Source organism: Nelumbo nucifera, chromosome 7 (assembly GCF_055504915.1).
Source record: "Nelumbo nucifera cultivar China Antique chromosome 7, China Antique-T2T, whole genome shotgun sequence".
In the NCBI taxonomy this organism is placed as follows: domain Eukaryota; kingdom Viridiplantae; phylum Streptophyta; class Magnoliopsida; order Proteales; family Nelumbonaceae; genus Nelumbo; species Nelumbo nucifera.
In genome coordinates, this window is record NC_142655.1 from 18194115 (window position 1) to 18266203 (window position 72089).

Here is a 72089-nt window from a genome sequence, read left to right on the forward strand (position 1 = left end):
GTATCAATGGACCAGGTTTGGGTTAAAACCAATCTAAATCAAAATGAATTTGAACATATTGAATGGTCCAGACATTGAATTGGACCGGTCCAAAATGGTTCAAAATATTCATTGGATTAGATTGGACCAGGTCCATTTATAATGGCCTCACATTTGACTGGATCAGATTGGACCAAATCTAGTCCAATTGACACCCCTACTTTAGACCAAGCCAACCGGCGTAGCAAATATTTCTCCGCACTTGTTCTTTTTTTTAATTCTAATATTTCTCCATACTTTAAACATTTACACCATTTAACCAAATTACTTTCATGCTTTGAAACAAATTCTTTTTTGCAGTTTTGCTACGATAGTGTCTTTAGGGCTAAAATTGAGAATCATGGCGTCAGATTAATTGTTATATGGCTCCGTCAAAATGTCATTTTATCTAATTCAAGGTACGATCATATCAATATATCAAAAAAGCAATGCTTTTAACCCGTCATCAACTATGATTCCAAGTCTGGTTTTAGTAAAACTTCAGAATTAGTTAAAAAACTGTTGATCTAGTCAAAACTATTTTGGGCTGTTGATTCATTCGATCCGATGATTAGGTCACAGGTTGCACACTAAATGTATATATAAACTTTAGAAAGCCATAACTTTGCACTCCAATAGTCGATTGGAATAATCTTTTTTTATTATTTTGGATAACTTTTTAATATCTATACATCCCAAGGGGTCATAAGTGCCTTGCTTTGCTAATTTTGCAAAAAAAAAAAAAAAGAAAAATTCAAATCACAATTTTTAATATTTTAAATAAAAAATAAAAATTGAATTAAAAATACAATACTAAATATATTACATGCAAAATATAATTATATATTATCTATTGATAAAATCAATATGTATTTATACATTTATATATATCCTTGTGTATAAAATGATGTCATAGTACGATCTAATCCGTTCAACCCAAACGGTTGACTTTGATTTTATTGTTCCAACACAACTTATACGTAGCAAAAATGGTTTGGGTTCATGAATTTTTTTATGGGTTTATGAACGCGAATAGCCGGTCTCCATCCCATAATGAGCCCCGATCTGCGGCTCTATGCGTTGTGTATCACATGCTATGTAATGTAACCAATTACAAGTAAATAGTCCCATCGGCCCATGTTTCGTGATTGAAGACATTAAGTAGATAGACAGTAATGAAAGAAGTAGATCTTCCCAATTTTGCCAGATGGCACCGACAATTATAGTGAATGAATTTGCAACATGAGACCAATCTTATATCTTGGACGAGGGTATTTTACATATATAGCCCCTCCATTTAATAATAAAGTGATGACTTCTTTAGTTATCAAAAAAAGTTATATTTATTAATAATGTCATTTATAAGTGTGTGTGTGTGATTCAATTATTATTATTTATTATTTTCTCTCCACTCATTTCTCTTTCACATACCCTTCAACTGGTGGTGACGAAGTAACTAACATGAAGTGGAGGGTCCCTCCTCCTTCCATTCAAGTTTGAGAGTTGAGAAGAGACGTCTGTTACTCTCTTTCTCTCAGAATTCATGGGCTCTGCAGGTTCAAGGCCGTCTGGATCGAGGGTTCCATCGGAGGATCATTGGTCAGTTCTCTCACCACACAGTCCTCCACCTGAACGCCATGGTTTCTGGGCCAAAGGTCGTCGAGGGACGCGGAAAGGAGACTACTGCTGCAAGTATAATCCGGATCAGGTTAGATACATCCAGACGCTTTAACCGATCCAGTAAGCTAATTATTGTCTGTTCAGTCTGTCTACACCCTACTTTTCTTCGAGAATTCCTCGATACTTTGTAGGTTTCTGCCCAATTGCTACAGATGGGGTTGCTCTCATCTAATCATCATCACTTCTAAGTCGCACTGGTGAGCAAATTATGTCTTTGAGAGATCGGACTGTCGGTGGTCTGTCACTAGTATGTTCCCTCTTCCGCCAGTGGGTCGACACAGACACGGCCCATGGAGAAGCCCCACCCATCAACCATTTCTGTATATCTTCCCCCTCTTCTATACCAATAAGGAAGGAATCATTCAGAGATTTAGGAGTAGGAAGATGTTCTAGCTCCCTGAGCCGGAAGAGGTGGAGGGAGTGGAGGAAAACTGGAGGTCCCTCTCGGTTCTTTCTGGTTTGCGTGTTTATAGAAGTTCTCTGATTCCCTCCTCCAAGTGATCTGGGAGGAGATTCCTCCCTGGGAAATTATCAAAAAAGTAGCTTCTAGATCTGTATATACTTGCTGTAATTCTGTAATCGTAATCTTATCAGGCGAAAAAACTCATTAGTTTGAGTGGGATTAATTAATTAAGCCATTAATGGATTGTTGATGAGCTAGTGTGTTTCATGATCATCAGCTGCTGCTTGCAATGTTAATTAGGAACTGTTCTGTTCTTTTTTCTTTTCTTTTCTTTTTTTTTTTGTCATTTTTATGCCTACTGATAATGCTTCTTTTGTCCTCCGTTTAGGTCCCTGGTCTACTTGGTTTCTTCGATCTCCATCCAAATTTCATAATTGGTATCGATTTTACAAAGAGCAATGAATGGAAAGGTTTCGCCCTCTTCATCTGTATTCTTATCATCAACTTCTTCTGCATTGTGGGCAACATGCTAAAAGGTGCTACGTAACTAGGAACAATTTCATTCGGAGCGAGCAGCCTGCATCGCATTGGGAACTCCACAAATCCCTATCAAGAAGCAATACAGATGGTTTCAACTACAATTGGTGAATTTCATGAGGAAGAGAACATCCCTTGTTTTGGATTTGGAGATGGTAGTACTTCATTGTCTGAGCTTGATCTGATACAGTAAATTCTTTCGCAGTTCTTATTTGGAAAACAGATATATAAATTAATCATGGTTTCCCTTGTGACAGTAACGACTGGTGATAAGCATATCTTCAGTTTCTACCCAGACCAGAGACAATGTGTTGGATTCGATGAAGTCCAAATGCGATATAGAGAAATAGCTCTTTATCTTCAACCAGCAGGTCCATATTCAACTTCTTTCAATTCACCGTCTTCATATTATTTTCAGTTGGACTGGTTTTCTGGTTTTATTACAGTTCTTGTTTTATTCAACTTTTTTTTTTCTGGCAGAGCCAACTTCCTTTGCCCCCATCATTGAAATGGCTATGAAAGTTGTTGAGGAAAGTGGTGGTCGGTACCATGTTTTATTAATATTTACAGATGGCCAGGTACACTTCTCTTCTTGGGTAGAGTCAGTTTAGTCCATATTTAGCTTCAGCAAGTAATTTTGCTTTGCACATATTATGAGACAATACTGTCTAATTTGATTGGTAGCTATTACAAATTAAAGTTGTACCGTTCTAAGTTAAGGCTATGCGTCCACGACAATTTTATTACTTTGGATTCACAGGTGCCACAACAAAGCACACAGAAGGAAACAATGGATGCAATTGTCGCTGCAAGGTAAATTTGAACCAGATGGAAATTATGCATCTAATTCAGTACTTTTACAATGTTCATTTGTTTGTGACTTTGATTTACACCCCTACCTGATGCAGATTTTGCAGTTTTTGTCTCATTTGCACCACCATTTATTCTATGATTCCATCTCATATAAAGTGGGGATCATATTCATACTCCTAAATAAATAACTTTCCTCCTCTTTCATATAAACATATAGTGCATGAGACCACATCATTTTACTTCCTATTTTACCTCTAACTAACAAACAACACCAGGACAGGTCAAATCCTGAAACAAAAAGTAAACAAGAATCTGAAAAGGAACCCTATGGTGACTTAGCTATTTCTTGGGTTTCCACGTTCTCATCGTATTTCCTTCCTTTCAGTACATACCCTTTGTTTATCATCTTAATTGGAGTTGGAGATGGGCCTTGGGATATGATGAAGGAATTTGCCAAGAAAGACCAAGATCAAGCCCTCCATAACATCCAGGTATGAAAGATATCTGAAGTTCAATCGCTATAGCTATCCTTTAATTAGTTGTAGCTAGTCTGTTATTGCCCAACTTTCCATGATTGTTTTGTGTTTCTCCAGTTTGTGAGTTTTACAGAAATCATGTCCGAAAATAAATGCATTGAAAGAAAAAGAACGAAGTTTGCTGAAGCAGCATTGAAGGAAATACGTAAACATCATGGAAGCACAATAAGAAGAGACATATTGGGGTACGTTCTAGTGGAGTCTGTCCAGTACTGCCTACTTATTAATTAATATTATCATCATTAACATTATTTTGGCAGGCTTAAACCCTAATTGCCTATTAATTGTCCAATGCAGTCACCCAAGTGGAGGAGCTCCAAATATATCGCCTTTGCCCCCACCTCTTGGAATTGAGGGACCAAGTCCAAATGTGTTGTTGAATGCATCTTACATTGAACATGGAGCAGCAAGCAATTCTTCTGATGACCTGGTACCAAGACCATTACCACTAAACCCTTCATTTTTCTTACCAATAGAGATTAGGATCATGGTTTCAATTATCAATAGTATATGTATCGGTTTTTTGGGTCACTGATATTTAACACATGTAGCCATGTTCAATGCTTAATACCCTTCTCCATGGGAGATGAAAATTATATCCATGAGTATCGCCCCTTTGAATCCTGCAAAAATTATACATTGATCGCATCGCTTAATAGTTTAATTTATTTCCACTTCTTTCTCTTTTTCCTTTTCTTTTTCTTCTTGTATTTGTTTTCTTTGTCCTTATTGTTCTTGTAAGGGAATGACTGAATAGGTAGATTTCGTTTACTAGCTGTTCCTGATTTGGGAACTATCTTATGACTATTACAGACTTGCTCCATCTGCTGTGCCAAGGCAATAGACGTCATCTTTGATTGTTGTGGGAATCAGGTAATGCAATTATACAATTTTATCTAAATTTCTGATGAGGTTGTGAAGAGAATAAATCAATGCAGAAATATGTTGATGAAATGTTCTAAATTCTTATTTTGGCAGGCGTGTTCCGTCTGTCGATCAAAACTGCAGTTATGCCCATTCTGTAGGCGCGAAATTGGAGATGGAATAAGGCGCTATGTCCATCAGCATGCGCCGATGCTGTCTCAGGAAGTATGCTGATGCTGTTTGAGCGGGTGTTTCCTTTCTCCCTTGCTGTTGTGAAAGAGTAGTTTTGATTTTTCTAAAATTAGAAGTTGGTATTGTTTATAAGAAACCCAGGAAACCAAAATAGAAAAACAAAGAAAAGAAAGAAAGCGAAATTATACGAGGGATTAAGTGTGTATATCAGCACCATGTATGGTACTGTTGGTGTTTAAGTGTGTATATCAGCACCATATATGCATTTTGAATTTAAAGGTCAATTTTCTGTATTAGGGTACGCATTTGGGAGATGGGTATCACTATTTCATAAGGAAAATAAATTTTTCATGCACCCTACTTAAATCTGAAAGAAGAACATGGGTATCTTGGTCAATGGAAATCAAATCTTCATTGACCACTTTTCCCCCTCTCAAAAGCCAAAAATAAGAATGGACTTGAAAAGAAAGCAAGACTACACATGCCTCCCTTTCAATTTTAGAACACTCCCAAACCACCACGATAAATCCATCTTCGTATACTCCCCATATTCTATAGTAGTGGTAGGCAATACTTCGCTCCTGCCACCTCCTTATTTTTAAATCTAAACCCTATTTTCTTAAACCCTAAATCCTAAAATCTAAACTCTGAAGTCTAAACTCTTAATACCTAAACCTAAGCCCCTAAAACGTAATCCTAAATCTAAAACCCTAAAATATAAACTCTAAACCATTAAACCGTAAACCCTAAGTCTGTAAACCTTAGCCCTAAATCTTAAACACTAAACCTTAAAGTCTAAACTCTAAACCCTTAATTCTTAAACTTTCAACTCTCCTAAGCCTTAAAATTATTGTATGGTTATGGTAGGATGCATGCCCTTCATTAGGATCAATGGTTATAACATGACTTCTTTGAGCCACTGTCTTTAGTCATATTTTTATGAATTGTATAATAAAAATACAAAAAAAAAATGATTAAGTTATGAGGGTTTCAAGTCAGAGAGAATATTTGGCTGACATGGATCTGATCCTAGATCAAAATTAATTTTTTGATAATATTTGAATTCAAACTTATTACATCATATTTAGAATAAACTTGGATTGGATATGGAAACTAAATACCATTAATAAATTAAACCAAAAATATTTAGAAGTTTATTTTATTAATAAAATAAACTTAAAGTATACGATAAAATGTCATAATGATTAAATAGATGGTTTGGTGGGCCTTGGGTCCTGCTTGCGATAAGGTCCATATTCATCACAAACCAATTTTTAAGTTTAAATAGGTAGCTTGGTGGGTGGAATTAGCCATTCCGTCATAGGACTCAAAAAGTGATCGTTCAGTAAAGGTCAGCCCTTGGGGCGTATTGGGCCTGGAGAGCACCGGCCCGTTATCCTTCCACTATTTGGAGCGGGAGGTATTCGCTGTTCTGTGAAGCCAGCTGACGCATTACCCTCCACTCTAAGAACCACGAGGCCAAAGCCTTCGCTCAAGCCCCTTGGTCCAACTCCCCATTTGGAACGGACAGGCCAGCAAGAACCCACCACAAGACCCTACCTCTCAAAGCTGAACCCACGTCCGGCCACCTTAATGCCCCCACTTGGGTGACAAGCTCACGTTACCGAGCTCAGCAACAACATGATTCATCTCTATTGTATATTAAGACAGTATATGACTCCTTGTAGCCGATATGGGAACAAAGAGAATTTGTTTAAAACTTCAACTATTGGTAATTTACACCTGGCAACTTCAGACATTTTTATAAGCTTGTTTGCCAGCTGTAAGGATAATAACCATCAGCCACGTGGCTAAAGTTTACCTCTTTCATCTATGCGGTGTGTTAAATAAGTAAATGGAATCAAATTTCGCGGTGTAAAACTAAAAGTTATCTAATACTTATAAAATGTGCCTTCTCATATTGCAAATGGCTTGGCATTGGACCTCAAGTAACTTCACCCCTTTCCCTGACCTAACTTGACCAATGTTTGCAACACGTCATTAATATAAATGGTTGGACCGGTTGAACCGTCATCTTAGAAATAACTGGCTATATTTTACCCTGATCCCTATGTGGTTCAACCAAACAGATGGACCATTCAAATCATTCACAGGCTTTGGTCTAAACGAATTAAGCCCTCCAATTTAAATTATAATATAGAAATAATATACTATATGCATATTTAATATAAGTTGAAATTATTACGAGAGAGAGGGAGAGGCTAAAAATTTCTAAAATATTGTTTTGATGAACTTAGAGGGCTGTTTGGTACTGTTGGTGTTTCTAGAATTACAGACTAAAAAAAAGGTGATTGTCTGATGGGACTCGGCTATTAGGGCGTGTTGGGTCTGGGGAGCACCGGCCCTGTTATCCTTCCCACTGTGAGGAGCGGGAGGTGTTCGCTGTTCTGTGAAACCAGCCTCACGCATTGCCCTCCACTCTAAGAACCACGAAGCCCAAGCCCCTCGGTTCAACTTCCCACTTGGAACGGGCGGGCCAGCAATTTCCCACTTGGGTGAGAAGCTCAGGCTACCGAGGTCAGCGGGCATGAAATTCACCTTTATTGTATATTAAGAGATTATAAGACTATACTTAATCGATGTGGGAACCAATGGGAGTACTTTCAATATTTTTCACCCCATCTGGCAATTTAAACAACAATGTAGAGAAGACAGACCTCCAAGATGAGTTGGGATATGCTGATCATAACACATTGCCGGCCATGTTCACCCAGCCACACACTGGTGGCCATGTTCCCAATGTATGGCTGGATGAACATGGCCAGCAATATGTTGTTGTGGTCAGCAGATTCGGTCATAAAGTTTTGAATAATGCATTATTAGTAAAATTATTTAGGATAGTTAAATGCTATGTTGATTGAAATGTCTTTATTCATATAAATTATTGAAGTTGGTAACCATGTATTTCATATGTGTTTGCACCCCATCCATAGTGATTTCAACCATAGATGTAGGTGGTGTTTGGCACATCTTTTGGTCAGCAGGAAGTTCAAAAGACCAAAATAATAGTTTTTTTTTTTTTGTTAAGGCTATGTTTGGTTTAAAGGAAATGGTAGGGAAAGGAAGGGAAAGGTAAGGAAACCTATACAAGGTTTGTAAAGGTTTTCTTACCTTTCCTTTCCTTTCCTTACTTTTTTCCTTCAAACCAAATACAGCCTTAGTGTCACATGGACCAAAAAACCCAACGATAAGCACATGGAAAGATGAAAAAGCTGAAAATGGACAAGATTCAAATTAAGTTTTTTTGGTCTTTCTGCATTGACAATAGCTTTACCAACTGTTTTGAACCCAGTTGTCTGGCTGAAAGCCTAACAGTTGAATCCGTAAACCTGCATAAAAAATGAACATGTATATAGTGTTGATTAATTTGTTTAGCTTCCTAATGTTCCAGATTTCAGGCCAAGTCTATTCGACAGGTAGATTGGGGTAATGGAGATGTCAGATTGCCAACCTAACAGAAGTCCACCAGAATTTCCTTGTGCTAAAAATTACATGAGGGACTTCAATGAAATTACAAGTATACATGAGAAAAATGGAGGAAGACTAAAAATTTCTCCAAGTATGGAGGAATTTAATAACCTCATTGAGGATTGTGGTCTCATGGATTTGGGTTGGAATGGCCAGCCATTTACCTGGTGTAACAATAGATGGAATGGTGGTTTAATTAAAGAACACTTGGATAGATTCTTTGTATCTATCTTTTGGCGGAATACCTGTGCTGAAGCTTATGTGTTAAATGAAATTGTAGTAGGGTCTGACCACAGCCATGTAATCTTGAACTGTTGTCCCCAAGATTGAAAGGAATTAGACCCTTTCGTTTTGAATCAGTTTGGATTTCTCATCCTGAATGCCAACAAGTCATCAACATAACCTGGAGCAGCCTTACCCTGAGAGGCTTTAATGTGCAACAACAGTTAGACTGTAAACAAAGAATTTGTAGGCAGCATTTAAAGGATTGGAACAGAAACTCCTTTGGAAGCATTTGGAATCGAATCAAGGTGATTAAGGATGAGATCACTTCTCTTCAAAATCAACCAAATTCTATTGACTATGGAGATAAAAAAAAAAGAAAGGAATTTAAGGATCAGGCTTTCTGAGGAGCTAAGAAGAGAGCAAGTTCACTGGAAACAGAAGTCTAGGGTCTTGTGGCTCTTTGAAGGAGACAGGAACATAAGATTTTTCTACCAATCCACCATTAGCAGGCGCCAATTTAATAAAAAAGTTGCTCTTAGGTGAAGTGATGGCTCTTGGGCCAGATCTGAACTAGAATTGAATAGGAAATCATTAATTACTTTACCACCCTCTTCACCACAAGCAGCTCCTCAACCAATCTGAACATCCTAAATGACATCCAACAAATCATAACGGGAGAGATAAATGATCAACTACTTCAACCGCTGGCCCAGGAGGAAATTGAATATGCTCTTAATTCAATGAATCCCAACAAATCTCCTGGTTCGAATGGCTTTTCAGCTCTCTTCTATCAAAATTTCTAGCATGACACTGAGCAGGATGTTGGCAAAGCTCTACATACAAATGGCTTTCTCAGAAGATACAATCAGCACTAAGCTAAATAGAACACACATTGTCCTTATCCCTAAAACAAAGAAGCCTACTGAGATTACAGGTTATAGACCGATCAGTCTTACAAATATCAACTACAGAATTCTGACCAAATGCCTGGTTAACAGACTCAAAAAAGTCGTGCCTTTGTCAATAGATCAAACTCAAGGAGCCTATGTTGATCAAAGAAGCATCTTAAATAATGTTCTTATCACTCGTGAGCTTTTCCACTTTCTGAAATCAAGGGAAAAGAGTAAGAGTTGTTACATGGCCATTAAAATTGATATGAACAAAGCATTTGATTGGCTGGAATGGCACTTCATCTTAACTCTCATGGAGAAACTGGGTGTTCACCCTCATCTCAGGAAAATAGTTCACCAATGCCTGTCAACGGTGACCTTCTCAATGTTGATCAATGGCACAAAAAGAGGTGATTTTCAGGCTCAATGAGGAATTCGACAAGGTGTCCCTTTGTCTCCATTCCTCTTTATTCTAGCATCTCAAGCATTATCCACTGCCCTCTCCCAAGCAGAAAATTCAGGACAGCTCCAAGGTATAAAAATTTCAAGAGAAGCTTCCTGAGTTTTGATTTTATTTTTTGCTAATGATTACATTTTTTTTTCATTAAAGTTGATATTCAGAATATTTTGAAATTAAAAAGTATTCTAAATGAGTTTTGTTCTACTTCTGGACAACTGATAAATTTCTTTAAGTCAGAAATTTACTACAATAGAAACACTCCACGTCGCTTTAGGCGTATCCTCTCATTAATGCTCCATATCAAAGAATGTGCCATCCCAAAAAAATACTTAGGGCTCAATCTATCAATGGGAAGGAAGAAGAAGGAAAACTTTACTGAAATGCTGAAAAAAATGGTGTCCAAAATGAAGGGCTGGAAACGTCAACTATTGACTCAAGCTGGAAGAGAAACCTTAATTAAATTAGTGGTCACTGCTTCTCCATCCTACCAAATGAGTCATTTTAAAATTCCTTCCTACTTGATTCAGAAAATTCATAGTAAGTGCTCATCTTTCTTCGGGGGGAAAAGAGAAGATGAAAGGAAAATTACTTGGATGAGCTGGAAGAAGCTTTGTGGTAATAAAACATCAGGAGGCCTTGGTTTTCAGAATCTATCTATTTTTAATCTCGCTTTGCTTGCAAAATTAGCATGGAAGCTTCTGCGTGATGGTGATTCCCTTTGGGGAAAGTCAACGAAGGCAAGATATTTCCCCCATACAGATTTCCTTTCAGTTCCAATAGGCTCGAACCCATCTTGGGGTTAGAGAAGTGTGATTGATGAAAGGAATTTCCTAATGAAAGGCCTAATTAGAAGAATTGGAAATGGAAGAACAAAAAACGAACATCGGGGAGGATCAGTGAGTTCTGTTGCTACCAAACGGAAAAATTTAGACCCCAAAGCCAAATCAAACAAGTCTACACCAAGTGGTTGATTTGATGTTGCAGCATCCCTAGAGATGGAACTTGAATGTTCTTAGACAGAATATTTCAAATCAAGAGGTACAAGCCATCCTCACTATCCCTCTTCCTTGGCACGACTTTGAAGATATCTCGATATGGAATTGCACTAATGATGGAGCTTACACAGTGAAATCGGGACACCATCATGAGTGGGGAGCCAATAACCCCATGTTACACCCAAACAAGGAACTTTGGAATCTCATTTGGCAATCTCAGGTCCCCAAAAAGTTAAAAACTTTATTTGGCATTGTTGCACAGGAGTAATAGCAGTGAAAAAAAAACCTGCTCACACCATATTACAAATCAAGGTCAGTGTCCCAAATGCCCCCATGAGTTGGAATCCATTCAGCACTTGCTCTGGTTTTCTAACTTTGCTAGAGCAGTATGCATTATAATCCCCATGAGTTATCGATATGGTAATTTTCAGTACAATAACATAGAGGATTGGATAATGAGTTGGAAGCAAACTCCTTGGTGGAGCTCAAATGATAAGAACAAATGGATAGCTCTTCACTTTATCATATGTTGGAACATCTGGAAAGCCAGGAATGACTGGCATTTCAACCAAGTGGACAGACACCCAACTTTAGTAGTAGCTCAAAGCATTAGTCAGTTCGAAGAGTATAGTACATCTTGTAAGTTTAATGAAATCTCATTTTCTATTACCAAAAAAAAAAAGAGTTCAGGCCAAGTTGTGGCAACTAGAGTAACAATTGATGGATGTGCCTTCTATAATTACAGGTTTCTTGGGTGGCAAGTATACTTGGCCTTGTAAGTTTGGTCGAAAAGTTATAATGTTGATAAATCCCATAATGAAAAAGAAATAATTTTGAGGGAAAATTCCCGATTAATACCTTGTACTTTGGGCCTACTGCCACTTTGGTCCCCGAACTTTAAAACACAACAATTCAATATCTGAACTTTCAAAACGTGTCAATCTAATACCTGTTGTAAACTAGCCCGTTAACCAGTCGTCTAATGGCATTTGAAAAGACAAATGCCCTTCGAATGTCATCTAATTCTCTTTATCAACCATCCAAACGTTAACAAAAAAATGAACAGTTCCAAATCCTTGCCTCTTCTATTCAAAAAAGTTGGGGTCATGAATCAGTAGGCATTCTGGTGATCCCAACTTTCTAAAATAGAAGAGGCAAGGATTTGGAACTGTTCATTTTTGCTCACATTTGGAGGGTTGGTAAAAAGAGTTAGATGGCACTCGAAAGACATTTGTGTCTCTTCAAATGCCACTTAACGGGCTAATTAACGACAGGTACTGAATTGACACGTTTTGAAAGTTTGGATACCGAATTGTCACGTTTTAAAGTTTGGAGACCCAAGTGGAATTAGGCCCAACCCAAAGTACAAGATCAGGAATTTTCCCTAATGTTGATAACTTGTGCTGATGATATTTTTTACCAATAATGAGTCATCCTTACCGGCTTCGTCTCTAGCTAGTGAATCCATTTTAGCATACTTGATTAGGTTCAGACATTTGAGTTGATTTTTTATTCCACTTTTAATTGCTAAAATGTCTTTCTTATTTCTCTTATGAATGTTATTGCAAGACCATTTATGATCAAAGAGAATTCAGCAGAGTATGAGTGGTTCAACTGTAATTAGCTTTCAGACTTTTTTCGGTACAGTAAATATGTAAACATATGGAATGGCTATGTTTTATTGTCTAAAATTGCTTAAAGCCCCCATTGGAAGAATTAAACGTGAATTTAAATACCAAAGAGAAAAGGTAAATGTTGATACTGGATTAAGAATTTCATCAATTTAAAACGTTATAAAGATGAATTTTCAAGCTGGCAAAATCTTGAATTCTCTCTCACCTAGTTGTAGGTATCCTAGCCACTTGTGACTTGTGAGTAGGAACAAACAAATAATTTCCTTAAAAAGATCTAGTATATGGTTTTACATGGGGAAAACAGTACTTGAAGGATTGTTATATTGAAGGAAGCGTGGTGGATTTCCCTTGAAACATTGCCACTGAAGGATTCATAACTGCACAAAGAAGGAAATCTTCTCAAGAGTCAATCGGTTGGTTGTGTCCCTGAGGTGCATGGCTTCAGGTTCTTCTTTCCGCTCTCCATCTATGAGATGGCATGATGTGTGTTCTAGTGCATATTTTGGCATTTTTTATGAGTACTCTCAATCAACATCGTTCCTTACAAATGCAGGTTGAGGAAAACTAAGCTCTTCAAAGAGTAAAAATACTTACATTTGTTGGTTTCATTTCTTCAATTTCATGAACAAACTCTAATAATACTGACTTACATTTGTTAGTTTCATTTCTTCAATTTTATGAACAAACTCTAATCCATGTAATTGGTAAAGAAAGTGTATGACGTGTGAATATGTGACATCTCTCCTTTTTTTTATATATAAATTTGATAATGATATATATACAATATAATACCAAGGTTTTTAAAATCCGTCTGGACAACGACTCATTCTGGGTCCGGTTCCCAGGTTGAGCGGTCCGACTGTCTAGTCTGAACAGACAGCCTGCTCTGACAAAAAACTTTAAAAAAATTAAAATTTTAAAAAACAATAAAAAGGCCAAAACAATTCCCAAGATGAAAACAGTTTGACGATTCAACCACCCGGGTCAGCAATTCACTGACCAAATGGTGTTTGGCCAAATAACAGTTTTGGGGTAAAACGGACCCAAACAGGTTACCGTTTCCCAGTTTTTCTGGTCTGGCCATTTGCATCATTTCCAGGCGCAGCCATAAGTGAAACAAATTCCAAACTCCAACCACATCCCGATCACTTAATCGTTCATTATTGGGCTAATCCATGTACAGTTAATTAGAACAATTTTTTTTACAATAACTTGCAGTGAAAGTATTGTTTTACATCCATTATGGACGTAAAAATCCACTCTATCAAAAAGTACGCAAAACTGAAATAGAGTAAAGTTTTACATCGATCATGATAACACTCTCCTTCCAAATACAGAATCAAAATGGTGTAAACAGTTACACCGTTCTTGATTTACACCGATTCCAAATGCAGCTAATGAATTATGAAAATGATTATCCCTATAATTGAAGGCAAATGAGGCCATAAATTTTCCCCATATGATGCAATTAGAAGCAATACATATATGTAGAATGAAACAATTCATAAAAATTGCAAAGTTGGATTAATTTTGCATCAACAAATTACCTTTTTACCAAACAAAATTTCAACTATAATGGATGCAAACATGAATTTCAATAAAACAGACTTTTTCTTATCAAAAGTCCACTTGAATGCAACTTAATTTATTTTTTCTTGATACACTTTTACATATTATTATCAATATAAATATCCATTGGTCTGTCTTTTGTCAATGCATAAATGTAAAGTTGAAACACAGGCAAAAGTGTACCAGAATGCAAATTTAACCCGAACTGGGATTTACATTCAATTTGCATCATTTCCAAACACAGCAACAAATTCCAAACTCCAACCACATCCCGGTCATTTAATCGTTCATTACTGGGCTAATTCATGCACAATTAACTAGAACAGATTTTTTTTCCAATAATTTGCAGTGAAGGTGTTGTCTCAGCAACATACTACCACGAAAGCTGGCAAACCAAATCAGAATCTAACCAATGGAGAGGATGGAAAAAGGGAAGAACGTGGCCCCATCAACGAAACTAAGAAACACAATGCCAAGTCAGATTCACTTTGCTTTGAAACACCACCGTCTCACCAAGTCCATTATCTTCTATATTTTTAATATTATAAATATTAGGATATTCTTCAAGTAATACCGAACTATCACCATATCACGCACTTGCAAACGGTAGTGGAATTTGATTTGTGTTTCAAATTGTTGTCAACTTGTGATAAATGATATTTCATATGCGTGTAATTTATTGCTTTCTACGCCTCCCGCCTTTCCTCGAAAAAGTAGCGTCAACCATTAAAACTTGCAGAGCATACACAAAACAAACCAAAGAAAAAATTAAAACAAAATACAAAATCCCAACAACAGATTGACCTAGAAGTAGTCACTTCCAGAGTTCCGACCTTGGGTGAGAAAGGAACGTCTTTGGTATCTATTTTTCACTTTAATAAAGGATTCTGCAGTTACAATTTCAATGATAATAGATATAAAATTCCACCCAAATGTATCACATGGACTCTAGTAGTCAACTAAGATAACAAATGAAGAGCAACCAGTTGATACCAGCCTACCACCAAGACACTAAGTTCAATATCAAATTATCAACTAGATAACCACATTACATACATACACAGACAACACAAATAAATTTATCTTTGTAGCGTCAAGCACGATCATCTGAGTCAGACATACCGTACCCGTTGGTTCTTTCACCCATCATCGCTGTGTTTTCCATTTAATCGATTATCTAATATATGGAAAGGCACACTATTGAACTGTACACATCCAGCTTACACCAACAAACACATCTTGAAAACAAAATAGAAGAGCACCTTATATTACATGTAAAGCAAGCAATGCAGTGCAACTAGGAACCCATACAATATCAAAAAGCAAAAACTAGGGATTCCCATCAAAACTTTAAGCCCACTGCAGCATAATCAGGTCTAAAGTTAGCAAAGGATATAGACAAATAAAAACTGAAGCCCATATGGAGTGGAAACGAAAGAAAACAAAAAAATCATGTTTCACACAAGATCAATGAATAGAATTCCATTACCAACAAAAATTATATCTACGCACTGAACCAACAGTATATGACTAATATGAATAATACTACTAGCTTTCACTCCTTGCTAATAAGGAAAATAGAAACATACAACTAATAGGGTAGTGCATCAGAAATAAACAAATTGCGTCCCTACGCTCAGTAGTACCTAACAGAAAGGAAATGAAATGAACTGCAGGAGTAATGATATACAGATATCCTCTGTTTTCTAATGGTTCTGGGAGTAATCAAAACTCAATGGTTGTTGATAAAATGGAGCCTGCAGTAACAGTAATGGGCAATAAACAATTAGAGATGAAATAAGAGTATAAAACATACACCAAATTCTTAAGATGGCTCTGCAGACACCAGAATACGATGGTCCCACTTCAAAGATCTCCTAACCAAGAATTGACCAGTAACCTTTTAGACAGGAAACAAAGGATAGAAAGGTTCTAAATGATCCCTTCTCTTCCGATTGGTAGGATGACAATAAGCCAGCCTACCCACCCACCCAATAAACCACCCAACCAATCATTGCCTTCCGATTTATCTGCCCTACAACAAAATTAAAGATCCAATAAAGGCAAACCAAGTTTGGTTGACCTATCACATATTCTAACCCAAGGGATTTCCAGTCTCACCCATTTCCTCTTGTGACTCCAATATGTTTAGAGTGAAGCCCACTAACAGGCTGGCATAATGGCAATATTTATGGAAGGCACGAAGTGCAAATTCATCATTAATAACTATCATTCCTTGCACCATTATAAAAGTGACTCAGACATTAACATGTATGGGTATCACCTTTGTATGTGCTATGGACACGAGTTGTCATAAAGACAGCCATTACACTTTGAATGCACACGTGCCATATCAAAAAACAAGTCACAGACCCAGGAAAATGCTTACTAAGCACACTAATTAGATAGTTATGACTAAAAAATTACTGAAGTGCTAAGACCTCTGTCTTTCAAAGTTTGCACCTTTTCTTCAGAGACCAAATGGATACCAGTAATCAGATCTTTTATCTTAATCATCCAGGAGATCCCCAAAGTGGAACCACCAAAAAAAGGTGTAACAACAATCTGCAAGCATCTTCAACCCATTTCTATTTCATTAATGATATCAAAATATGTAAGCGTAGCCTACCTGGAAGACAGCATGTCTAAGTTGCTCATATGACTGAGCATACATCATTGCAGGACTAGGCCAGTGCATATACATGGGGTCCCTAGAAGTCTGATTTAATCCCACAGAACAAAATTGGCCCACGGCTGGATTTGAAGGCCTGTAGCTGAAGGATGTCTGAGTACTCTGTAATTGGTTCAGAGGAAACCCAGATTCATACTGCATGAATGAAGGCTGAAAGCTTTGGATATTGAAAGGCCCCAAGGCAAATATCTGATTAGGCGTAAGGTTCCTAACATACCTGCAGAAGCTGAAATGTATCAGTTTTACCAGTTGACAATAACTACTTTTTACCCCAATTAAGAGAAAGCAGCCTTACCTTTCATAGCTCCTGTCATAATCTGGGTCAGAACGATCTTTCTCCCTGTCTTTGAAAATGGCGACTCTGGAAGAACTACCATCCCTTGTGCTAGTAGGAGTCTTGTCTGGCTCATCCACAGTTATCCTGCAACCTTCACTCTCATCTTTGCTTGAACATGAGCTTCTTCCATCATTTGCTACAGATGAAGAACCTTCTAAGTCAGAACTGCTGGAGTTACTGAAAATGCGAGCCCGTGCTCTATCATACTCCTCCTTCCTCTCTTCCACAGTTCTAAGAGTAAGTTTAATTCCCTGATCATTTGCATCATTTGATGAAGCTTTATGTGACCTTGGCCTGATGGCAATCTTAACCTGTTCAGGTCTATCACTTTCTGGCTGTTTTGCAGTAATCTCTGATAGACAGACAGCAGGAAATCTGCTTTCGGATGTTTTCGTCACCACTATTCTAATTCCCAGGCCATCACTGACATTATCCATTACCATAGACTGAAGACCATAGTGTTGAGCAACACGATGAGCTGCAAGCCTGAGGTAGGATGTTGGGAAATGTTGAAACTCAAATTGCTTTTGGTCAGGATTTTGCATAAATTTCTGAATATCCAGCTCCATACGCAGAACTGAAAAGATAAACAAAAAAGCAAAAAATCATAGGAGAAATTAAAAAAAAAAGAGGAAAACCAAAACATGTATCTTTACCATTTCAGTGACCACATGGAATCATGTAGCAAGAATGCCAAGAAAGACTAAAACCAAGAGAAGGAGAAGGAGTGCAGTAAATCAAAAAGTTGACGTCACATTTGCATCACAAAAGTGACATGCTTCATAAAGAATGAATCTTGAACAGACATGCAGAATACATTACCTAATAAAAGAATTGTCAGGCCCGGCAACAAGAAAGGACTCACTACAAAACACAGTAAAACGAATAATCTACTTCAAAACTATACACAATAAGCTCCAAAGGACCTCATTTAAAGAACACTCCTCAGAACAACCCACTCCCCGAATAAAATGTATGAAAGACATATCTTTCAGAATCTCATTATTCAAGTCAATACTACTCTGACTTGCACTTTCTGCTTTCTAAATACACAATCTAATTGATAATTTTTTATGTAAAAGACATTCAAGTTAATTCACATTTTTTTATCCTCTTCGTCTAAATGTTTTCAAAGATAAAAGATTTTCAACAGTCAACTTTCTTTTGATGGACTTTTCAACTCAGTGAACTTGAACACATCAATTGAATTAAAAAGTGATTAATTATAATTATTAGTCAACTCTCTATCTCCTTCCTGCATTAATAAAATAGACATCTGTTAATTGCTTTATCATAGACTATATAATTGTCTTAATTTTACTATTGTTTTTTATTCTTTTATGTAACATCAATTGTAATGTTTTCTGGTTGCTAAACCAACTACAGAAATGAGATAATTCATAAGGAAATAGAGAATCAAGCTAAAATCACCCAAAATTATTTATATAAAAATTAATTCCACTGTCACTCATCTATGACTAAATTAATAAAAAATCCAATTCCTAAAAACTGAACACTTAATACTAAGGAAGTGTGCCTTCACAATTATGTTTCAGTCTCAGTTGAAACTAAGGCTCTGTTTGTTTGCGATACAAACACCGAACCAGGGTATTTATGTACCCCAGTTCGCGTTTGTGAGCATTTGCTTGATATGTAAAAAAGTAATGATTACCATATGTTGAATGTTGATTGTTGAATGTATGAGAGATTGAGAGAGACACAGAGGGAAGATTGAAGAGATTAAGAGAATAAGAGAATTGTTGAATGTTGATTGTTGAATTGGTGTGATAAGAATGGTGGAGGATAGGGGCCATAAGACTATTTATAGGAATTGGAAATAATTCAATTGCCCAAAATACCCTAAAAACTAACTGTTTTTTAGTTGTTAAGAGGGGTATTTTGGTCATTGCAGTGTTTTAAAAGCGCAAGTCACTAAAAAGACACAAGGGCCATTTTGCACCAGAGGCGCAATGTGCAAGGCGAGGTGCGCGTCTTTTCGAGGCAAGGCACACAATTTAAAAAAAATCTAAAAATTCAAAAAAAATCAAAAAATTATAAAGCATAATATTAATAAAAATATTAACTTAAGTTTTAAAATAAATGTTTTAAAAAACCTATTATCTAAAATTAAAATACATAAATATAATATGTAAAACATATTCAAATGAGAATTTAAAAATGAAATCAAACATATAAAACATTTTAAAGCATATAAAACCCACAATCTCTTTTTTTCTCAATTACATCAAGTAGGTAATGTGACATATTACATTCCTAGTTCTACAAGCCACCTTTGTGCCACGCGCCTCGAGGCCAGCCCAAACAAGTCCATGTTAGGGTCTTAAATTCTTAGATTTCACACAAAAAATAATAATTTTATAGTTTTAATTGCTTTTAAGAAGATATTTTATTAAGATAAATGAATGGACAACATTACCAAAAAGCGGCAAATTTTCAAAAGGCGCACACCAGGGCTAAGGCACACCAGGCGTACGCCTTTTGAATGGGTTACACCTAGGACCTAGATGAGGCGCCTACCCTAAAATGCACCTCGCCTGAGCACCTAGGCCCTGCGAGCTATGTCGTGCCCGCTCGTGACGGGCCAAGGTGGAGGTTAAGCCGCGGGCTGGGCCGTAACAACACGCGGGCCGCAGGCGGAACAAACCATCAAGTCGGGCCTGGCATGACATGTGGGCTGAACACCTCTACACTAAATAACCCCCCCCATTCTGCTCAACCATATAATCAGCCATAGAAGCATCTGTGTTAAAAGAAAACTCAAATAAGTTTGGGAACAAATCCTTCAGCATGCTATTACCACACTAGAAATCCTTCCAGAACTTTGCCACACTTGGCTCCCATGGTGGGCAAATTTCCCACCTTGCACACCGAATATTCTGCCCACCTGAGACTACACCTGTCTTCTATTTTTTCCCTTTATACATTTATGTTGCCATAAATAAAGAAAGACTAAAAAGGGTAGAATCAGAAATGAGTGCATCAGAGAGGACTTAGGAGTCTCTCCAATAAGTGGAAAGTTGTGGGAAAGTTGACTGAGAAGGTTTTTGTCATCTGAATAGATGACCAATGACAGCACCAGTGAGAATAAGTAAATTGATTCAAGTAGAAGGCTTTAAAGGAACAAGGGGAAGACCAAAGAAAATGTGATTTGAGTTGGTAATAAAATAATTTAAGGGGTTATGTTTTGACAGAAAAAATATCTCTTGGTAAAGAAACATGGCAGGACCGGATTTATGAAGGCAACCCCAAACAGATGGGATTAAGGCCAAGTTGAGTTGAGTGTGCACTTTACGAGGGCTTGCATAGATTTGACCCCATTGCATATCTAAATATCCAACCTTGATATAAAGTGTTCACAGAAAGAAAGTCTAACATCCAAAATTACATAACCATTCCATGTATCTTAGAACTTAGAAGTTATACTAAGGTAGCTTGACAAAGCACTTAAATTCATATTCCCGCTTCTTCAGCTTAGATTAAGTCATAATTAAATCAATAACACTCCAACTGATCATTCTGTCTATAGTTTCCATTTGTATAGTAACTTAAACCACTTGCAGCATTATTTATGCCGCCAACCATCCTACATCTTCTTCTGTTTCCTCTTCTAAGAAAGGATATAAAGATTCTCAAAACAATAGACCCCATAGTGTAACCAAATTCAGTTTGCCTGAGACCAGCAAATTTGGGTCCCATCAAATTTGCTCATACTTCATATATAGTTGAAGTCATTTGAATCACTTAAAGAGGAGGATCCGTTTCCCTTTCCTTCTCATTAGAATTTTACTGGAAAAATGTTCAGATGTCTCTCCATCTGACAGAGACAAACAGACCCAGAAAGGTACAGAAACCTAGCTCTTACGTTGACAATAACAGTTAAACGAATACAAATCTAGAGACATGAAAACAAGTCCATGTTGTTGGCTATCAAATGAAAACCCTCGTCGTCTTAATTTCAAAAGGCAGAAAGTTAAGGGAGCATTGTGAACTATGTATTCTTATGACATAAAAACTCTTATAACTAATGAGCTAGAAAAGAACCTATCATGAATCATGATAATTGGAAGTTAGAACGCGCGGATCTACGAAGAATTGAAGCCCAATTATGAAGCGAATGATGAATGAGCACACCAGAACACTCGTATATAATAGTCACCGAAAATAGAAAACCCAGATCTGAGTTTAAAATCCTAAAAAGGAAACAGTCCCACCACTCCTACAACCCTTAAGAAGAACCAGAATCAAGGTACTCCAATTGAAGAAACATATGCACAATAAATTCTTTCAAAAGAAAAACAACAAAGAAAAGGAAAACTTCGTAAGATCCTAAACAAAAACCACTTCCAAAAACAGAAAACAAATCAACATCACCCCCAAAAAAATAGCCCTCTAAAGAGTAGCAACAATAGGACAAAAAGTGAACAGAAACAACAACGATAGATACGAGAACAAGGGCAAAAAGGAAGAGAACAAAGGAATCTAACCAGTGAGACGATGGCGAGGGTTCTGAAGAGCCTCCTTCAAGAAGGGATCCACCAGAGAAGCTGCCACATCCTTGTCCTTCTGAGAGGGCGACAAGCTATCGTGGGCCGAGGGAGGAGAATCCATGAATGGAGAAAGAGAAGAAGTGCTCTTCTGTGCCCTTCAAAGAGGAGGAGGAGGAGGAGGAGGAGCTTTCTCTCGGTTTCTCTGTCTCTCTGGCGGTTCTTCTTCTTCTTCTTCTCTCCTCTCTCTCTCTCTCTCTCTCTCTCCCCCCTGGTCACGAAAGGGCCGATAAGAAGAAGACTTTCTTCCGTCTCAGCATCGGAAAACTCTATCGCACAAAAGGGAGGAGGGCAAACGATGGGTCATTAATCTTTTATATATTTCTCAAAATAAAAATCTATTTACTTGTTAATAAATAAGGAAAAGGACAAAATGGCCCCAAAATTTCCCTCCATTTCTCCTTTCCCACGTAGAATTGGAACGTGAAGCCGAAAAGTCACCGCTTTGTCCAATCTCAGCCGTCCAAAGTGTGTTGGAACATTGGATCTGATCGTCCAATGTTTTGTCGCCACCGGAAAAAGAACTCCTCCAGATCATCTCTCTCCTTCACACTTCAACATTGTGAACTGAATACTAGAAGCTTCCACTCTGGAATAGAACCAGAAGAATGGGTCTGGATCATGGAGCCTGGACCGTCTGAACCCATTTATTTAAGGCCAGGGTTTAGAAAATTGACCAATTCTATCCTTATTATTTATAGATAATGTCTTAAAATACCATTACCTTTTCTAATAATTGACATCGCTGGTAATTACTAATGGAAAAGGAAATATCAAATTTGCTAAAATAAAACCAAACTGAATTGTAGGAATCCCTGCTTTCCCGATAATTTACGATTCAGGACTCCTATTTCTATTTGTGGTCCTTGTGAAACAGCAGCTATAGATTCTAAATATCAAATAGATTGAGACTTGAGAGATTATATATAGAAGTTATAATAAGGTAGTCGGATTCCATGTGTTCGTTTCTCTTCTCTAATGATGATTGATTGCTCTCAAAACCATTGTGAACTAAGCAGAAAGTTTCTTTTTTGCGCTTTTTCTCTGAGAATCCGTTTTAAATTTCAGTGGTAATTAGTTCAAAGTTCTGCTTATTACTATCTCCTTATTGTTCTTTCCTTGTTCAAGTTTTTATTGAATGGGTGACCGGGTTGGTACAGGAACCGGGTGTGGATTAGTGGGTCCTACCAAATCAGGGTATTCTAAAATTAGATTTGAATATACCCTATAGATCAGGGTAGATTAAGGTTAGTTCTGGTGGTGGTGCAAACCTGCTAACGTTGCTAACTATTTATGCAATGGCACATTTTTTTCAAGGGAAAGTCTGATACCGAAAAGGCATGGTACCAAAAGAGATCTGACAAATCAAAGCACCCATGAATTTTGATGAATACCACCTGTTTGGTGCTTAGTCATCTTATGATACCAGTTGATTAGTTGTAAGTTTTTCAAGTATCATAGTGGAACCCCCTTTACAAATGGCCAAATGATGTATTTTAAACCTCAAATTCCCCAATAAAATGTAAGAAAAAAATTCTATGAATTGTACATTTTAAAGAAAAAAGAATTAGAAAATTTTAGGAATGAAGTGATTAAACTGAATGAGTTATTGCTTTCTCTTTTAGTGAATAGGTTCTGCCTTTTCTAAGCTCCTTGATAGTTCAATGACATGTTGGGTATATTACCATACACCTAAATATTTTATCCATTAAGAAACAAGTCATTGATTCAGTTCTTATTTCCTATTTGATTACATATCACTGATTTGATAGTTCAATGACGTGCTTTATAGCACTCCACAATGCCATCAGCTTTGAACTTAATGCCATACACCCATCGAGCCCCAATTGGATGTTTGCTTGGAGGGAGATCAACTAATGTCCAAGTATTATTACATTCCAACGCAGCTACTTTGTTAGCTATGGCTTGACACCAAAGAGGATCGGAGCTAGCCTCAACAAAGGATTTCGGTTACTGAAGGGAAGTTATATGGTTTAAGAAAGATGCATGAGAATTAGAGATGCTAGTGGATGAACCTTGAGTTGAAGTTGAGTAGCAAAAGTAATCATTGAGATGGGGGGTGAACAGAATCGCTTCAATAGTAGGTTATGGGTTTGGTTCTGGAACTTGATTTGGTTCTGAAGCTAGAGATGTTGTGGACTAGGCTAGTTGTGGTGTTGAAGAATCATAATCACCTTTCATCAGTGGCAGTGGTATGACTGTGAGAGATAGGCTTTGTTGCCGATCTAAAGCATATGGAAAATCATATTCATAAAAGACTACTTCTCGGGAAGCAAGTATTCATTCTGAGTCAAGATCATAAACTTTATAAGCTTTCTGACCAAAAGGATAGCCCACGAATATGCATCGAAGAGACCTGGAGCTAAATATGTCTCGATGAGTAGTGTTGTGGGCGTAACACAAATATCCAAAAGTGCACAAATGTTCATAGCATGGAGTACGACCAAATAATACTTCAAAAGGTGTTTTCCATGAGAGGATAGGAGATGGTAGCATATTTATGATGTAGGCTACTGTCAAAACACACTCACCCCAAAATTCCACAAGCAAAGAAGCTTGGAAGCATAGTGGTCATGTAACTTCTATTAAGTGTCGATGCTTCTATTTGACAACTCCATTATGCTATGGAGTGTCAACACAGGAGCGTTGATGTAAGATACGTACCTTGGTTAAATAAAAATTGCTGCAATGGTTGGCTTAAGAATTCCTTTCTATTGTTAGTTCGAATGCAACAAACACGGGTTTGGAATTGGTTCTCAACCATAGAACAAAAAGATGTGAAATGAATGTAAACTTTTGATTTAAACTTCATCAAATACACCCAAGCATTCCGAGAAAAATCATCTACAATTGTCAAAGAAAAAAAGCATACACCTGTGTGTCAAGGGGTATGGTATCCTCCCCAAATATCACAATATATGAGGTGAAAACAAGATGAAGTACAAGAAGTGCTTATTGGAAATGGCAGTCCAGGTTGGCGTGCCCAATGACAGACATCACATGGTGAAGCTGAAGATTGTCCTATAATAGAAATTAAAGGTGTTGTTACAATCCATTGAGCAAAGGTGTGCCCCAAAAGATGATGCCATAGTAAAAAATTGGAATGGGAGGTGGCAGCAACAACAAAGTAAAGTGATGATTGGGTTGGGTGGAGAAAATACAATCCATCATATGCTCTACCCATGCCAATCATTTGCTTCAAGGCTCGGTCTTGCAGAATGCAATGGGTAGGATAAAAGAGAGCAACACAGTCCAGAAACTTAGTAGGTTTTGATACTGATAATATATCAAAATGAAGATTGGGTACATGCAACACATCATGAATTGTAATGGTGGGAGTCAAAGTGACAGTTCATCGATGGGCAATGTGCAATGTTTTTCCATTTGGCAACCAAACCAGTCTTGCAGTATTTTCAATGAAGTAATTGTCAAATAGAGAGAGATAAGCTATCATATGGTTTGATGCCCCAGTATCAATTATCCAAGAACGTAAATACGAAGGAGATGCATGTCTCTTATTGGGGAGATTAATTGAGGTAGAGAATCGTTCTTGGTTAAGGGGTTTCATAAGCTAATTATATTGCTCTACAATTAGGCCAATAACTGGGGATCTAGAGGCATGGGATTGCTCTGTGGTGGTTGTTAAAGCCGAATTGCCTCCAGATGCCTATTCACTATTGGATCCATCATTCTTCTGTGAAGATCGATTTTTGTTCCAATTTGGTGGATAACCATGAAGCTCGAAGCACTTATCCTGTGTGACCAGTTTTTTTGTAGTAGTCTGATAGGCCCCCAATTAATTTTACGTATGTTAGGAAGGGGAAAGGTCAACTTTCAGCCAAGGGGGGAAATAATTGAACAAGGGGGAACTTATGGAGGGAATAAGGAGAGTTTTGTAGCATTTATAGCTTGTCAGTTGGGAATAAGAAGAGTGTGGGGCATTTATAAGTTGCCCAGCTGGGCATTTATTATGGAAGGCAGTTATGTTGTAAGATGTGTATAAGAAGGGGCTTTAGGGGATGGAGGAGGGAGACTTTTTTGTTGAGTACAGAATTCTAAGAGTGCTTGGGAGAGCCGACGGTCTCTCGAAGAACCAACCTATTATAAATGATCTTCTTTTCTTCTAAATGAATATCAGTTCCCTGTTGATGTACTAGTGGTTTGGATTCTGTTGTGAGTCTGTGAACTGCGTGTCAAATTTTTTGGTCATATCAATGGTATCAGAGCCTATCTTTCCTCGGCCATGGTGACAGTTAAAGAAGTGGCATCACAAGTGGAAGGATTCGAAGAACGCTTGTCTTCTCTGCATTATGATTTGCAGCTGGAGATGGATGGCTTACATAATGATTTTTAGCGTCTCAATCCAGACAAGGTAGCAGCTGGACTTTCGAAGATCTCGTCTCTAGAGAGCTCGGTCCAATCTCTGGAGGGAGGCATTCAAGATCTGGTGAGACGTTTTGATCTGTTGCTTCATCAATAGGTCTCTTTTGCTCCTTTGTCTTCTACTGACATTGCTCCTCCATTAATCGCATCGAGCCGTGTTGCTGACAAAGGGAAGAGTGTGGCATTTCCGACGTCTTCTTCGATGCTGGTGTCGGAACATACTCCTGATTCACTTCCCAGGAAGTTGGAGTTACCCATTTTTTATGGGGAAAATCTAAACGACTGGATTTTTCGTGTATAACGCTATTTTGAGATTAATGGATTGCTTCCGGTAGAGCGTCTGCGTGCTATAGTTGTTTGTTTAGAGGGCGATGCATTGGCATGGTATTACTGGAAAGATGGTCGGCGACCTTTTCGTGGTTGGACAGAATTCAAAGAGCTCCTCCTTGAACGTTTTCGATCGACTCAGAAGGGTAATTTACAGGAGCAGCTATTCTCGTTACATCAGTCTTCTACTATTAAGGAGTATCGTCGCCAATTCGAGGTGCTCTCCGCTCCCTTGCGTGACCTACCGGAATCAGTCCTTGAAGTAGCATTTGTTAATGGGTTGCGCCCAGATATCCAGCCGAACTTAGATAAATGGAACCCGTTGGGTTGATCAGGAAAATGGTTGTGGCCCAAAAGATTGAGGATAAGAATCAGGCCCTTTGGGCTTATCAATCATGTACATTTCCTCATTGGCCCACAACATCCCCCTCTGGAGCTCAAGTTGGGTTGAAGCGCAATGCTTTCATTGGAAGTTGTAGGTATCAAATATGGAAGGCTATAAGAGCATCATCTGCTGCTCCGTATTACCTTGATGATTTCTCTGAGGATGTAAACTGTTGGCAAGATGGTGCAATTGTAGCACATAATTCCACTATTTTCGCCATTAGAGATGCACAACTTCTATGGCCTGATACAAGAATTGATTGTTTGGTATCCATTGGATGTGGTTCTGTCCCAACAAAGCCTCGAAAAGGTGGGTGGCGTTATCTAGATACTGGACAAGTTTTGATTGAGAGTGCATGCTCAGTGGAGCGAGTGGAAGAAGAAATGAATACTTTGCTGCCAATGCTTCATGAAATACAATATTATAGATTCAATCCAGTTGATGAACGTTGTGGTATGGAACTGGATGAGACAGATCCTGCAGTTTGGCTGAAACTGGAAGCTACAACTAAGGAGTACATACAAAGTAACTCCCAGGCCTCTAAAAGTCTATGTGAAAGATTGGTTTTACCATACCAAAATGAAGAGAAATTGTCAGAGAAGTTTAAGCCGCAGCAAATTCCTAAAACAAAAGCTTCAAATGCAGTGCTAGATGAGAACAACCCTTCCTTAGGCTAGAGGCGTATGATGCTTCTTGTAGAAGCTTCTCATAGTCCTGATTCAGGAAGAATTGTCCACCATGTTCAGTCTCTAGGGGACATTTTGTGCACGCAATGGTAAAAGATTGTCTCTTGTGAGCAAAGTATCAGGATTCTCAAAGGCAGTGCCAACAACAACATTTCCTACTCCTTTCACAACACCTTTGTTCACTTGCTTTGAGACCAATTTCCTCATTTCAACCTTGAGGACAAGGTTAGACTTTGGGCGGCGGGTAATGATAGGCCCCCAATTAATTTTACATATGTCAGGAAGGGGAAATGTCAGCTTTCGGCCAAGGGGGAAATAATTGAACATGGGGGAACTTATGGAGGGAATAAGGAGAGTTTTGTAGCATTTATAGCTTGTTAGTTGGGAATAAGAAGAGTAGCATTTATAGCTTGTCAGTTGGGAACAAGAAGAGTAGCATTTATAGCTTGTCAGTTGGGAATAAGAAGAGTGTGGGGCATTTATAAGTTGGCCAGCTGGGCATTTATTATGGAAGGCAGTTATGCTGTAAGATGTGTATAAGAAGGGGCTTTGGGGGATGGAGGAGGGAAATCTTTTTGTTGAGTACAGAATTCTAAGAGTGCTTGGGAGAGCCGGTGGTCTCTCGAAGAACCGACCTACTGTAAGTGATCTTTTTTTCTTCTAAATGAATATCAGTTCCCTGTTGATGTACTAGTGGTTTGGATTCTGCTGTGAGTCTGTGAACTGCGTGTCAAATTTCTGGGTCATATCATAGTCACACTTGATCTTTGGTTTGGAGAATGTCTTCTGTTGATTTCTTGAAGCTACAAAAGCAGCAACTTCAAGATTCTCAATGTTTCGTGTGGAAGCCAAAGAAAAATGTTTCTCTTCTTGCGTGACAAGTGCGTAAGCCTTGTTTAATGGTGGTAATGGCTCTGAGTTGAATATGGTCGATTGAACTGCATTATAGGACTCGTTCAAGCCCATCAAGAACTGATGAAGCTTATTGCTTTCGTGTTCTACTAAAAAATCTCTGGCTGATCCACAACAGCAATCTGGCATGGTGTTGAGAGCATTTAACTCATCCCACAGCCCCTTAGTTGAGTGAAATAGGCTGCTATAGTAAGGTGCCCTTGTTGAAGAAGTGCAAGATCGTGCTTAAGTTGATGGATTCTTGGCGCATTACTCTGAGAGAACCGATCTTCTAATCTTTCCATATCTCGTGTGCCATATCTGCAAAGGCTATGTTGTCGTGAAGATCGTTGGCCAAGGAGTTGAATAACTAGGAAATTACCATGGAATTGTACTTGATCCATGGTAATTCTTGAGGAAACAACCTGACTGGTTGAGGCAAGCTGCCATCAACAAATGTATTCTTGTTCTTGGCATGTAGAGCATTCTTTATTGCTCTCTACCATGTAAAGAAATTGTCCCCATTGAGTGGACACGAATCAAGTACTGCCCTTGGGTTATCTAAGGGATGGAGATAATATGGTGATGTTGGATCCATTTATGTCGCCACCGTTGCTTGAGAAGATGAAATCCATGGGTTGTCACTATGGAATTTTGCAGAAGCAGAGATCAGTGCTCTGACACCATGATAAAGAGAGCACAAGGAATAGGTGGAAAGAAGTTAAATTTCATCTCTCCAGTCGAGTATATATATATATATATATAAGATACAAGAATGATGCTGATGTGGCTAACTAGCTTGTCAGATTTGTTACAAAAAATCTGTAAGTCTATTATTTTCTATCAATTTCTTCATGATTTATTTATTTCTCTCATATCTATCTACTTTCTACTTTCCTCACTTACAAATTCATTGAATTTTATTATTTATATAGTTAAAAATATCAAGGCATATCAGTGCCTATTATATTTGTATGAGGCTGATGCGTATTGGTTTTTGAATTCATCAATATGACATCCGACCACTTTTGAAGGCTTCCTAGAGGCTCAATTCTTAAAAACATATTGATACTCTAAACCTTGTGTACAAATAGGAATATGGCCATGCAAAGGCTATTGCTAAGAAAGCGCTGATTAACCAAAAATAAAAAATAAAGTCCATTTTAATGCATCTTTCCCCGATATCCTTTGAAATGGTGAACTCCCAAACTAACAAAAATTGTAGATCATCTTTTGGTCTTTGTTTCTTTCTTTTATATTTTAATTTACTAGCCAGAGAAGGAAAGCACATGCTTTGGTTTAAAATAAAACACTCAAAATATATTTGTTCAATGTAAAATATTCGTCAAGATTCTAGATAATTCTTATGGGGAAACCCTCTTGTTTTCTTAACAGAGTTCACGTCAAAGAAATAGTTTGATATTGCGTCTCTCTCTCTCTCTCACACACACACTCTCGCTGCTTGAGAACGAAAACTTTGGTGGAATTCAAAATCGATCAATCCCAACATCTATTACAGCGTACATTGGGAACATTTCACCATGAAGAATAGGGGAAATGTTCTCAATGCATGACTGCAATGGCCGTTGGAACTGCTAGTTGGGACTATGTGAAGCCATTATATGATAGATCATAGACCATGCAAATGCTAGCTGATGAGAGTAGAATTTACCATATTTTTATCCACAATTATTATGTCTTTTATACCGAATTAGCATCTAATTGGACTCATATTTCTATTCAGGGCATGAAATAAGGCATCAGGAGCAAAGAAAGACAAATCGGATGATTTTTCACAGTTTCGACATCGTTCAGTAATTTGGGCCTAACTCGCGTATCCGAACTCCGAATGGGCTGATTCAAGACCCACTGGAAAGATAAGAGAAAAAACCACAACTTTCATGTTTTGGGTTTTCGCAGATTCGGCCTGCATCGAAGTTAAAACCGGGCCCGAAGATGGGGAAAATTCATAGAAAGGCCCAATCCGCAGCTGAAGCCCAACTTGCAGAAAAGCCTGGTTGAAGCCCAATTCGCAGAAGAGGTCTAATACGAATCCAAGAACAAGAAACTGAGAAGAGTCCTTCCAGATCTAAATTCTTGATGTAATCTTAGAGAGATAAAAGGATTGAGTTCATTAGATAAAAAGATAAGATTAGAATTAGGATAGGACTTTCTATTTTTGTAAAGATCAACTTCAAGAGGAAGTAGGAGACCACCCCCTCCCCTTTAAGCTATATAAAGGAGGGGGCGGACCAGCTTTAGGCATCACACAATCACTCAATCTCTGGATTGAATCAAGAAGCAGAGGAGCAATTCAGCTATCAAGCAAGAAGTCTGCAAGAAGGAGGTGGCGGTAAGGAGAAGAGGAGATCTCAACTCCAAGGGCAAAACCATGAGTTATTTCTTTCCTCTTGTTTGTTTTATTTCTGCTAGTATGAATTAATTTATCTGTAGTTAGGGTTGTGGAAAGCCTAATCACATCAATGAATATATTTTTATTCTGATTTATTCAAGATCGTGATTTCCATATAGTCTATGAATTATCTTGCTTAATGCTATTAGGAGTGACAATCTCTTAATTGAACAGGCGTATGTGAATGAATCGAGAGAGGAATTCATATAACTGACCACATAATTCATTATGTGAATTGAATGGTATATAGGGGTATATATACATGATTCATCTGAATATAATAGTTTTTCCTTGGACTTAATGCGTTTATATCTTGAGAACTCTAGTCGAGAGATCGAGGGGTTACCTGATAGAAGTAGTTTTAATATATCTCGAGAGAGAATATTAAATAAAATTGGAAAAACTTCAGCTTATGGGAATGACAAATTATCTTGGATAATCTCATCCAATAATATTCATTGGAATGGTTAGGTGGACCGAAAGCCCTAGCGAATTCAACCAATCGTTACATACTTCAGCATTATTACTTATGCTCTTATTTTTCTGTTTCTGTTTTTTCACTAGTTCTTATTCTCAAATCTGAAATTTGATTGTCCAAATAATTGGGGAAGGTTGTAGTTCTAATACTTATTTTGTTAAATCATCATGGGAACGATATTTTTATACTACTTGATAACTAATGCACTTGATAGAGTTATATTTATAGCTGTCACTAGCTATTACTAAAAATTTTTAAGGGAATTCATGGTCAGAGGGTGTAACAGTCTTTGAGATTTTCTTTTACTATCAATTTTAAGTTCATCTTTGTGCTCAATTTAATCTGTACTCTTTTCATTTGCCACCGAGGCTTTCTTCATCTATCAAAAAACACAGCCCAGTGAATGAAACTCCCGCCAACACAAGGTCTGAGCATTAACTATAATTTAATTGATCAATGTAACCTCATTGAGATGGATATGGTGGGTCCCCAATTCACATGGAGAAACAAGACCACTAAAGAAAGAATTGATTGGATGTTAACAAATGAATTATGGAGATTGAACTTCCCAAAGTCACTTGGTAATCTCCCTTTGATCACTGGCCTCTCGTTCTTCAAACAGATTGAAATACAAATGGCAGGCCTAAACCTGAAACCTTTCAGGTTTGAGGCTATGTGGTGCAAAGACCCGAGTCTCACAAATTTAATTAGTAAAGCTTGGGGGACTGCAATTTATAAAAAAGCGCAACCCTCTAATCCAAGAAATCAAGAAATGGAATCGTGAAAAATTTGGAAATATTTTTAAGATAAAGCACAATACTCTCAAATTCGGAGGCTATCCAAAGAAATTTAGTTGATGACCCTACAAATATTTCACCATTGAACAAGGAGACTGCGCTCCAAAAACAACTGGATTCCCTTCAGGCTCGTGAAGAAGTTTGTTGGGCTCAAAAAACTAGGATTGATTGGATCAATCTAAGAAAAAAATGAACAAAATTGTCAGGATAAAAAAAAATGAGGGGAATTTCTTAATTAGCCAAGAAGAGGTGGCCGAATTTTTGCGTAATTCTTTTGAATCTAGAATTGGTTTAGGTGGTTCTGATGGCATTGAAGAGTGTATTGCAAATATTGATTCATGTATAAATGACTTAATGAATCAGTCCATCATTGTAAGGCTCCTGGGCTGGATGGGTTAAATGTTCCTTTCTTTAAAAAATTCTGGCCTATTATTGGGCGGTCATTTTGTGATATGGCTAAAGCTTTCTTTCACTCAGGAAGAATGAATAGGATCCTTAACAAGACTTTCATTGCTCTCATTTCCAAAGTTCAGAATCTTGATGCTACAAATAATTATAGGCCAATAAGCCTATGTAATGTTATTTATAAGATTACCTCAAAAATCCTGGTTAATAAAATCAAGCCTTTCTTAGATGACATCATTTCCCCATTTAAGAGTGCTTTTGTCCCAAATAGACAAACCATTAATAATATTCTTATAGCCCATGAAATGTTTCACACCATGAAAAGAAAAAAAAAAGGCAAAGAAGGCTTAATGGCTTATAAAACTGATATGGAAAAGACTTATGATAGACTGGAATGGAACTTTATAGAAAATGTTTTGATTAAATTTGGGTTCCATGAAAAGTGGGTTTGGTGGGCTATGAAGTGTATTAAGTCGGTAACTTACCAAATTCTTTTAAATGGGACTCCCACCAGAAGTTTTATTCCATCTAGAGGAATTAGACAAGGTGACCCCCTATCCCCGTATATTTTTGTAATTTGTGCTGAAGCTCTCACTAGGAATCTGGTTAAGGAGGCAGAATTGCCAAAAATCCTCGATTGGTTTTAAAGACTCAAGAAATGGGGCCAAAATTCCTATCCTGCAATTTGCATATGATTGTCTCATCTTTGCAAAAACATTGATTCCTGCTTGTCTCAAAATTAGGGATCTTCTAGAAAAGTTTGCTCGAGCTTCTGGCTAATCTCCGAATTTTTCCAACCGACCCGACCTGGTCGGGTTACCTGACATAGAAACTAAAACCGACCCAATGTTAAGCAAAACCAACCTGGTCGGTTTGAATCGGGTTGGGTCAGTTTGGGTCGGTTTCGGTTCTAAATTCATCTCTGTGATAAAATCTTGTTAATTTTAAAAACAATCATAAATTGAGCATCATTTCAGCCATCTCTTATGATAAAATTTAAATGAAAAGTTAATCACAAAAGTTGTTTATTAATCATTATTCACTAATCCAAAGTTTCTTGCAACCATTCAAAAACTAGGTGGCCTAATGGGCTTTGGAACTTCATATTTGAACTAAGAACTAAGTCGGTTCAGTTCGGGTCGGTTTCGGTTTTCTTGTGTGAAAACTGAAACCGATCCAAATCATCGGTTTAAGAATTTGCACAACCCAAAACCGACCTGTACTGATGAAAACCCGACCAACTTGGGTTGGGTCGGTCGGGTTAGTTGGTTTGGTCGGGTTGGGCCTTCTTATGAACAGCCCTATTCCACACCACGTTTGGGAAAAGACAAGGGCAATTTTCATTCATTCGGCTCCTAAAAAGAAGACCAAATACGGATGGGGAGTTCTCAATTAAAACCGCTTAATAGAGGAATGAAGATAGTGTTCCTCCCAAGAGACCTAGTGAGATCGCAAAATAAGGAACCTAAACATCCCCCCCCCCTCTCAAATACAAAACCTTCATGTACCTCCTCCTTTGTAATAAATTTCTACAAAAAATGAACTTGCTTAATAGAGGAATGAAGATTGATGGGTCTTATAGTATTTATGGTGAAAGTGTGGGGGATCTGAACTACATTTTTGTCAATTGCAACCATGCAAAACAGATTTGGTTGATTACCCAAAGTACATTCAAGTTCACAAGTGAATTAATTTTCTCAGTTCAGGAGGTGTGGAAAAAGTTCAATGATAATGACCCAAATATCTGTCAAAATTCAGATATAAAGGAAAAAGTTGTAATTTTACTTTGGCATATTTGGAAAAATAGAAATGAAAACTTTCAAAAATAAAATCTTACATCCACTATCATTCTTGATAGAGCTCTTAGCTCTTTTTGAGAGATTAAATCAGCTCCTAAGGAAAAGAGTTGGATCCCGGTAAGATGGATGAGTCCATGTTTAGATGCTATTAAAATAAACTTTGATGTCTTGTGTGTAAATGGTCACTGCTCTATTGGTTGTGTTGCAAGAGATCACTTGGGAAATATTTTTGACCTAAAAACCTACAAAATCGGATTTACCACTGTTAACTTAGCTGAAGCTTAGGCTGCTTGGGAGGCCCACAATATAATAAGCAATTTCAGAAACAGGTACATCATTATTGAAGGTGATTTGAAGCTCGTCATTGACATCTTCAACAATAAAACTAAACTGACATGGAGATTAAAGTATATCATCGAAGACTGCAGGACCATGAGATATAACTTGGAAGGAAAAGTTCAGTATCAACATGTTTTTAGAGAAGCAAATATAGTTGCAGATTGGTTAGCTAACAAAGCTCATGAAGTTTCTGTTTTGAATGGGCTGATTCCGAGACCTTTAACGTTAATTTCTTGCTTAGATTTTTGGGGACGTGCTACCCCAGAGCTATGTAGCCCCTCTGTTATTATCCCATTTTATAAAAAAAAAAAAAAAAAGAGAATCCAAAGGAAGAAGGAAACTACCCAAAAACGCCTACCTACTAACTTCCCAAAATCAATTTCATGCCAAAAGTGTGCAACTATTATGTATCATCAATTTTCTTGAACTAGAAAAAATACCGTAGCTAAAAAACAGAAACTGAGGTGGAATAAAAGCCAATAGCTAATTAACTATACAATTCATTTTCTATCCAAAAAACAGAAACTATACAATTCATTGAAACCAATAGTAGGGGACAAGCTCCAGATGAAGTTTACCAACATTATTTAGTTAGCCAGTACTGTTGAAACCTCTGCCTTGAATATTCCATGTAATCAAAATCAATTACGTTTACACGTGCCTGCAATTATACAAGACAAATCAGAGGGAAGTGCTAAGAAATTAAGAAGATTTGAATTCCACTTCTTACTGTGTCGATTAATTCATCAACGTAATACATACACAGATACATACACAGCACGCGAACAGTAAAATCTCAACCACTTCAGCAAATTATATTGTCATGGTAGGCAATTTTCTATATGAAAAAATGTTATGGTAAAAAGAAGTAATAAACAAAGGGTATGACTATGATATGGAAAATATACGATATCTAAAAAACTTCTGACCAGTCAACTAGAATCATAGATTGGTAGCCAATCAGGTGTTATTTATCAAAATTCATGGGTGGGTTTTGATTGGTCAAAACTCTTCCCGTACCATATCTTTTCGGCAACATAGATTTTCCCATAAACAAAACCATGGACCAAGTAATTTGACAGCTCTGATACCAAATTAATGCTGAATGGACCTACGAATGAAAAAGAAGGATAAAATAACCTGGGAATCAACACCTCGGCTTCTCTTGGAATCAGCACCTAATGAGACTAGTAGAAATTAACACCTAATAGCTTATTGAAGGAATCAACAACATCAAGATAATTGGATTGGATCCAATGTAAGAAGTAGAAAATTCAGAACTTATTAACTGATTTAAAAACAGAGAGGGTCTTAAGACAGGGGAATGTTGGCCAGATGAGTTAGACATATCAGGTAGTGATGATGTAGAGGACAGATGAAAATATAAAATAGGTAAAGGAGGAGCTTGGAGATGACCCCCTATTTGGTAATGTTGTTCATTCATTCATCCTAATAAAATATCTTCATAAAAGGCAATTAAAATTATAAAATCATTATTTTTTGTGTGAGAATTAAGAATTTAAGACCCTAGCATGGACCTTGTTTGGACTTGCCTCGAGGGGTTTGGTCGGGGGTATGGGGGCAGAGCCCCCAGCCAAGCCACTTGGTTGATCACCTGTAATTAAGTGGGTCCTTGCCTCCTCCCCGCCCCCCCCCCCCCCCACCCCCCCCCACACACACACCCCAAAACATAGTCCCATTAAAATGTTAACTACTGCTCTCTAACTCTCTGATGTCCCTTCACAAAATAATAATAATAATAAACAAAACAAAACAAAACAAAAACAAAAACAAAAATAAAAAATGTTTATTTCTTCCATAAAAAAGCCATAATAGATCCAAACCCTCCCACACTATGGGATTTGGCCATTTGGGAGATGTCACCATAGGTGTAATGTGAGTCGTGCCATGCTTTTGTCATGCTGCCCACACTATAGTGAACTGTGCTAGCATGGCATGAAAGTGTGGGGTGGGGGGCTTGCACGAGCCCAGGACTGTGGCCCATGGGTCCATGCTGGGCCAATCTGGCATGTGGACCAACACGAATTTTTTTATGCTGTGTGTTGCAGTGGAATTTTCCCTATATTTTATATAATATAAATGTTATAATACAACATTTGTAATATATAAGATATAATATTTTATATTTTATAATGTCTGAAAAAAATTTATATGCATAATATATGCCATTTAATATAAAATATTATATATATATATATATGAAAGACATAGGCCCAGGCCATGCTGGCCTGGGCTGTTTTACACTTCTGTTGCCACAAAACCTATAACAAAGGTATGGCAACTCTCTCACCCCTCATGTCATTTATTCATTTCTGACCTTTTGTAATAATATTTTTATTGTTTATGTTGTGAACCCCTATTATGACTTTTTCATTACGAAAAGAACATTCCTGGCTCTTCCACTGTCGTCATGCAAAATCAGCACTTGTTGAATCCTATAATATGTCCTTAAAGGTTGTCTACGATCTCAATCAACCTTGCTCCTTTTTGTATTTAACATAAACAAGGGTCAGGCAAAAAGCTCCATACTATCTTCCAATAGGGACCATTATGGCAAAGGATCAAGATAGGAGTAGGTGGTTTATACTAGAATCAAGAATTAGCAAGATGAAGATGTTGGCAACTTGGCATGAATCATGGGAAAACTAGAAAGGACATTAACAGAAATAAGAACACTAGGGACTTAGACGTAGCTCCAATTAGTAGTCAAGCAAGATGGTTTGGTCATGTGCATAGATGACCAGTGACTGCAGCAATGGCAAAACTAGAAAGGACATAAACAGAAATAAGAACACTAATGAGGACTTGGACGTAGCTCCGATTAGTAGTCAAGCAAGATGGTTTGGTCATGTGCATAGATGACCAGTGACTGCAGCAATGGCAAAACTAGAAAGAACATAAACAGAAATAAGAACACTAATGAGGACTTAGACATAGCTCCAATTAGTAGTCAAGCAAAATGGTTTGGTCATGTGCATAGATGACCAATGACTGCAGCAATAAGTGAATTAGTGCAAGTAGAAGATTCTAAAATATCAAGAGGAAGACCAAAGGAAATGTGGTCTGAAGTGTTAAAAAATAATCCAACTTACAATTTGACAGAAAATATGGCTCTTGATAGAGCACAATGGTGGAAAAGTATGTAGCCACAGTAAAGCTATTTAACAATTTTAGTCTAAAAGGGAAGCCCGAAGCCCAGTGTGCAAGGCTCCCGCCAATGGGGGATGTGGGGAGGGACAGGTGTATGCAGTCTTACCCCTGCACATATAGAGAGGCTGTTACCAAGAACATTTTTAGTCCCATGTAAATAATATTATCACCCAAGCAATAATTGAGAGCTATTATCTGTACAGAATGGAAATGATGGAACAGGATTAATGTAGCCAGCTCCACATAATTGAGAGTTTGGGATTTAGGGTGCTCTTGTGTGTTAAATGGGGCGTTTATTAAGTGCCAAGTGAATATATTAGAGTTGAGAGTGGCTATGGTTTCTTTTGGATTTTGGACAGGATTCTTTCTATTTTAATAAATTTCTAGCTTGCCTTGGCTTTTGTATGGCGGGCAGATATAGATGGTTCTAAGTGCCTTATTAAATCTTTTCTTCGTTTGAGTTTTTATGAATCCATTTTGTATACAGCTCATATATTCTGTTTTCTTATCAAGAGATTCTTTCATTATTGGTTAGAGTGAAAAAAAATCATCACATGATAATACTTTAATTCCTGCTTGTGGAATAGAAGCTAAATAATCATGAAAGAAGAAGGATGTACCGAAATTATTCCCCATAGGCCCCAAAATAGATGACTTGCAAGAGTATATTTTTCAACATCTTGGACCAGTTGTTCCACTTCAAGATCTCCAGGTTGATCACCTGCATAAAGATCTAACCATAACTGAGAAGACCAAAATAAAAAGGATACAATATTTAGTCTTTGAAATAAAAGTAGTCATATCAATAAATAGATGAGTTGATTAATGTGAAGAAAAAATCTACGTTTCTATTTTGACAGATATTCAGTCCCAGTGATTTAAAATGCATGACTAGGCGCACAGGTAAGGCACATTTAAGGTATGCACCTCTCCTAAGCCCCAGGCACAACACTTTCAAAAGGCATGCGCTTGGTGTGCCTTGCGAGAACCACCTTTTTTGCTAATGTTGTTCATTCATCTCTTTAATATAAGACATTTTTAAAAGATAGAATTATAATTAAAATTACAAAACTAGTCATTTGCATAAGCTTCACAAAAGCATAACAAGGCTGCTGTACAGTGCCGACATAAGTTTTTAATGGCAGTATGCATGCTGTGGTGCCTTATGAGTTATGACAAGGCATCATTGATTAAATTGTAATTATCATGTTTTAAACAAATATACCATTGCTACAGGAGCTTTGGGATAGTATTCTTGCTTTGGAGATAAGATGGAGATGTTCGAAACAGTGGGTAGATGGAGAAAGGAAGCATCCGTTGAAGCAAAACTCTTTAAGTTCGAGGAAGTGAAATCAAGGAATCTGGTGTCGTTGAAGATCAGGGAAGAGAAAAAAGCTTCAGTGTACCTTCCGAAGAATGTGGTCGTATGGTTAAAAGGTTTTCTGGACGTTGCCATAGTTTCAAGAAGATCCCAGAATTGGAAGAACAGTATGAAATTAAATGGTAAGATGTTTGAAGCAGAACAACGGTTTAATAGGAAAGGGTGGTTCATCACAGTTACAGAGTGATTTGGGCTAGGCAAGAAACAGATGATACGCATCCCATGTGGAAACCAGAGTGAAGGTTGGATTATGGTTGCGAAAGAACTACAGGATTTTTTGTGGAGAAATATGGAACAGTCAAGGCAATCCCAGGCCAACAATAGTGAACTCTTCCAATCAAAAACAGGTTCAGGAAAGGAAAAGGGCTGGAATGAAAAATACGTTGTCTCAGCAAAAAAGAAGGTGGTCGAATGGGGTTCGATAGCAGAGGAACTAAAACAGAAATTGAATTTCGAAGGGTCCTATTTGCGACCGTTCCAAGCAGATAAGGCCCTGTTAGAAGTGGGAAGGATGGTTGGGGAGGTTCATGCTCTCCCTATTCAGACTTCGGAAGGAATAATGGTAGTTAGCCAGTGGACACCGAGTGCAAATCGTGTAGAACAAACAGAAGTTTTCAGGCTGAAAGTGGTTGGGCTTCCGTTCCATTTATGGTCCTCTGAAACTTTCACGCAAATCGCATCTCAGTGCGGTGGCGCCTTGGAAGAGCTGGACACTTCAAATCTCAGTGCAGCCGTAATGGGTGTGAGAGGGATTAAGGTGGAAGAAGTTCCAAGAACAGTGAAGTTGGGAGTCAGAGATCCTCAATCTGTGGCGTGGCTGCTATCATCGGTGGAGGAGAGATTGTGGAGAAATCTGTGGGAGGTTAAAGATGATGACGTGGCAAGGGTCAAAGAAACAAAGAAACTTGACCGTTTTTGCAAAACAAAGGCAAGTGAACAGTCACTCAGTTCGAAAGTGGGATTTCAGGGCACCAAGGAAAATCTTCAATCTGAGCTGTCCATCAACTCACGCGTGGCGTCAGTTCGATCGTATGTGGAGGCAACAGCTGGAACGAGCAATAGATGCTCATTTAAGGCTAAGCATGCAGATCCAGTCAACCCAACAGGTGAACCGCTCGAACCAAAGCACGGCTCAAACCAAAAGTCGGTGGACAATCGCAGGGGTCTATCATCGTCTCTCTCGACCCCTGTGTTTCGTCCCCCCGCCGTGGGTGTGTTACAAAGAAGCAGGGCCACCACCAGTGGTTCAAAGGTCCCTAGAGAAGGCAGCAGCGAAACTTGGTTATGGAAACTGGTGACATCGAACAACTCAACATCCCCTGAGAAACCAAATCCGAAGTTCAATAGGCATGAGAGTGATGAATCAGAAGAGGAAAGTGACTGGGAAGATTTATTGCAAGAGAAGGCAAACCTGTCGGAGCTGGAAGATAGCATCGGAAGTGTGAATACTGCTAAAACTTGAATCTTGTGGGAAGACAAAACGATGGGAACTGAGTTGCTGTTCGAAACTCCCTCTAAATGCTGCAGTTTGGTTCCGAGAGAAGAATCGGACAATAGTCCTGCGCCAGTCTTAGTAGTGAACCCAGCGTCAGTCAGGAGGGAAGTCGAAGAAATCCCAGAGAAGACACATCGTCAAGATGCTAAAATTGGTGTGTTGGATCTCGACACTGACCCAAGCAAAGAGGCACAAGAGGATCAGAAACTAGATGTTATATAAGTGTTGCCTGACAGGGAGCCCGAATCAGAGGGTATTGATTTAGGGAAGGTCTCAGAATCGCTGGCACAGGGAGTCCCTAACCCCGTTTCTTTGTGTTTACCTTTCCAGTCTGTTAAGCATTGTTTGCACCCTTCTAAGTGTTGTGTCTCGATCTGTGCAGGAACAACCAATGCCTTTCCTCCTTCGTATACTCTAATGGATTGTGCCACAGGTCAAGAATCTGAGAACATTTTGGAAGATAGCCTAGAACAGGAGAGAGCTAGAATCTGGTCCCTAATCCTGGAGAACCTAGTGGACCCGACCCTAGGAGAGGAGACTGTTGTTAATAGAGCAAACCACCTCATCACCCATCCAGAGTTAGTTCCCCGACCTGTAACCCAGGAGGTTGCTAGGAGGCTGAGTCAGGAGGAGAAAGAAAAGTCGGAAGAAAACAAAAGAGTGGGAAGAAAGAGTAAAAGAAAAAAGGTATATTTAAGGAAGAAAGGAAAGCAAAGAAGAAGAAAGCAAACCGAGCTAGAGAAGCTTAAGTGCGGAATTAACTATGAAAGGCAGGAAGAAGGGAGCTTGAAAAGAAAAAGAGGGACACAATAGGTAGCCACTGATTAGGGGTTTCAAGCAGATTGAAATGAAGACAGTCAGTTGGAATGTAAGAGGCCTTGGAAGTGCCAAAAAGAGGAGAATAATTAGGAGCACTCTCAGGAAAGAAAGACCAGATCTGATTTTGATTTAAGAAACCAAGTTATCACAGCTGAATAGAAGGTGGATAAGAAGCATTTGGGGAGCTAGGGTTCTAAGCTGGTCGTTTGCCCCTTCATGGGGAGCTTCAGGAGGAATTTTGACTATTTGGAGAAATGAGGAAATGGAATGTGTGGAGGAATTGATTGGCAGATACTCAGTTTCCATTAAAATTAGAAGACCCTCGAACGGGTGTGGGTGGGTGGTTACAAATGTATATGGTCCCAATTCCTATAGAAACAGGGAGGCGTTTTGGGAGGAATTATGTGCAATTAGAGGAGTTTGGGAGGGACCGTGGTTAGACCTGTTCATGGGCCGGGCCAGGCTTTCACTTTGTATTAACAGAATTTTCTAAGGTCTGAGCCCGAGCCCGGCCCAACCATCGGGCCTACAACTTGGGCCCAAGCCCGGCCCTCATAAAAAGCCCGAAGCCCGAGCCTGGGCCCGAGCCCGAGCCCAAAATTTAGCCCATATTGTTAGCAGCTGAATAGAGAGAGAGAGAGAGGTGTTATAAAGAAAAGAATAAAAAATGTATATATTAAATTATAAATATATATATTTTAATAAAAATTATATTATTTATATATTTTATATAATATATAAAATACATATTATATATTTTATAAAATATATAATGCTGAGTCGGGCCGGGCCGGGCTCGGGCCGAGCTTTTTTGACAAATCCCGAGCCCGGCCCGAAACACAATCGGGCTTACTATGTTAGGCCCGAGGTCAGGTCCACAGGCCTAATTACATGACCAAGCCCGACCGGGTGAGGGCCGGGCTGGGCCAGGCCATCAGGCTATCCGGCCCATGAACAGGTCTAACCGTGGTGTATGGGGGGTGATTTCAATGTTATCAGATTTTCAGAAGAAACAAATAAACCGAACCAAGGAATCACTACCAGCATGAGGAATTTTAATAACTTAATCGATTCCCTTGAATTGATTGAACCTCCAATGTTAAGGGTGGACTATACATGGTCAAACTTCCAATCCCCCCCAACCTGCTCCAAACTAGATAGATTTCTATTTACTCCTGACTGGGAAGAATTGTGGGGCTCAATAGTAGTGAAAGGGCTACCTAAGGTCACCTCAGATCATTGCCCCATTTCCATTGAGAAGGAAATTCCAGGGGGAGGCCCAACTCCTTTCAGATTTGAAAACATGTGGTTTGAGGATCACTCATTTAAAACCAGACTAAAAGAATGGTGGCAGGAACTCAGACCCTTGTGGAGTATGAAATTGTTAAGTTTTGCATGGAAATTAAAGAGGATAAAAAGGAAAATAAAAGTGGAACAAAGAGCATTTTGGGAGGGCGGAGGAAATAAAAGACAATATAGTGAGGAAGATCGAGGAGCTTGACAAAAAAGAGGCTAGCGGAAGTTTAACAGAAGAAGAGAGAGAGGATCGATGGAAAATCAAGCAAGAATTGGAAGAGACTTTAAGAAAGAAGGAAATTTGTTGGAGACAAAAGTCAAGGTGTCAATGGATTGTTGAAGGAGATGGTAATACGAAGTTTTTCCATGCAATTGCAAATGGAAGGAGAAAGAAAATTTTGATCTTCAGTGTGGAGGAGGGGGGTCAGGAAGTAAGAGAAAGCCAGGAGATCATAAGGATCTTTGTGAACTACTTCAAAGAAATCTTCACAAGCTCAAGTGGGGTGACAACAAAACTACCAGAAATGGAAGGGAATAGCTCTCAGAAGAACAATCTTTGTCTTTGGAGAGGAACTTCACTTTGGAGGAAATTAAGAGTGCAATCTTCTCCTGGAAGTGTTCAATGAATTCTTTCTCAAAGGAGAGGTGCCTTAAGGGGTGAATGCCACTTTTATAAATTTAATCCCGAAGAGGAGGGAGGCCAAAACCCTAAAGACTATAGGCCAATTAGTCTTGTTGGGAGTATATATAAAATTATTGCAAAGGTTCTTTCAGAAAGGATAAAGAAAGTGCTTCCATTGATCATCTCACCTTTCCAAGGCGCTTTTGTGGAAGGTAGGCAGATTGTGGATCAAATTCTAGTAGCCAATGAGTGTATTGCAGAAAAAAGAAAGGGTAGAGGAAAAGGGTTGGTGTGTAAGGTGGACTTAGAGAAAGCTTATGACATGGTTAATTGGGAAGTGCTACTTCAAATGTTAGAAAGGTTGGCCTTTGGAACTAAGTGGAGATCTTGGATTAGAGGATGTCTGAATTATGCCCATTACTCAATTCTTATTAATGGAGTAGCAAGGGATTTCTTTCCGGCGGAGAGAGGAATTAGGCAAGGAGACCCCTTATCTCCCTTTCTCTTTACTGTAGTGGCTAAGGTGTTACGTAGAATGGTGGCAAAAGCCGACTCCCAAGGGTTGTTCAGGGGGTGGAGGATGGGTAGAAATCAAGAGGTTGTTACCCACCTCCAATTTGCAGATGACACAATTTTCTTTTGTGAGGGTGGTAACGAGGATGGTGTGGTGAATCTAAAGAGGCTATTGGATAACTTTGTGGGAATAATAGGTTTAAGGAATAATTGGACCAAAACAGGCATCGTAGGGATCAATTTGGAGGAAGGGGAACTTAATAGATTTGCAGAGATTTTGGGGTGTGAGATTAGAAGTTGGCCAACTAGCTATTTGGGGTTACCTTTAGGTGGTAATCCTAGGTCAGAAGATTTTTGGAAGCCAGTCATTGAAAGATTTGTCAGGAAGCTAGCTCTTTGGAGGAGGAACTACATCTCTCTTGGTGGAAGGATAACACTGATCAGAGCCACGTTGGCAAACCTCCCTGTCTACTTTCTCTCAACCTTTAGAATACCCTGTAGAGTGGCAAGGAGGTTAGAAAAATACATGAGAGATTTCCTTTGGGATCCAGGAGAGGAAAAAAAGGATCACCTGATAAATTGGGATCAAGTTAGAAAGCCCAAGGATAAAGGGGGTTTGGGAATAGAAAATATTTCACTTAGGAACTCAGCTCTGCTAGGAAAATGGTTGTGGAGGTTCCCTTTTGAGAGAGATAGACTGTGGCACAAAGTCATTGCGAGTATCCATGGTTTGGATGGGAATGGTTGGGATGCAAAAGTTGCTCCTCATGTATCCTCTTGTTCTCCTTGGAAAGCTATCCATGAAATTTACCCATCTTTCCTTAATTCCATGCGGTTTGATGTGGGCCAAGGCAATAAAGTTCGTTTCTGGGAAGATCTTTGGGTGGGAGATAGTCCACTCAAAGACCTTTTTCCTGACCTATACTCTTTGTCAAACTTAAAAGGGAAAACAATAAGTCTTTTGGGTAATCCTGGCCCAAGTGGGATCAATTGGAATCTGGGTTTCAGAAGGGGCCTGAGGGAAAATGAATGTGCATCTTTAATTCACTTGCTGGATATTCTAGGACAAGTCCTTTTGGACCCATCCTTGGAAGATTCCAGAATTTGGAAAGGCTCCACATATGGCTTCTCTTGTTCCTCTTTCTTTAATGTCCTTGCCTCACCTAGCAACCCGGTTGGGGACTTCCCTGTAAAAGAAATTTGGAGTAAGCCTATCCCCCCAAAAATTCAAGCCTTTTGTTGGGAAATTTTCCTTGGTAAGGTTAATACGTGTGATATGCTGCAGAAAAGGACTTTTTCTTGCCTTTCTCCTCACATGTGCTCCCTTTGTAAGGAAAGTGGTGAGACCTTGACACACCTTTTTTTTATTCTATTCTTTTGTGCATCATGTTTGGGATTCTTTTTGTCTTCTCTTTGGTTGCAAGTGGGTTTTCCCTCAAAATGTGGCAGGTCTTTTTAACCGTGACTTTTTGAGGCAATCAAAGAAAAGAGGGAAGGTTATGTGGAAAGCTACAAAGGCAGCTATTTGTTGGGTGATATGGGAAGAAAGGAATAACAGAATATTCTTAGAAAAGAGTAGAACCACGGAGGAGGTGATTGACACAATCAAAGTTAAAGTAGCCCATTGGGTAAGTTCTTTGCATATATTCCAAGAGTTCTCGGTCACAGACATTATATGATCCTGGACAGAAGTAGCACAATCTTCAAGAGTGAAAGAGAGAGTAAGGTTGGAATGAAAACCTCCAAATGGTAACAGAATTAAACTGAATTTTGATGGAAGTTCATTTGGGAATCCGGGATTGTCAGGTATCGGGGGAGTAATCAGAAATTCTAAAGGGAGGATATTAGCTTTATTCTCTAGTCCTATTGGCATGGGCAACTCTCTAAAAAATGAGGTAATGGCATTGCTACAAGGATTGAAGATAGCCAAGCAACTAGGAATGAGGCAAATTGAGGTTGAAGGGGATTCCAAGGTGATCATCTCTTGGGCCAATAACAATAGAACTACTTCGTGGACCTTCAAACAAGTGATAAGGGAAGTGGAAAAGGTTGCATGGGAGATAGAAGCAGAATTCAAATGAGTTAGAAGGAGTGCAAATGGGCTAGCTGATTATCTTGCTAAACAAGGGGCTTTGAGGCAACAATTGTTTTGGGCTGCATTGTAAAAGGGACAGAAATATGTATTCGTGTGGGACTTCTTGTTCCATACACATTGTTGTAAAACTTCTTAAATCCAATTTCAAATAAAAGTTTCCTTTGATGATCAAAAAAAAAAAAAACTAGTCATTTGCATACGAAATAAAAATTTAAGACACTAACATAGACTTGTTTGGGATTTATCAAAAAAGAAAAAACATAGACTTGTTTAGGCTTGCCTCAAGGGGCTTGGTACAAAAGGTGTCTCATAAAATTAGGAATGCAAAATGCTTGACATCATATTAGTTATTTGAAGTAGTGCAATTGGGAAAAAAATTAAAGAGATTTCACTCATTTATCAAAAAAAAAAATTAAAGAGATTGAATGTTTCACATGCTTAAATATGTTTTATCTGTTGCGCTTGGTTTTATTTTTTACATTTTCATTTGAATATGTTTTACATGCTATATTTATGTGTTTTAATTTTTTTATGAATATTTATGTATTTTAATTTGAGATAATAGGTTTTTTAAAACATTTATTTGAAAATTTAAGTTTCTATTTTTTAATTGATACTATGTAATATGTTTAATTTCTTTGCTATTTTTTGCATTTTTACACCTTGCTTCAAAAAGTCACATGCCTTGCCATGCGCCTAGTGCCTTGGGCACAAAATGCCCCTTGCACTTTTTTGCATCTTGTGCTTTTACAAAAAATCTGTGCAGTGGATAATTACACAGGAAATACATCAGAAAAATAAAAGACTCCAGCTTTTGTATACTATTATTTACAAAAAGAAAAGCCCAGAACAATAGTCTACTGCCAGTTTAGCAAGCTAGTGAACATCTTCCATTTCCTTTCTTGCTGTCATCCAAGAGTATAATTGGGCTTCTACCTTCCTTGCCACCTCTATCTGCTCCATTTCCTTTTCTTCAAATACTCTTGTTTCCTTCTCTCCAAATAGCCTAAACAATTTCCAGGAGAATTGTTTTCCAGATCAGGTGTCTCCTTTGTTTTTACCCTTTTATGTAACAACCCGCTTACATTTGCACCACTGTTTGTGGGAAACACCAACTGACCTTCAACTTCTCTAACATTTGGCCCAAACAATACCTCATTAACTAAATTCCCCCTATTGACCAAAGTAAACTGGTAATTGTAGGCATTTACAGTTTAACTTTAGCTAACTGTTCAGAATTATACAGATACCAATGCTTTTGGGATCTGGTTCTTATGATAAACTAATGTAAAGAGAACAATTGGTCACCCTTGAGTTTTGGTTGCTTCTGAATTTAAATACACAACTGACACACTCCCTGCATGCCAAACCAACTGTTCCATGAACTAGAGACAACCAACTCTTTGAACTATGATGGATTTTACATACTAGACACCTTAAAGTAAATCAATCCTAGAAAAAATGTAATATTGTATCCGATATAAACCCATGCAATCATCACAACTACTTTGTTACCTGAACTCATATATATATGCAAAAATCTTTGACGCTCCTCCAACCCTATCGCCAAATGCAGATATAGCAAGATTACTTAAATTTAAACCAGAATTTAAAATGAAACTGAAAGCAATAAACCGCAGGAGAGAGTTAAAACTCTACAAATACAAACCAGGGTATTTGCTGAAGTCCAAAACATGAGGTGTTTCTGTATGATAGTCAGCTACCATCTCACAGAAGTGGTTTGCAATATCATAAGCAACAGGATTGTAACTTGCATACTCGTAGTCCTATAAAAGGAAGAAGAAATGGTTTACCACACACATATACATACATAAAAACATAGAAAAGCAAATTAAAATCTGGCAATAGGTGGTTGACCTTTATAAGCAAATTAAAATCTGGAAATATGCTTGGGATTAGATTAGATATAGCAGTTTGACCTTTATAAGCAATTAAAAGCTGGTAAAAGGTGCCTGACATGATGTTGAATCATGGAAGAGAACCCTTAAATAAGCTTCGGATGAGATTAGATATAGCAGTTTGACCTTTATAAGCAATTAAAAGCTGGCAAAAGGTGCCCGATTTGATGTTGAATATCATGGCAAAAGGTGCCTGACTTGATGTTAGCAGCTTTACATACATACATATATAGGAACACACACTCATGCACATATATAAATACAGTACCATACACACACGCGCGCGAATACATACATACATGCATGCATGGATGCATCCATCCATACATACATACATAAAAAAAGCACATTAAACATTAGAACAGGTGGCTGACTTGACATCAAATCATAGATATGGTGCCCTCAAGTCAGCCACACACATACACAGACACTGGCGTACACAAGAGAATATACAAACACAAATTCACATATACAAAAATACACAAGTACCGTACACACACATACAGGTGGCTGACTTGATGTTCAATCATGGACAGGGTGCCCTCAAATAAACTTGGCATGAAATTAGAGCTAGCAGTTTGGCACTTACTTAGTCCACAATGCACCTTCCAATAAAAAATACATGCAAATACAAAAATGAATTTGTCATGACCATGTACTCAATCCAACAGTTACTCTGATGATACTTGGTTTTCAATATTAAAAGTGATAAATCAGGTAATACTGGCCACTGCATCTATGAACATCATTTGTGCAAGTAGTGATTCTTGTAACTTGGATTACAAGTCATGAAAAACTCTCAAAAACTCAGTTGAGCAAATACTTTCAGAAGTTGGGATTTATCCATTTCAACAGGCTCTTTAAATATTTAAATTATCACAGTAATAGGTCAACTCATTGGACACCTGACCTTGTTTGAATATCACATAGCCAAAGGAGAATGGATCTTAACTTTACTATTCATATATGAAAACAGAACTCTAATGAACAGTCAGCAGATAAGCACATGGCAAAACATTCTCCCATCATATGGTTTGCATGTTTGGAACAGAGGGAGATATGGATGTAGAACTTACAATAATGGTAATTGATTTGCTTTCTTCGTCCATCATTATGTTCCCATACTGCAAATCATTGTGGCAAAATCCTATACGTTGATAATTCCCTGACAACCTCCTTTCCAATATACAGATTTCCTCTTCCATCTTATCCAAACAGAAACTTTTGGATTCTTCAGGGGAACTCAAACTTTTGGCAGCATTAAGAAACTTTCTGAAAAGAGGGACAAATTCAGCTTAGCATCTTTACTGCTATTGAAAACCTTAAAATTTGTGTATGTACAAATACCTCAACCTATCCCACAGAGTTACATTTTTGGGACCAGGCATTTCAATATCATGGAATTCCCTCAATTTAGAAGCTATAAGAGCAGATATTTCTGGATCTCGCAAGTCAGATGCTGATAGTGTCTGAAATTCCAGAAAAACAGGATAAAAAAATGGTTATCAGCTTCAAGAACAACAATAAAATTTCAAATGGTGAGGTCAGAATATAAAGAAGGAAATGTGTGAGACATATATGAGACAACCAGATTGTATCCTATTATCAACTAACTGCAGCAAGAACTAACGATAGTAACAAAGGTGGAGTTCATGTACCTTGATCGGAGGAACTCAGAGGTACTATTAACTCTTCTGTATTTTGTTGTTCATCTGACTTCACCTTTATATTTCTGTATTTTCTTCATATCATCATGATTTGCATACCTTAACCTTCCTCATAAAGACATACTCATGTTTTCCTTGTTCTCTCTCATCCTATATCAGCTGGTCCACTCTTGTTTTTTGGTAAATTTCTGTTGGTGCAGATTGTTCAATCTTTCTAAATGGTTATCGGTTCCTGATCTTTCTAATTTGACTTGGTTGGAATATCAGACAAATTTTCTGAGGGCTTGCCTTAGACATCCATATGCATAATACCTTTCCTTCTGACAAGTAAAACATGTATATTTGTTGAAAATGTTGAGATAACACAAAAAATGTGTACCCAGAAATATAAGGAAATTATTGTTATTTGTTATTGTTATTAATGATAAACAGCACAAACTCTCTTCACAATATGTATAGGGAGAGACCAAAAAGCATTAGTATACAGGCCATAGGGAGAGTGGGGAGTGACCTCTGCATGAATACTGCATTTAGTTCATAAACCTCCTTAGGTGGAGGAACATATGATACTTATAATGTTTTTTTTTTCTTCCTAAAAGAAATAAGAAGTGAAGAATTTGGACAAACCCAAACCTAATTGAGCCCAATTAGAACCCAACCCAATGTCATTAGGTTGGGTTAGGGATAGGTTTGGGGGCTCAACAACTCAGGTTGGGCTAGGATTGATCTCAACCCAATCTAACCTGGCCTAACTTGCACCCCTTGATCCAGGAAGGGCAGAACTTGAAACACAAGGATAGTGGGCCTTAATCTAGGGTGAATAAAAACCTATCCAGCTTAGAACACATAGGAGAACTCTGATAATTGGTCCATTTGAAACATGCCTACAGTAAAAGTGGACCACTAAGCTCACAATCATTAATAAACAGAAGTTTCTCATGTCTGTAGTAATAGCCCTGCTGCTATTATTACTTTCTTCAACAAATCTTAATAATATTAGAGTTCCCAACTAAAACCCACAAACCCCTTATGCTATAGAAGTCCTCCCATAATTCTCTTCCCTTTATAAGAATTAGGGCTGTAGGCATTTGTCAGCACTTGGTCTAAGCCAACAGCCTTGGACTTTAGTTTCAAGGAACATATAATCTACCCACAAGTTCCACCAAGCACTTTAACGAGGTTAGAATCTCTAGATGACCACACACTCAGAACACATTATGAATGTTTCTCAGGAAGTTTGGATTCTTGGATGTGAATTATCTTAGCCTTAACCATGGTTTAAAATGTCCCTAACTTCCTTAATATTTCCATGACATATTTCCATTTCCATGGGTAGTGAAACGAAATTTTACCAAAATCAACATATTCCCCAATGAACACTACCAGTACTATGTGGAATACAAGAGATAGTTTCCATGACATACATATTCCCTAGTCAACACTACCGGCACTAATGGAATATAAGAGATAGTACTGTAACATAAGTTGGTGATAATATTGCAGATATGTGGAGTAACAATGTTATTGCCTACCTAACTTACATGATTATCACTTTGAGCTGCTAAATATTCATTTCAAGCATGAAGTTGAATATTAGTTTCTCTTTGTGTAATAGATTATTTGGTTGATCTATTACAACCATTTGCATTCCCTGTTAGTTTAAATTTTTCTTTAACTCATTCTATCACAAAGCTCTGAATCCTATGGCTTACAGGGCAACTTCTGAACATATTCTTTTGTCTATAACCTTAGTTTCTTAGCTTTGTTTAGTGATTTGGAACAAGATAATAATTTAAAAGGGTGTACCTATGCTTCTTTTATCATTTCATAAAATATCATTCTATATTTTGCATATTTACAATGTTTCCACCATGTCTATAATTTTTACAATATTTCCGACATGTTTCTTATACCTGGACAACCAGCATTTCCACTGACACTGACATTTTAAACCTTGGCCTTAACTTCCTTAAGGAGTCCTTAACAGTTCTTTTCTTACAGGCAGTCAGGCATTTTCTCTAAAGCTCCCAAATTCCAACTAACTGTAATTATAAACTCTTCTAGCATGTATTCTCTCCCTCTTGGAACCTCCACTGTATTGTGTACAAACCCATTGGGACTTCTCCACTTCAGATTTCCTCCTTTGATAACTTTACAAGAAAAAAACCCACCTCCCACTTAGAAAATGCCTTTTCCCCTTGTGGTTGGAAAAATCCAGACCCAACTTAGCAGTTATCACATATCATCAGCAGGTTATGACACAACAAAGGGGTTAGAGACAAGAACAGGTTGAGCAGGGAAGATAGGATGCTCATCTATAGCAATCACCTCTCTACTAGTGGCATCCAAACAAGGTTGCCTAGAACCTAACCAGGCAGTTGTATAAGACATGCATTGGGGGTTCTCACAGTCACTCTTCCCCTAAGACAAAAGCATCCACAGGGCTTGATATTCTCACAACAACAGCAGGAGAGCAATCAAAACCCAGTCCAGCCACCACATTATTAATAAGAGACAATTATAAGGAAACTAAGAAATCTGATTCCAAGAACTTCGTGAATTTTCACCCCCCACAAATGACAGCATCTCCCCTAGATTAGTGGTTTGTGGTTATAGGTGCAATATCAAGCTCCTGTGGCATTCTATAATTGAGACCCTTATGTAGTTCAGACTTCAGAAAACCTAACAATATCAACAACCCAAGGTGACTGAACCAAAGAAAACTACAAAAAACTAGTTTTTTTTTTTTTGATAAATTACAAAAATCTAGTAATGTTGAGAGGTGAATGAATGGAGAATTGAGTAGAAGAAATGGAAAGACATCAGTAACTTTTGGGGTTTCAGGGACAAGCAGAAGATTATCAATCAAACAACCCACTAGAATATGTTGAGAAGATGATACATCCAATCCTAAGACATTACCTGTAACACTCTCTAATTGAATGGAAAAGTTTGGAGTCAATGCATGCCAACGTCTTCTTGACTAGGAACAGAAGCAGAATTACGAATTACTTCCAACTCATATACACCCTGCTCCTGTACACCTGGTTTAGAGAACTTTTATCCAAATGAGAGGCACCATCAGTGTCTGCACTGAAACGAAAGCTGTTCAATGTTAGGAAACTTTGCCAAATTTGAGATCTCCTTGATAGTCTGAACAGATCCTCCATGACATGACCATTCGAGCCTTCAACATAGGCACTCTTGATCTCAAATCCAGGTCATCTTCCCTATCCTCATCTTTAACTTGTTCCACATCCACACTTCCAATCCCAGAAGATTCAGGAAATGCCAATGTCAACCCAACCTTCTTTATCTTCTGACCCAACTTCACCTCAAAGAGGGAACCTTTTGACTTACTATTACGTCATGGATTTAGTTTATCCAATCCTATGGAATCTCCAGCAACCTCTCCACTGATGCATGTCCTTTGGCAACCATGACTACCTTACCTGTAATCACTCTAGATGTAGACAATGATAGTGGTTTACTACTGTCTAGTAGTCCCTCATCAGTGGCTCCTTACTTTTCAAAATGAGTTGGATTGGAATGACTTCTGGAAATTTTCATATTTCCTCTTTTTTTCTTTTCTTCAAAATTCTTTTGTTCTAAGTTTACAGTTATTGCAGATTAGTAGCATTAGAAAAATCACAGTATAATCTAGCCTAGAAATTCTTAGAGCATTCTCAGTCAGATTAAATGCACACTTAGAGGTTAATTTGGTATACATAAAAAGAAGCTTAATTCAAATCTTTTATATTTATAGAGATAACAAAAGCTTTTGTAGTCTGCTTTTTAGATAACAATGACTGGAATACTCTTTTGGGATACCAAAATCTTGGAGTATTTGTATTTCCTCTCATGTGTGCTTCTTATGCTTGATGAATGGCAGAAATGTTAATTCCACGTTCCTTTATTATTCCTTTATATCAGATATATGGAACTAATTGTCCCTCCTTTTAGTAACCAGCCTCTCATTAGGTTGGTGCTTAGCTCAGCCAATGCCCTTGCCAATTCACTTGCAAAGGAAGGGATAGGTCAACCAGAACTTGTATGGGTTCCCTAGGCCCAGGTATACTTTTGTGAGGTTGGTAATGTTTTGATATCTGCTCATACAATGTACTTTTTATGCTTGTGTTAGCCTGTGTTTCTCATTCTAAAATTGCCTGATCAATAATCATCTTAATATGGTGGTCTAACCATCTAAGGGAGAACATACCTGTTTATTATGTGATAATAAGTGCTTCAGGAGGTTCTACCTTGTTCCCTGAGGAAAGAGACCAATCCCACACAAGTTCATTCAAATCAGCTACTGGCTTACGACCTTGATATTAATTCAACAAATCATCTTCATTGTTTCAATATTCTTTGTTTCCTTTTTGGGTGAGAAACACCATGTGGAGACAAATCTTTTCTTAAAACCAGCTCTAACCAAGCATGATGATACAATAGTGAAATTAATGAAAGCATGACCAACTGAAGAGCAAAGACCAAATTGCCAATCAAGAACATCTTGAAGTTGCCAGTGCCTTAGTCTGAACAATGGAGAGGGTTAACATTGAAAGATGATTGAATGTTACCGATTTACCATCCAGTTGGATTAACAGTTACAAATATCCACTTGGTTTCACAAACCTCAAAGTTCAAGATATTTCCTGTAGTTGCTCAGGTGTCACCTATAAATCTTAAAGAAGGAAGAATCCACACCCAACCTGCATCTTTATTCTTCTAGAAAAATGGTTTTCTTCTTTGTAATTCAAAATGCATATGCCAGACCATCTAGAGATGATAAAAAGAGTCATATGGTGCACTCTATCACATCAAGTTAAAATAATTGCTACAATCTAGGAAAAAAATAGAGATTTGCAGTAATAAGAACAGTATCAGTCCAACATTTCATTGTTTGTGTGTATGTGTGTGTGAGAGAGAGAGAGAGAGCAATAACAAAAAGTGAACAAGGATGGCATACCCGAGCATGAATGAACTCCTCGATCCTCCCATTCGGGAACCGCCCCAGCAACCGAGGTCCCTGGCCATTCTTCGACATGAACTCAAACGTACGAATCTCGTCAGTCCGGTCAAAGAAAGTGTCCACGCCTTCACCATAAACCCGAACCAGAACCTTTCGGGCGGGTTCACCAGCTCTGGTTGGCCACTTTATCTCGTAAACCTCATTGGTCATCGCCCCCTTCAGCGGGATCACCTGCAACGCCTTTGAATCGGCGACATCATTCCAACCGGAAGCCAAGGACTGCAGAATCCCCTTCACTTCTCTCGGGAGCCGACCACTCTCTCTACTGCTTCCAGCAACCGACATAAAAGATCCACCACCAAGCCTCTGAACACACATTGGCAAGAACTTGTTCAGAACAAAGAAGGATGAAGAGCAACGAAGAAGTAAACAAACAGTAAACACTGAATGCAGAACAGAGAAACGATCGGAGGAGAGAAACCCTAATGACAGAAGCAGAGAGTGCTTGCATGCCTGATGAGGCACCTCCTTCTTTAACCAATGCGAAGAAATCGATCAAACCAGAGAAGATAGCAGCTTGACAGTGGCAAGATTGTTTAGAGTGACCAACCGAGATTTGAGATCTCTCTCTGTAATCTATTTAGTTCTGAATGTAACGGAAACAGGGTAAATGAAACAGAATTTACTATCTACCGTGGCGCTTACAAACAAGAAACAATGGATCAATCGCGCCACGTTAACACGTCGAGTCGTCGACCATCCATTGCATAAGGCCAATGGATGTTTGCCTCGTTCAGGCCGAGTTCAAATCAGCCCCCCACAACGTCCCACAGTACATCCCCTTGTGGGGGGCTGATTTGGTCTCGTTGCGGTTGCACCCCTATTAGGGGTACGGTCTCCCTCATATTTGTGTAGCCCAATAACCCCACAGAGGAGGAAAGGATTAATGAATAAGTCGGGGAGAGAGAAAGGAAAACATTTTACCGTCATTGGCCTGAACGAGACCAAATCAGCCCCACAACGTCCCACATCCCCACTGTGTATTGAGAACATCTCTCGCTGAAATGTTATCATCGGAAAATATTCTCAATACACAGCAGGGATATACTGTAAGACGTTATAGAGGGCAATATTGTGGGGGGCTGATTTGAATTCGGGTGCAATTTGGACGGATTGGATTGGAAGTTTAATCCCATATAAATTTGAGCTGGGCTTCAATTGGGTTGGGCAGGGCTTAGTTAAGTTGGGTGAGTAGAATTTATTGATGCATGTTTTATACATATATAATAAATGTATATAAAATTAAGAAAGGTTTTTATATAAATATAATGCATTTATATATATATGTTTTTGTTCGACTGGGCTTGGGTTGGATCAATTTCAGGCTAACCGAGGCTTCAATCGAAGCTTAAGCTAAATTTAGGTCAAGCTCGAATTTTTTGACACAAGGCAAATCTACAACCCAAAAAATACAGGTCCAATTTGTGCAAAAACTCGGATTGGGTTGGGTCAAGTTTGAGTTGGGCTCGCCCAGAGATGCAGCCCTACCCTTAATCCCCAACCTTGATGATAGCACCAGTTATTAAGCAATTGAGCTAGTTGGCACCATCTCTTAGTAGGTGTTGGCCAGTAAGTATGATTTCATTTGACTTAATTTGGTAAGAATACAAATATAAATATATATGATGCAAAACCTTGTATTTGGTATTTGTGCCAAATATATTTGTATTTGCATTCTTCCCAAACAGAGTCTAAAGATTTTAAATATAAATGCATATAAAATACAAGGTTTTGTATTCTACATATTTATATTTGTATTCTTTCCAAACTGAGCCTAAGCTATATTTGAAAAGATGTAAACACAAGTGTAGAATACAAATGCAATATTACTGTCTAGTTTGTAAAAATGCAAATCTGTTTGGCATTTGCATGTATGAATGTGCAAATCTTGTTTGACATTTAATGGTGCAAATGCAATACAAGTATCAAAGAACAAAGATTGAAGAAGAAGATTTATTGCTGAAAGAGACCTTGGTTAATGGTTGAGAGAGGGTTTCACCAATAAAGAAACCGACAAGGAAAGAGGGGGTTTCATCCCCGTGCTATCAAAGAAGAGATCAATTGAACAAAACATACTATGAAGGAAAAGGGTTTTTTGCTGTAATGTCAAGGAGTACTTGCTCAAAACTTACTATTGAGCAAAGGCCAAAGGGGTTTCTACTCTAGAGTGCTAACAAAGAGATTTACGCTCTAAAGTGCCGCCAAAGAAAGAACGAATCGAAGTTGTTAGAGACCGAAGATGCAAGATCTATAGTCATTTCGAATAGAAGAGAGTTGCAATGGTAGTTCTAATGCTCTAGTTCGCCGGTGATGGTTCAGGAGATAGGCCATAAGAAGGAGATGAGGAAGAGAGACAAAGAGAATGGCAGAAAGGAAAGGTGTTGCTTGCTCTATTTTGTGTTCAAGCAAAAGCTACGGCTCAGTTTGGAAGGAGTACAAATGCAAATATGTAGAGTGTAAAACTATGTATTTGTACTATACATATTTGTTTCCAAACTGAGCCTAGATTGAAAATGGTGAAGAAGAGAATAAAAGTTTGGTTCAAAAAAATGGAAGTAAACATTTACACTCTTCAAGGTAAACTGTTAGGAAACACAAATTTCTGCTCTTTTTAAATACATAAATTAAGTGTACCCAAACACTTGCAAAGGAGAACTGCGACACATAAATGCATCAAAACACATTTATATCATTTCCAAACGCAGCCTAAATTGATGCCCACTAATGTGTTACTATAGGGCTGGATACCATTCTCTCTCTCCCCCACTAATGTGTTACTATAGGACTAAGCAAACATGTGAAAGTAAAAGACTAGTAAGAACATAAAATAAACAAAAGGGAAAAAACTTTCTTGAAACCAAAATTGATGCCCAAAATGTGGAGCAAACATTGCGATCAATGACATCTGAATTGTGCTAGAAACTAGGTATTGTGCAAAAGTATTTTGATATTGCATGTTGGGGGAACGGAGGGAGTCACCATTCACCAAAACCATAACTCAGGTAAAGTTTATCAACCTAAGTCTAACACAAGATTAACCTAACGCAACTCTCAGGATAGGCTGGGCTAGGGTTGGTTTGGGTTAGGTTTAGTTAGGCTAGGTAGTTAGTCGGGTTTGAAAGAATTTATGCATACATTCTTATATTGCCATTATTTATCAAGCTTTATGGCCCAACTTAATAGTATAATTGATTAAAAATATATACAAATTTCATTTATAAATGTGCATACATACGTACATACATACATACATATTTAAAAAATTATTGTATATAAACATAATTCATGAATGTATTTATTTATTCAGGTGGGGAAATGTATTTATTTATTCAGGTGGGGAAATGTATTTATTCAACTGAGTTCTCCTGAGCTCCACCCGCTTCCGCCACTCTCTTGTTAGAGTTTCAGGCAAAAGTGTGGGGAATCTGGTAAAACACGCTCTGGGAGACCGAACGACACATGCCTTAGGACACTCTGGTAAAGATGAGAACATAAAGAAGGACTAAGAAGATTTCAGGGTCTTGATCTATAAAAATTGGTTTCGAATAATGAACTCTCGATCTGCTAGTGCTACAAGAGTAGAATTGGGACCACTAGCTTGCATTATTCAAACAATGGTTTCAAATAGCTTACCACCAACATTTATCTTGATCCACCTGTTATCTACTCCAATTTCTGGCACTACTAACACTGCAATTTTCTCTATCAACCTTCTCTATATCAAGATGCAGATCAATAACCCTCTCCCTATTTCTAATCGGTTTCTATGATTCAGGTTCTTCTGCTTGTAGGAAGCTACTAAAATGAGCCAAGGTTGAGGCGTAGACTTGTCGACTTACTACACTCTGCATAGGAAAACAAAGGCAGGAGGCAAGAGACGGAAAACGAAGACAAGACAGAAAATAGAGACGAAGATGGAAATGGAGCAGATTCCTATCTCCTAAAATTTGAGTTTTATTTTGAAAATTTGAGGAATAGTGGAGGGTAAATTTGACATTTCATTTTCTCTGTTAGCACTTAACAACAATGTCAATTATCAGAAACAGTAGGGTGGTGCAAGGCAATAGTTAAACACTAAGGGTAGTTAGTCAATTAGTTAAATAGTGGGGGTAATTTAAGAAATTTGCCCTGAAATAAATGAGCTTTGTTGACTTTCTTCTTAACTTAAATATCCCTACTTTTATCTTTATTCAATTCCCTCTAATTAAGTCCTATATTTAATGTGTTATATATCTCCCATTCTCTCTCATTAAATCATATATTTGAGGTATTTATGTTTCTTACCAATAAATTATACTAATTAAATCTATGCCCAATAATTTAACAATACAAAACCTAGATGTTTAAAACCAGCTTAAAAATGAAACCGTTCTTCCATCTAAGTGGGAAGTAAGTAGTTCAACTAATTTGGACAAATGGATCAATCCATGATGTCATAATGAAGTAATAAAAATATAACAATATAAAAAATCTTGTGAATAAAATTGGAAACATCTTTAATATTATAATGGATCATATTAAACAAAAATAAGTTTGATAAATACAAAGTTTTTTTATTAATGATAAAACTGAGATACAAAATTTAAAGGGGTTAATTACTTAAATATACCTAGTGGTTTTCAAAACTACTCAAATATAAATTGCTTGCTGGCCCTACTTGACACAAATAGGTAGAGGTGTAAATTGGGTCGTGTCACCCGCGTCTTGGCATGGCCCGACATGATTTTGAGCCAACCCGGCCCAATGGTTCACAGGCCGTGATGTGGCATGGTACAATTGTATGGGCTGTGTTGGGCTTGGGGTTTCAAGTATGCATATCATGCCGCACGTGGCCCGTGGGCCAGCACGACCCTACCCATAGGCCCATAGTGGGCCGAGCGCGGCCCACTTGAAGAACTAGCCATTGGAGACCCCCCCAATGGCTAGTTTCAACTTTTTGGATTTTTTTACAAAAATACCCCCAATAGCTATAAACAACTATATGGGGGTATTTATGTATTTTGGCTTTAGTGGGAGATAAAATGACAATAATGCCCCCAACAATTATATAACAACTAGTTTATGGGGTATTTAGGTAAAGTGATAAATGACTTTATAATGACCAAAATACCCTCCCAAGTGATAAATGTATAGTTTATATGGATCTAAGTGGTAGGGCGTAGGAAATCTTGTACAACTACAAGTTTCACTTCTAAAGCAACTAGTTCTAGTAGTGGAAAAGACAAAATTCACTGTAATAAATAAGAGGCAGAAATCTAGTACCACTTCATCAACAAGTTCATTTACTAAACTTAATTTTTATTTATATGCAAGTATTTCTACTTTAGCTAATTCCTTCGACTGGAAGGAAATGGATAATTTTGATATTTTAGCCCCGTGGAGAGGACATGAAAAACAACTATATAGTCCTTGCCGCATGGCACATGATCCACTAACCCCTCCAGTGTCTACAATTTCATTAGAATCTTGTTTTAGTGCAGGTACTAGGGTGTTGGACGACAAGAGAAGTTGCAGGAGTGATGAAAGTTTGGAGATGTACATCTACCTTAAAGATTTGTTGGATGCTAAGGATAGATTACAAGATAAAGGAGGGCATGACATTAGATGAAGATGCAAGTGGACATGGAACTTGAAGAAAAATGAAGTCAATATTTTTTATTTTTTTGTATACTCAATATTTCAATTCTTGTAATTTTTTTTCATTTTTTAAAATTATTGCATTTTTTCAATTTTATTAAAATTAGTTGTTATTTTTTCAATAATGTAATTTTTAATTTTCAAATTATAATTGCATTATATTTTTATATTTTATTCCATTTTCTATATTTCATTCATCCATTGACCATTGTATTGTTCAAATTCAAGAAATAAAATTCCTATTTTTTCCAATTTGTTGTCCATTTTGTATTTTGTTAAGTATTTAAGTATTTTTTTTCATTTCTTTGTTAGATTTTTTATTTTTCCAATTTGTTCCCAAAGCTCAAAGGAATTAAGGAAAGTGAAGTGTTTACTTAGCAAAAAATAAAAAAAAATCAAAATGTCAAAAAAAACAAAACAAAAAAAAAAACAGTTTGGCCCAGGCCCACGTCACGACCCAATTTACACCTCTACGAATAGGCCTTCCCTTAGTGATTTAGGTCTATTTACATGTGATATCACGTGTCTATTACATTTCATCATGATACCAATTTTACCCCTTCATAGTTGAAAATGCCTTCTTCAAATAATGAAACCCAAACCTCAATGATTTAAACTTGTTGAATAGAACCCAATAATTCTTCATTCAAAGGAATTATTGAAACAAAGTAAATGGATTAAGAGAGGTAGCAAGTGCAGTCATGGCAGATAGGAAATAGTGTTAGCTTTAGAGCACTTACAAAACAAGTGAAGTCATTACGGATAAATAATTAGAGGTAAAAGGAGTGCAACCAAAGAAGAGAATGTTCAAGAAGTTCTCCTTCAAGGGAGTTAATCTCCACCAAAGATTTTGTCAACCTTTTCTATGCTCATGCTTACAAAAGGTTTCAACAAGATTTAAAGAGGAAGCCCAAGCATTGATTAAGAACTTGTACAAATGTGTTTATGAGATGATTGAAAGCGTTAGTGTGTTTTGTTCATGAAATGATTAAAAATGTTATTGGCCGGTGTCTAGAGTAGGAAAATTTTTAACCAAGTTGAAATCAAGCCTGAGATGATTGGCCACTGCTTTGTTGAGTTCTCAATCTCATATAAACCTATGAAGCATGCAAGGCCTAGTATTGGTGTCACACATTCCAGTTCATTATGCTTAAACAGGGAAAACAGATTACTCTATAGTTGTTTTGCCTTTATGCAACTCCATTTAGACAATAATGTGTTTTATTATGGAGAATATATTGAAATATGCTTGCAATTTAATACCAAGAGAAATATTTTATAACATTCAACCTGATCTTTCTTTTTACCACTCTGGAGATTTTGGCTCTAGGACCTATAGTTGAGAGCACATGAGACAATGAGTTCTCTGCATCACAACAGGACCTTGAAAAGTGTGAGAGAGAGAGAGATGTTGGGATAACCAACATAATTCAGTGATATTAAACTCTAGACAATCTCCTTATTTACATTCACTCTCTTATATAACTTGCAACTTAACTGACTCCCTACATAATGGAAAATTCATGGATCCATAACTGGATATTTTATATGCAAGTTATATTCAACACTTGAAATATACATTTTTCTTGAACCAATAAAAGAACATTAATTTGGTGATTTAAGACCTACACAAGATGGTTAATGAATTCTTTTTAATAGAAAAAGAAAAAGAAAAATATATTCTCTTAATGCTGATTTTTCTTTACAAAAACCAAACTTTATACAACTTTTGGGACAGGGGGTTAGGGTTAGTGATATTGGCTTATTTTGAAAATTTAAAGAATGGTCAAGGGCATCTTTTGCCCTTTAATCTTTTGTCAATCTTAAAACTTTAACAATGTATATTTAAGTAGTTTAATGAAATCATATAGTATATTTAAGTAATTACCCCAAATTTAAAACCACCTTAGAAATGAAATCATTTTTCTTTTAGGGTGATGAATTGACAATTCATCCAATGTTCAAAGTATCAATATGATACACCTTATATCAAGCATATTGTATCATATCTTTTGATGATCAATATGCTAAATAAAGGGGCTTTAGGGGATTAATTGTTTTTAAGTGATAATATATATGTTTAATCAATTCAAACTCTTATGCAAAATTTTGCACATCAAGAGTATTAATGCTTTGAACCTTGGTTCATTCTTTTAGATCAAATGGGTCAATCCTATGATGTCATAATTAAATAATAAAAGTTTTAAATAGATAGAAACACAAAAAAAGTATTAAAACTATAAAAATTTTGTAGAAAACATTAAGATACATTTCTAATATTATGTATTCATCATATTAAACAAAAATAAGTGTGGTAGATAATAATTATTTTTATTAATGATGGAAATATAATAAAAAAACTTAACTTGAAAACAAATATATTTTTCCTTCTAAGTGGTGGGTTAGCGGTCCAACCTATTTGGTAAAATAGGTCAATCAATGACGCAATAATTAAAATAAAATAAAAATAGATAGAAATACATTAAAGTTACAAAAATATAAAAAATTAGACATGTCTCATTATTATACATTTACCTTACTAAACAAAGATGAATGTGATAAAAAATAATTATTTTTATAATTATTAATTATGAAAATAAAATTAAAAATTTAAGCCCACCCAAAAATTAATTTGTTTTTCCTTTCAAGTCAAATGGGTCAGCGAATGATGCCATAGTTATATGATAAAAAACTCAAAAGAACTACAAAGTTATCTCTCTCTCTCTATCTATCTTATATATATATATATATAATACACACACATACATGCTTTTAAATAGTAGCACACCATGCTTTGATTACTTATCTTTATTATATAAGTTCTAATAAAGATGCTAAAATTACCATGCTGACTTATCTTGATATTGTCATGTGCAACAAGCACGGACTTTTACTAGTATCAATGATGACTTTGAAGATAACTTTCCATTACTAGGTAATCAATATATTGATTGTGGAAACAGGGTTTACCCATTAAATGTGGAACCATCCATTACACCTTTAATGCATATGAAGCTAACATTCAAGGCCTATTTCTCCACAATTTTTTAAATCTACAAAAATGGAGCTCTTATTTGAATAAATGATATTAATTCTTCTAATTGGCAATACTATAATTGAGAGCCAAGATAAAATGAGTACTATATTACCAAAAAAAAAAAAACTCCACTAATGAACAAGTTGAAAAAAAAATCTTGTACTCAAACACTATCTTAAAATATTAGAAACACCATGAAAATGAACACCTCCCTGTGGGTTGAGGAGGTTGGCTTAGATCAACCCCACACCATGGCCATGTTTGGGAGTGCTTAAAAATAAGTGCTCATTTGGATCATTAAGCACTTATTGGTATTTGGGAAATAAGCCTAAAATAAGTGCTTATTTTAAAAATAAGGGGTTATTTTTTAAGCCCAAATTTCCAATTTTTTTAAGTGCTTATACAATAAGCACTTATTAATTTTTTTTCTTCCAAAATTATTCCTAGTTGAATTTTAAAATACGACTTATAAAATTGTCCCTAATTGAATTTTATAAAAGTACTTTTATGAAAGCATTTTTACAAAATCACTTTTATAAAAGTATTCCCATAAAAGTGTTTTTATAAAATTACTCAATTCATAAAAATGTTTTTATAAAAATAATTTATTAAAAGTTATTTCAAAGAGTATATTTTGAAATTTTGAAAGAAAATAGTTACAAATGCTTATTTAAGTGCTTATTAGAGAAAAAGACTACCAAATGCCCAATATAAAATAAGTGTTTATTTTAAAAAATGAGCACTTGAAAAAGTTGGGTGCCAAATGCAAATAAGTGCTTATTCAAATAAGCGCATGTTTTTAAATACTTATATTTAACTTAAGCACTTCCAAACATGGCCTAAGTTATGAAAAACCATTTTCGCAACTATGCAGGAAGAGGAAGCAACTTGATAGTGTAGTACTAACTACACAAGGATTATAAACATTAGGATTTGGGTTTTTCAAATTATTGTGTAGTATTAACTACAAACATAATAATGGAGGATTATAATTGTTGTAGGAACAATGTAGATGTGGGCATATTATGTTTCAATTCAAAACACCAACATTGCAAACATTTCATCAAATTAGTGTCATCAATTATGAGATTTAGTCTATCTATAGTGAACCAAATAAATAGCTTCATTCAAGAATCCAACTACCCTAAATTTTTCAAGGGCAAATTTCTTAAAGTACCCCTATGGTTTAGAAAATTGACTAACTCCACCCTTAATGTTTACATATTGTCTTAAAGCACCCTTAAGTTTTCTAACAATTGTCTAAAACAGTAAGGGTAGAGTTAGTTAATTTACTAACCCATATGAGTAGTTTAAGAAATTTGCCCATTTTTCAATTAGCCCTGATATTGTATTATTGATTTCAATTCCATCAAATCTTGCAAAGATAAATTGTACAATACACCTATATATTCTTGTGCCATTAGAGGCTTTAAGAACATTTTTAATATTACATGCCTCATGGTCTTGTGATTCTTTAGTTTAACATATACTTAGTTGAATAAGAGGAGATTTCAATTTCTTATTTATACTTGGTTAGAGTGATTCGTTCCACCAATTTGTTACTATCATTCCTTACAATCAATGTGTCAAAATTTGTGTCTTGGGTGGAGCATTGTATACATTTTGTATAGGGGTAATGCTAACTGCTAACGACATAAGTATAATTATGAGTATCACTCCTCAACGTTATGATATATTCCTAATGTTAGACTCTCAAAAGCTTAAATACTTCCTTAGAGGAAGAAAAAGGTGTCAAAAGAGAACTAAGGTGTAAAGATTAAGCACATAATTTGATAAAATAGCCTATAGTATTTAGGGAGCCTACTGCACATGATACGTTAATATGAGCATAGGAAAATAATATTTGTACTTAATATTCTTTTAGTTAAAAAGATAAATAAGGCCTTGAGTTAGGTAACATGTCATGGGTAGAAAGCTAGAAAATAGCCTAGGTTGTTTTTTCTAGACAACCAAAGTTTTTTTTTTTTTTTTCTCAATTGTGTTATTGTACTTAACTCATTAAGCAATACAAGTGTCATTTCACTAATTTGCATGCCATGGTTTTTGCTTTTTTTTTTTGGGTTGTTAGTTGATTTCATAGGCTTACTTGACCAATTTAAGCACCGCAAGGTCCTAATGTCTAATCCCATGATAGTTGTGAAAGTAAAATTACAGGAAATAAAACAGATTTAATTCACATTAAACCCCAAATCAATATGGAGTATCTAACTATTTTTAATTTTTTTTTTTGTTTATTTTATACCTATTGTAAGGTTGGGGATGTAAGGTAATCTTTACTCTGAGGTATGAGGAATTGATTGAACCGGAAAAGGAAAAAAAAGGAAAAAAGCAAATGGTGGATGGCTGAAATAGGGAAAAGGCCAAATAAGAGAAAGGGAATGGGTTGACATCAAAGTGATGGCGCAAGAATGGTTTTAAGGCCCTTATTTATAGTTTTTGAATGCACACATCTAAAAGTTTCTTAAGTTTGTGTTTTCCTATTTTGCCCTCATATTCTATAATGTTGTTTACACACATTTTAAAACATGTGGCTAAATATTCTTTTAGAATTATCTTATTAATTATTATTTCCAGTTTTACCCTTATGTCACATATTCCTTTTGTTTTTTAGAATATTCATTAAATATATTGAAATTGACGTGGGTTTGGTTGGTCTTGTTGCGATCATCAATCCATGTAGCTACTTAGGCCAATCCCTCTCAAATTTGAATTCTTTGATAGAAAATTTTACTAATGATGTCAATCCAACTAGCCAAAATAATTCCTCCAATGGAAATCACATTGCTCCCTTTCTCTGTTGCTTGATACTCTGTCTCTTTGCTCTTGGATTGGAATCTACCATTCACTCTCTTTAATAATATGTTGTTAGAATTAAAAAGACATCCTAAAACTGCATAAAGATCCAATTATACATTTCTAGTTAAGTCCTTAAGTCCTAGAAATTATCATGCAAAGTGAAAAGACAATATGGTCTTTCTATACAACAGTATTGTTTGAATTTGGTTCGGAAACCATACACTGAGATTATTTGGCATACAATGAGCCATTGTCTCAACCAAACACCATTATATGGGATTTAATCAACAGTTCTGCTTTGACTAGTAAACCTTAAGAAACTCTAGTTTCTTGATTTGAAACTATTTCCAGGTAGTTGCTAGCAATTAATTAATCCAATATGTCAGGATTCCCAATCAATCAAGACATTGCAGGAAAAGACCTATAAGCTTTTTTAAGAGTCCTAGTGCCATAACGACTCTTCCCATATTCTTCCCAAAGGTTTTCGGGAGCCGAATACTAGAGTCCTAATATTAGGATTCCTCTAGTTCAACTAGGATTCTCCCATATTCATCCCAATGTTACCTAGGACTTATATAGGAGCCCTAGTGTCATTGAGCCAAAGTCTTAGTTTGACAAGGACTCCTAACTAGAGTCTTGATTTGAGTTAATTACTTAGTAGTGACATAGGGTGTTGATTTCTTTTTGGACATTTACAGAACTGTAAAACCATTCATAAACACTTAACATGTAGAGTTTCATAGCCGTAGTTTATTAGTAATTGTTGTCAAAGTGGCTGATTACAATTACTAAAGTAGAAATTCTACCTATGTCCATTTTGATATAAAGAAGATGATAACAGCATTAAATACTTTAAACTTTTAGTCTTCAACAACAAAAAGTCATAAGAAAGTTAGTTGGATCAAGAATTGGAATTAAACTAGACATTTAATTGAAAATAAATTTTGAAGCACTCCATGTTTCAAGGCTACTTACTTGATCTAAAAAAATTCGACGTGCAAGGAAGCTTGCTTGATTTAAAGAATTTCAACTACATTCATCTTGGGCATCTCTCCTCATTAACCAACCAACTTTTATCTCTTCTCATTAAATCATCATTAATCTCTCTTCTCTTTTTCATTAACTCCTTTGAGTATTTCTCCTCATTAATTATTCCATTAACTCTTTCCTCCAATAACTCACTCCACTAATTCTCTTTCTCTCTCTCCTCTCAATTACTCCATTAAATTGCATAGAATTTATTTATTATTTCCCTTTTATTTTCTCTTTTCCTTTTTCCCTTTTTATTCAATTTTCTCTCATTCCCTCATTAGTCTAATAAACCAAAAGCAATTTGCTTAGAGGTGATCATTTCAGTCCGTCCCAAGCCTAGGTCTGCATTAGGTCCACAGATTTCAAGGCCGGCATGGGCTCCACCTAGCTCGTAACAAAATAAATTATGATATTTAATAAAATATCATAAATACTTAGATATTTAATAAAATATGATTCTCTCATTCCCTCATTAATCTCTTCTCTTTTCCTTTTTCCTTTTTTTATTATGATATTTAATTAAATATCATAAATAGTTAAATCACCTAAAAATAATGTGTGAGAGAGAGAGAAATAGGGAATTCTAAGACAAATATCCCACCCCTTCCATGATTAATCTATTTTGGCATATTTCTATAGGTCTTCCATTATTAGCATACTGTATTCCAAAGAAAGAGAGGATTTTACTCTCATCCAAATTCCATTCATTTGTTTCATATTCAAATCATGTTTAATTGGTTAATTGTTAGAAAATTATAATTTGAAATCTAATAACTAAAATTAATAAAAAGTACTAACATTAATAAAACATTAAATTTTAGCAAGTTTTATTAGCTAGCAACTATTAGAAATTAAGAAATTAATAAAAGCTAGTAGTTCTTAAATTAAAAACTAAAATACATTTGAATTCTATTTAAAAATAATTAATATTAATAATAAAAAGTAAAAAAGAATATTATAAGTAACAAAATAAACAATTTGCATTTCATATAAAAATTATAAAATTAATTAAAATAATAAAACTAATAATGGCCTAATTAGAAATGCCATAAGACTCCTACTTAGGAATGATCATTTATAACTTAGTCCAACTAGGCTTGACCTCCAAATTTTTTGGTTCAAGTAACTATTTTCTTTTAAGTTAGATCTACTCAGATTTGTACCAAGCCACACATAATGCATGCAACAGGGTTATAAACAAATCAAATTCATATCGGATCCAATTGCATCTACATCCGATTTGATTATGAAATCTCTAGATTCACATTTGCATCCGATTATTATGTTAGATTTTGGATTGGATGTGGATTTAATCCACAACCATCTTATTGTGTTTAAAATGACCAAAATGTTAAAAAGATTTTAAAAACTAATTATTTTTAAAGCGTATATGTATACTAAATGTATATAAATGTAAAATCTTAAATTTATCAATTATGAACAATATAATTATACATAATATCTATATGTATACATAATTATACTACATATATACATAAAATAATAATTTTTATTAGACTTGGCCATTAGTCGGATGAAATGGAGTTAAATCTGCATCCGATTTGACTATTAACCGGATGTAATATCTAACATCCAAATCCAAGATAATTGAATTTGGAGTCGAATAAGGTATTGGACTTTGAGAGTCCATTGATATCTCTAGTGGACAGGGCCCAAGCTAAGTAACCCCTAAGCTCGCACGGACAAGCCTATCCCTATCCTAGGCCTAGACAAATATTATTACGCTTAGGGTGGGTTCGGGCTAGGCCAAGGAACCTTAAAAATTGTTAATACACTATCAAAATCTGGTCTAAGATCTTTTATTTATTTATTTGGTTCATTAGGCTACACAAATGGGGGTGAGCCATTGCCTATAGCTCATTCAGTTTCAATATTAATATTTTTTATCTAAAAATAGTTAAAAACAAAAAAAAAAAGAGCATGCATGGGTTATATTTGGTTTGGTTTAGTCTAAACATGAATGTCACATTACTCTTGGGGTGCAACTTAGGGGGTTGGGTTGGGTTGAGGGTTAACCAAAACCCAACTCGAAGTTTTAAACCTCAAGCTTGGGCTTAGATTAATTTAATTATGACTACAATCTAATTTTTTATATTTATTAATATTTAAGTAGTATTTAAAAAAAATATATTATTTAATCATTAATAAAGTAAAATAAATAAAATAGAACACTAATAGATAATTACTAAATTAATTTTGTAACAAATTACTAAAATAAATATTAATTATTTTAAACAACATTGCATTCCTTCCTTATAATAGTTATTAGCTTTTGTTGTTTCACTTTCCCTTGACTAATCCTATGCATCGCAACGGTCCCCACTAGTAATATTACAAAACCACATATACTTTAAAACTCATATAACTTGTAATCAAGTGTTAATTGCAGCTAGATTGACTTAAGAAGCATAAAAAAAGAAGTTGTAATATTTACTTTATCTTGTTGTGTTTCTCCCTTGTCCTTCTTCTAATATGGGTATTATTTGCAAACAGACACAAAAAAATGAGTTGCAAATTAACCTTTATTTATTTTTGGTGTCGGAAGTGTATTAATACTTTTTTCATCTTCATCTTCATTTGATTGTGCATATTTTCCCAAGAGTAGAGTTTGGTTGGCCAATTGAAAAAGATATGGACATTATTGACAATTTTTAACCTTGGTTTTTTCTATTCACTAGCAAAAATAAAAATTGTCAACATGTAAGAATCGAGTTTGTTGCTGGAGTAACACAATTTAGCTCCACTTTCCCCATGAAATTTTATTGAAGCTTTTCTCCAATTCCTATGGCATTATCACTTGTGTACGTACCAGCTGAATTTTTTGCTCTTTAATTATGATGGTTTAAATCGTTGCCGGCAACAATTTCACATGACATTATCATAGCGAGTGATCACAAAGTTTTTTTTATGGAAATCTTACATGGCAATTTCTTCTTTGTGCCCTGGGTTGTTCATTACATCTCATCTTAAAAATCAAAGAGTAATGTTGTTTCTTTTATTTATACTTTTCGGAAGGCCAACAAACTTGCTGACTCTTTAGCTAATATAGATACTGAGGAGGTATTTGTAATGTTTATAAATAGAATTTGCAAAAAGTTGACTCAATCTACGAACCCGACCCGATCCAACTCAGAACATACAAGAGGGTTAGGGTCTCATATATATTTAGTTACCTGAATGTGAGAATGTTCCGACCTAACCTGACTTAAAAAAAAATTGACCTGATTGATATATCTAATTGGAATTATTTATGTATTGTTAGAAGTTTCCACTCTTTAGTCTTTACTTTTCATCATTTACTCTTTTGAATTGTTGAATATTCAAGTTTTTTATTTTATGTTTGGAATTTTAAAGTTAATTCCTTTAATTTTGACATTTTCATGTATTTTTTTTTTAATTTCGGTTATTTTTAGGGATGACCCAAATTGACCATGGATCAATCTTGACTCAAACATTTAGGGTCAGGGTATAACATCTGCCGGCCCGATCCAAAACCGACCTAAAGTGTCTTGACTCAACCGAACCCGACCCACACAACCCAATTGCCAAGTCTATCTATAAGCACCTTACTAAGCTACTGGGCAACACTTGTGAGAGTCAAAACGCTTTTGAAGATCGTCTTGGTTTCTCCAGATCAAGAATAAAATGGTAATTTTTTTCTTTTCTTTGTTCTTGTAAGGCGGATAGAGTTGAGATTGTGAGAGAGTGTTTTGTTTTGATAGCGGTTAATAAATTGTGACGGGTAGGGACGTAGGGTTGAGATTGTAACGGGTAGTCGGGTAGTATTTTGGGCTTAGGCCAATGCGGGGGCTGCCTTGTCTCTCATAGTTACACATATTTTCTTTTAATAACAGTTAATAAAATTTAAGGTGACCATCCCTCGGTAAAAAAAAAAACCTTTATTATTTTAATGGGATTAATAATCCTATAAAACATGCCAATAAAATTAGTTCAGTCGTGTAACTAGACATTTTGCTTGACACTTTGTCTAAACAGGTATATTTGATTCCTTTTGGAAAGTGTAAATACAAATTTTTACAGTATAAATACAAGGTTCAAAAATATTATATATATGATTTTACATTTAATATATTTATATTTGTCCTTTGCTTGTATTCCATGTAAAAAAAGCGTAAAATTTGCCTATAGGGTTTAAATGAATACCTGATTTAAAGAATTTACGCTATATTATTCAAATTTTGACAAATTCTCAACTCGAGCCTCCCCAAGTTGCAATTTTACTCAAGGATGGTTAGAAGTGAAGTTATTCTTAGATGAAAAATTTGTTTTGACATTTAATTCAATTTATTATATTTATGTAGGGATTTTTAAATAACAATTTTGGTTGCTGAACTGAATGAGTTATTACATTCCTTGAATAGTTATATAGTGAAATGTTTAGGTATAAAGAAATAACTCTCAAATGCCACTCAACAATTAAGGAGCTCGCAACCAATTTAATGACTTAGAGGTTGCTTGGGACCAATGCCTTTCATGACCGTTTCGTTTCTGTGCCATATCAGCAAATAAATGGAATCGGTAAAAAAAAGGCAATTGGTAGCCTTATTTGAAAAAAATAAAAAAAAATGTTTTTGTCAGAGGTTTATTGAAATTCTAAATTTTTGTTTCCTGAATTGCTTGAGTGATCTTGAAAATCACCCTGGTGATATGGCACATTGCAAATTGAAAAACCTGACAATTTTTTGAGATCT

At 36.6% G+C, this 72089-nt stretch overlaps 3 protein-coding genes, 1 non-coding gene and 2 pseudogenes across 8 annotated transcripts; 2 read left to right on the forward strand and 4 right to left on the reverse strand.

The window, feature by feature from the left end:
- Nucleotides 1-1407: 1407 nt before the first annotated feature.
- On the forward strand, nt 1408-5327 carry LOC104590299 (E3 ubiquitin-protein ligase RGLG1-like). Its single transcript, XM_010248907.3, has 11 exons — nt 1408-1726; nt 2490-2571; nt 2653-2793; nt 2896-3009; nt 3119-3216; nt 3399-3451; nt 3837-3942; nt 4045-4172; nt 4285-4417; nt 4801-4860; nt 4966-5327. Exons 1-11 carry the CDS (start codon nt 1562-1564, stop codon nt 5083-5085), a joined length of 1200 nt encoding a protein of 399 aa, XP_010247209.1. The 5' UTR covers nt 1408-1561; the 3' UTR covers nt 5086-5327.
- A 1046-nt stretch (nt 5328-6373) lies between these two features.
- Nucleotides 6374-6678, reverse strand: LOC148790239 (signal recognition particle RNA). Its single transcript, XR_016079060.1, has one exon.
- A 718-nt stretch (nt 6679-7396) lies between these two features.
- Nucleotides 7397-7555, reverse strand: LOC148790240 (signal recognition particle RNA; annotated as a pseudogene).
- Nucleotides 7556-15760: 8205 nt separating this feature from the next.
- Nucleotides 15761-22216, reverse strand: LOC104590300 (Single-stranded nucleic acid binding R3H protein). The gene is made up of 4 exons (XM_010248908.3): nt 21840-22216; nt 17293-17911; nt 16935-17214; nt 15761-16062 (listed from the first exon to the last, which is right to left on the reverse strand). The coding sequence occupies exons 1-4, from the start codon at nt 21961-21963 to the stop codon at nt 16012-16014; spliced, it is 1074 nt and encodes a 357-aa protein (XP_010247210.1). The 5' UTR covers nt 21964-22216; the 3' UTR covers nt 15761-16011.
- Nucleotides 22217-26942: 4726 nt separating this feature from the next.
- Nucleotides 26943-27692, forward strand: LOC148790241 (phospholipase A I pseudogene; annotated as a pseudogene).
- A 7472-nt stretch (nt 27693-35164) lies between these two features.
- LOC104590301 (putative choline kinase 2) lies at nt 35165-55607 on the reverse strand. 5 transcript variants are annotated; one of them, XM_010248910.3, is made up of 8 exons: nt 55255-55607; nt 54771-55139; nt 49482-49603; nt 49211-49406; nt 47885-48002; nt 47731-47775; nt 38615-38715; nt 35165-35484 (listed from the first exon to the last, which is right to left on the reverse strand). In XM_010248910.3, exons 1-8 carry the CDS (start codon nt 55282-55284, stop codon nt 35407-35409), a joined length of 1059 nt encoding a protein of 352 aa, XP_010247212.1. In that variant the 5' UTR covers nt 55285-55607; the 3' UTR covers nt 35165-35406. The 5 variants fall into 5 exon arrangements, with proteins under 5 accessions (XP_010247212.1, XP_088748314.1, XP_010247214.1 ...); XM_088892188.1 differs by having other exon boundaries at nt 55287-55427; XM_010248912.3 differs by having other exon boundaries at nt 38615-38727; nt 55287-55427.
- Nucleotides 55608-72089: the final 16482 nt, after the last annotated feature.

Excerpts from the sequence above, each read along its gene's own strand:
- LOC104590299 (XM_010248907.3), top strand. The coding sequence starts at position 1,562 with ATGGGCTCTGCAGGTTCAAGGCCGTCTGGATCGAGGGTTCCATCGGAG. Across the intron at positions 2,794-2,895 it reads TTGTTTTGGATTTGGAGATG|TAACGACTGGTGATAAGCAT; the intron begins GTAGTACTTCAT and ends CCCTTGTGACAG. Across the intron at positions 3,452-3,836 it reads GATGCAATTGTCGCTGCAAG|TACATACCCTTTGTTTATCA; the intron begins GTAAATTTGAAC and ends CCTTCCTTTCAG.
- LOC104590300 (XM_010248908.3), bottom strand. The coding sequence starts at position 21,963 with ATGGATTCTCCTCCCTCGGCCCACGATAGCTTGTCGCCCTCTCAGAAG. Across the intron at positions 17,912-21,839 it reads CCCTCGCCATCGTCTCACTG|TTCTGCGTATGGAGCTGGAT; the intron begins GTTAGATTCCTT and ends TTATCTTTTCAG. Across the intron at positions 16,063-16,934 it reads TTAGACATGCTGTCTTCCAG|GCTCCATTTTATCAACAACC; the intron begins GTAGGCTACGCT and ends CTGTTACTGCAG.
- LOC104590301 (XM_010248909.3), bottom strand. The coding sequence starts at position 55,284 with ATGCAAGCACTCTCTGCTTCTGTCATTAGG. Across the intron at positions 48,003-49,210 it reads GCAAATCAATTACCATTATT|GACTACGAGTATGCAAGTTA; the intron begins GTAAGTTCTACA and ends TTCCTTTTATAG. Across the intron at positions 47,776-47,884 it reads GGACTTCAGCAAATACCCTG|GGTTGGAGGAGCGTCAAAGA; the intron begins GTTTGTATTTGT and ends ATTTGGCGATAG.